General features: G+C 38.4%; 2 protein-coding genes and 3 long non-coding RNA genes across 6 annotated transcripts; 2 read left to right on the top strand and 3 right to left on the bottom strand.

The window, feature by feature from the left end:
- Nucleotides 1-15,277: 15,277 nt before the first annotated feature.
- On the bottom strand, nucleotides 15,278-19,105 carry LOC147655708 (uncharacterized). The gene is made up of 2 exons (XR_015290318.1): nucleotides 19,004-19,105; nucleotides 15,278-16,944 (listed from the first exon to the last, which is right to left on the bottom strand). It is a non-coding gene; the product is annotated as an uncharacterized LOC147655708 (long non-coding RNA).
- Nucleotides 19,106-27,506: 8,401 nt separating this feature from the next.
- LOC147655707 (uncharacterized) lies at nucleotides 27,507-31,889 on the bottom strand. The gene is made up of 3 exons (XR_015290315.1): nucleotides 29,981-31,889; nucleotides 29,371-29,884; nucleotides 27,507-27,551 (listed from the first exon to the last, which is right to left on the bottom strand). It is a non-coding gene; the product is annotated as an uncharacterized LOC147655707 (long non-coding RNA).
- Nucleotides 31,890-33,180: 1,291 nt separating this feature from the next.
- Nucleotides 33,181-35,405, bottom strand: LOC147655706 (uncharacterized). The gene is made up of 3 exons (XR_015290317.1): nucleotides 34,489-35,405; nucleotides 33,954-34,010; nucleotides 33,181-33,234 (listed from the first exon to the last, which is right to left on the bottom strand). It is a non-coding gene; the product is annotated as an uncharacterized LOC147655706 (long non-coding RNA).
- Nucleotides 35,406-35,484: 79 nt separating this feature from the next.
- EEF1E1 (eukaryotic translation elongation factor 1 epsilon 1) lies at nucleotides 35,485-52,903 on the top strand. Of its 2 annotated transcripts, XM_086901366.1 has the most exons (4): nucleotides 35,485-35,773; nucleotides 37,775-37,975; nucleotides 45,142-45,237; nucleotides 52,259-52,903. In XM_086901366.1, exons 1-4 carry the CDS (start codon nucleotides 35,675-35,677, stop codon nucleotides 52,397-52,399), a joined length of 537 nt encoding a protein of 178 aa, XP_086757492.1. In that variant the 5' UTR covers nucleotides 35,485-35,674; the 3' UTR covers nucleotides 52,400-52,903. The 2 variants fall into 2 exon arrangements, with proteins under 2 accessions (XP_086757492.1, XP_086757493.1); XM_086901367.1 differs by lacking the exon at nucleotides 45,142-45,237.
- Nucleotides 52,904-61,195: 8,292 nt separating this feature from the next.
- BLOC1S5 (biogenesis of lysosomal organelles complex 1 subunit 5) lies at nucleotides 61,196-70,983 on the top strand. Its single transcript, XM_023919893.2, has 5 exons — nucleotides 61,196-61,369; nucleotides 62,545-62,627; nucleotides 64,749-64,878; nucleotides 66,555-66,613; nucleotides 68,883-70,983. The coding sequence occupies exons 1-5, from the start codon at nucleotides 61,273-61,275 to the stop codon at nucleotides 69,060-69,062; spliced, it is 549 nt and encodes a 182-aa protein (XP_023775661.2). The 5' UTR covers nucleotides 61,196-61,272; the 3' UTR covers nucleotides 69,063-70,983.
- The last annotated feature ends 511 nt before the right edge of the window (nucleotides 70,984-71,494 follow it).

Below are 71,494 nucleotides of genomic sequence, written 5' to 3'. Positions count from 1 at the left end.
GTAAAACAACAAAGATACTTGGAAACCTATTTAACATTGTATACTAAGTGCCCTTCAGGTCCTGCATAACAAGTCCACAGGTAAATTGTAATGACAGAGTCATTTTTAAGGGGCAGGATTTTGGTGTATTCACTTTGGGACTATTTTCTTCTTGACATTTTTTTGAAAAGCCTATTATCTGCTATTTTCAGTCTTTTATTTTTAACTTTTCAGTCTTTTATTTATACAGTGATAGAAGCAAATACTTTCAACATATATCTTGCTCTTGCATAAGACATGAGCAGGTTTTTTTGTTATACTTTTCTTGAAATAAAAAGGCAAATTGAAAAGTAGTATTTAAAATATCACCCAGTCTCATCCACTGCTGCAGTAACTTCATTGTGTTCACCCAGCACTATGTTTCCAACAGAAATCTTGTTAAAATGCAAGCTGGAATGATATATTAATTCCACTAATGGGTAACTGTGTTTAACTGAGAAAACAGCCTGACCTAAATTTGCCAAACTGCTCCTGGAATAGCAGATAAGTGAGCCACAGTAGCTGAAACAGAAGAATGGAGCTCAGACGATGATTCTACCCCAGTGTTTTTTCACTCTATCTTGGTGACTTCAGGCAAGCCGCATAAGCCCTTTTCCCTCTTTCTTACCATCTTCACACTGTTAATTCAAATTGATGTTTAGTTTCATCACCAAGATGATGTTAAATGTATTAGAACCCATGAGCATTGCCTCTCGAGCAAGTCTTCCTGTTGTAAAACAAAATTGTGACACGATGGGAAATCTGTCTATCTGCATCTTATGAATTCTAATTTTACTGTGAAATTACTCTATCATCAAATATATCAGTGTAAGTAGGATCTACCATACACTATCTGTGCTGTATCATACATCGATCTGACTTTGAAAACATGGCATTTTGAATATCAGTCGTCTCCTATTGAAATGCACACTTGGTGTAACAATAGCTGGTTGAAGTGAGGAGCATAATCCATCCAATTTTTCTGTGAGAGGAAGAATTATAGACTATAAAACTTCATGTAGGAAACACAAGTATTGGGTGTGAAACTCATGTAGCAAGATTGGAAGCCATGCCAAGTAAGAGGATGAAAGGAATATATACTTGTTATAGGGAAAGACTTTTAAAACCAGGTATCAGCTGGTGCAGAGCAAGTTTCCTTACAACAGAGAGATTAGGACAGAGATTCATGGACCCAAAAATTCTATGTTGAAAAAGGGATTCAGGACTGGCCTGACTCAAAAAACCTTTTGGAATTAATGAAAAAAATAAGGCATTAAATCTGTATAGAGTTTATTGTTGTAGCCATATTTGAATTTTTCTTTTATATTGGGACACAATAACTGGGTTTAACATTTTGTCCAAATTGTCTGTTTGTGTCATATCATTTCCTATTTCTTGTCTTCAAAGGGTTAAATTATAAATGCAGAGTGCCTGCTGTGTACTCACCCTCTGGAAGAGTGTAATTAATCTGTTGGGCAAATAACACCTGTCTGAAAGACCTGAAATGCTCAGAGCCAAGGTCTCAATTTTTGTGGTAAGAAATAGCAGAACTACGTGCTGGAAGTACAATGTAAATGCAGAAGGAAATATTTAAAACATAATAGCCCAACCTAAAACATGAAGCCTAAACTAACAATATTCACTTATCCAACTACAACTTTGACAGGTTTTGCACATATGTATAAATAGTCAATTGAGAATATTAAAAGAGAGAAGTTACAAAGGAAGTAAATGCATGCTGTAAAAATCTCGAGATGCATATTGCAATCCACCTTGATCTAGTTTCTTGCTGCACTTGGTTATATTGCTCTTTTTTTTTTCCCTATGTCTTGTTCTATCCAAAGTACCTTAAGTAAAGCAAAGAGGGAAAATATTTTCCATCCAACATAAAGAAAAACTTATTTTAAAAGAAACCAAAATTATTTCCTTGGTATAAATACCAGACTAAATCTTTTGAATTCTAGTTTTATTTTAGGCTTCCTGCACAGATATTTTGCACTTGATGCACACATGGATTTAAAAGCCTAATTTAACAACAAGGACAATAATAAGAGGAGACTTCATAGGCCTGTATTGGCTACAGCTATGCTACCCCAGGTAAACTGGGGAATAAGAACCCAAAAGAGGCAAAGGAACCCACCTCCCATTAACCATGGGAACAGATCATTACTATGCAATTAATTTTACATGTAGCTTAGATCAAGGTGAGAATTCATGAGGCTGGTTTCTGGCCAGGATGAAACATTTACTTGCACTTACTTCCCACGCTAAATGTAAGGTTCTGCGCTCATCACATCAGACATTCTGCCCTCTGGAGCACAGAGTGCTGCAGGTCCTATCTAGATATGCACACATACATGACTGCTTTTCTGTTGAATTAGCCTGGCTACATTATACAGTGTTTATGCAAGCTTTATTTCTTGTGAATGTTGTATTAGGCTGAGGGAGATCAGCTGCTGGTTTAGAGCAAAAGTTTGAATGAAGCAGGCAGACAGTATGTAATTTGGCAGAAACCCCAGCAGTACAAAATTAATACATCCAAATACTTTTACCTTATTTAAATTGCTGGAGTGAGATTATCCCAGCTCAGTGCTTTAAATCCTATAGCCAAAAAGTTTTTGATGTGGAATTAGTGCCCTATTGTTAGGTTTACTGTGGCCACAAATTTATTCAGCTAATATCTTTTCTTCTCTGGGCTGCTGCCTCAATGTAAAGCTGGAGGGCGACCACCACCTCAGCACATCTACATACACTGAAGTGTCTACTCTAAGGCAAACAGTGATTCTCATGGGTTATTTTTTTTTAAAGGACCCTTTTATTTGTCTCAGCTATCATAGGGTTTTAGTGAATCTCAGGTGTTGCCATTATTCCTGTTAATGTCTAAAGCAGGGGAGAAGTTGTATGTGTAATAATAAAGCAATGATTTTGTATTGTTAATTGACTTGAACACTGCTTTCTGTGTGACCTATTCTCATAAAAGCTTTAGTCCCCTGTTTCTCAGCAGTAACTAACTCAGGGACACCTGATTAGCTTAGCAGCTAACCCCTCAGAACATTTGAAACTAACCTCAGTAAGCCCATGCACTTGTCTCTAGCACTAAAGTTCCCCAAGGTGTTCAAAAGCACAGTTAGAAAACTAAACTTTCCACAAGGCTTGGCAAAAGTTCATCAGGCAGTTGCTAGTGATCTGTTTTTGAAAATCTTTCTTCCAGATGGCTAAAGTATAGCCACTCTCCCAAGAGAGATTATGCTGCAGATTAAACCTCTCTGTTTTTTATCATAAATTCATTGTAAAGGAGAAAATTTTTGTCTTGTACAACACCAGGTGTATTGTCTGTGATTAAAATAGCAGGTGATAACAATAATAATGATTCAGCAGTATGGAGAGAAGTCTGTTCCTACCAGAGAAAAGTCAAGAAAGTAGGGAAAAGAAAGCTGATAATATTTGCATTTGTTAAATGCACTCATATTTACTGGGTGCAAAAATGCAGCCCTGTAGTGTATTCAGCTAGCAAGTCAGATGGAGACAGACTGCCAGATGCAATCAGCTGCAGGGGAATCAGACCCAACAACCTGACTTTTCTTTTTCTTTGCCTTCTCCTCAACATTAGCCTTTTTAGAGTCGCTAATATCTGCCATCTTTCCCAGCCCAATGTGGGCAAAGTTTAAATTAGTCATAGCTTTATTAACAATTAATTTAAGAGCAAAACTCTATCATTAGTTCAGTCAAGTAATAAATATATAGCACTAGGAAAATTGTTTAATTTAAGAGGTATTAACCTTATTTCCTTAGGGAATTTTATTTGTAAAGTCATCTCTTATTGAACTTGATAGCCATCTCACAGCACAAGAACTGCTAGTGTGAGATGCAAATAATGTAGGATTACAGAACATTTAAGGAAAATATCTGAACACAAGAGATTACTGTTCAGTTGCTAGTTTACATGGATAAGTGAGTCTTGCAGAGTTCACTATTTTGAAAAATCTATGAAGTTAATGGCATGGCTATGCCATTACATATAAACTTAACCCTTTCACAGACTTCACCAGTCTCTACTGTTCCCCTGAGTTTCACAAGTAGTGTCTATACCATGAAGTCTTTTGCCAACAAGAGAAGCATGTCCTCTACAATTTCCAACTTGAGGGTAGTCAAACAGTGAGAAACAGAATTTTCCAGTTCTTCAGCCCGATTAAAGCTCTGGTTCTGCAGTGCATTCACCCACATGGAGAATCACTGAATCCAGTGTGGTCTCTATGGATATCAGCACATGCTGTGAAACCATTTTTAATGAGTGGAAAAGTTGCAGCCAAGCTGGCAATGCTCCTATCATAACCTGTCAACTACATAGCAGAGAAAAAGATGTGTTGATTAAAACCCAGTTTGCAACAGTGTAATTAAATTAATTTCTTAGATTGAAGAAAACAAATCTTCAAGCCTTTGAAGTTTTGAATTACTTGTTTTGCATGCCACATTGAGTTCATCACCATGCATTTCCTAGTAATAAATTATAAGATTATTTAAGTAAAAGTGTACCAACATTCTCTTTTTCCCTGACTCAGACTAAAAAAATGTCAAGAAAGTTGGTGCAAATGGTCAACATGAGCCTGAGTCAATGACAGAATTTTGGAGCAGTTCTGGTTTCACACAGATTATTCAGCTTTGCCTTCTAAGCTAAGTATGAAAGGACCCTACATTATTTAACACATTAAATATGTGATGTTACCAAACCAAACCAATCCAAAACAGGGTTCCATCCCTTATTTGTGATTAGAACACATAGGTTAGTGTTAAAAGTCTGATTAAATAAGTTTAATGATTTACATCTACTGAATTGCTGTAAGATTTATGAAGCTTTGTTATTGTGTCCTACATTGCAATAATAGACAGATTAGAGCTGAAGACAGGAATTTTCTGATTAAGATAAGCAATTGGTAACCTTAAAGTAAAGGTAAAACAATTGATTGCCTGCATCACCTCCTTACTGGCAATAAAGAGTGAACAGGAAGAGTCAATTACTCTTTTCTGAACTACCAAAGAAACAGATTGTGTGCAGCAGTTGCACTGGATGGCTCTGGCAACCACCTTCAACAGCGAAAAAAAATATATACCTCTCAGGTTTTGGCAGGGTACACCAGCCTTAGGGTACATTCTAAAGGCTAATCAGCCAGTCTGACAGGAAGCTGAGATGTTAAATCAGCTAAGAAGGATACTTATTAAGTATAATCTTAGTAATACATTTTCTTAGTTCATCTATTTGTAATTTTATTCTATTATTTCTAATGTGCATTATTTCCTAGCTAACTGTAGGTTTTTATCCTTAAACCTTTTCAAAGGATTTAAGGATCTGACAAACTACAAAGCATGCCAGTTCTTTATCCCTGAAGTCAGACGGCTGAAATACTCTTTGTTGTGCCCCATATCTCAATACCTTTATCCATGTTTTCCAAAGAGTATCAGTGCTGAACTTCTAATTTTGCCTAGATGAGAAAAGAGTTTTAAGAGCAAGTGAAAGAAACCTCACAAGCAGCCTGTGTATGGTAAATGTTTCCTCATTTTCACAAAGAATTTTGGAAACTGTCTAAACTTCAGGGTCTTTATGCCATCATAGAATACAGTATATGTTATAATTTCAGTAGTATGTAGCTACTTCCTGGTAAAACAATCACAAAGCGTTTTGTGTTTAATAATCTATTGTTTACTGATTGCTTTGAACAACGGTTTTAAAAGCAATTCTGAAATTACTAATGCTGAAAGTACTAATGTACTAATGACAAAGTTGCTGCTGGATTTTTTGTGATCAGAGGGCCCTTTATTCCTCCATTATTAGCGGCAGCTAATAATTATTTATTAATAATTATTAGCGGCAGCTGCAAATACCATCACAAGTATTTTTCTTAGCAACAATAATCAAAATAATGTACATTTTACATCTTCCCCTTATTGAAACTTGAAACCTTGTTCACACACACCTTCTTGTCATGACCTCTTCCTTTCCTCACTAACCACAATTAGGATCAGTGTAAGAACCTCTGCTGACATGGCCTGCATGAAATTATATCCTTTAGTCTCCCTCACACACCTGCATGCAGGACATGTATCAGTGTGCTGCAGAATGGCACTAGGCAGCTCTTCATCCATTCATCTGTCTGAAGCTGCATCAATGTTATGTATCAGCCTCCTGAAACATATGTCTATGTCTTTTCCTTATTTCTTTGATAATGCTGATGAAGTATCTTTCTTGTATGTGCATTGGAATAAAAAAATGAAAAAGAGGAGAGAATGTTGCTGTTCAAAGGTGCAGCACAATTGGATACTTTTGTATTTGTAGGGAAGGCAGAGAGCAGAGATGTGCTTGTCCTTGCTTTCCTGCAGGTCTCAAGCAAAGATTAAGATGAAAAGCAAAGGTGACAATGAGTAGCAGTATACAGGGACCAGGACACTTAAGTCACCAGGTTCAAGTGTTGTTCTTCTTCCGTATCTTAATTCCACCCATACAAAAATAAATCACAGAACCTGTTTACATTCATTTGAGCAACACATTTTTTAATCTGTGTTTTTCAATCTCAATAAGTACTTTACTAAAAAATACTCATACTAGGTTGCATTTGCCATAGAAAATGTTGTAAAGGAGATGCACAGAAAACTGGACTTATTAAGACCAAGTTCCCTCTCCTTTCTTCCATTGGCTCCCAATTAGCAGCCTTCTCTGGTTCATGTTAAATGGAAACCAGAGAAGGGGTGACTTTGGAGACTCTCAAGTGGCTTTTGCTACTTAACTCGTTGGCAGAAAGTCACAGTACATATCAGTAGGAACACAGGCAGTAAGACAAAAGGGAGGAAAACATGCATCAAATGATTGGAGAGGCCCATCAGGGAGAGAAATGAAAGAGAAATAATTGCTAGGAAGTTTTCTTAGTGCATTTCTAACTTAGACACATGCATGGAGCCACTGAAGACAGAGATGACAACCAATAATAATACTCTGCTAGAGAGGCAGGTCTAGGTCACGGCTGCATTCATGCTGGTCAGATCTGATTGTCTGTGACAAACAGTGCTGAGTAATTGCTCTAATCACTCCGGTAGGCATTGTACCTTGGCCCAACAAAAGGATGATGCAATAGCAGCTTCAGAAGCCTGCTGGCCCTTCAACCTGACATCTCTGACAGCAGCGCATTTGTTTTAATAGGAGGGTTATTTGGAGTTGCTGCTGTTCAACAGGGGGAAAGCCCAATGAGTATTCCTAAGTTGGCCAGAGATAAGGGCCTCATTAAAGTGCTCAGGAGTACTTATTTGCAGGTTGACTTGCTGTGATGATCGGTTGGTGGAAAGCTATAACAACGAGAAGCACAAAAACATGTCATAGAGCATTGGCTACAGGTTTGTGTTTCTCGAGAGCAGCAAACAATTAGGGTGGTATGTCGTCAAAACTTTCACATCAACAAAGCCACACATTTGCTTTAAAAGAGACAAAGTCAAACCTACTTAAAGGAAACCAGAACTGGAACATTTTTCTGTAGTGCAAGCCACTTCAGGACGCCAGACTGTTTGAGAAGAGTATTGGGTGAAGCACCCCATGAGGAATCTCTAGTTCCTTCCTGTAATTCCTGCTTTTTTCCTCCCTCATGTCAAATAAGTCCCTGCTTATAGCAACAAAGTTTTGTGAAATCTGATCTTACTTCTAAAGCAGATGAAGCAGACTGAGATATCTTCATCTTCCTTGTTACAAGAAGTCTTAAGAATGACTGCTATGTAGAAAGAAGCAGTCTCTGTTTGCCTGGTTATAAAGGGATGCTACATTTCTTAAGGTCTTCAGACACTTGACTCTCCCACCATTTGCTGCCTCTGGAAGCCAAGTGTGTTTAGGGCTCTCCTTGTGCAGAGCAAATCTGATGCACATGCTGAGCACCCAAGAAGAACTTGAGTATCTAGTTTGCTGGCTGCCACAAGACCGTCTGCCTCACAAACAATATGCACTATGATATTTTATTGCCCACTCTCTCAATATCAAAAGCAGACACTGCTTGCTGGGATGCACTCCCAAGTATTTCATCTGTAAGTACTAAATGAATTGTCATTGAAATATACAGTATAGCCTTCTATGAGAAGCTAAAATGTTTAACACATGGGTGAGTCCCCTCTGGGGGACTAACACTTGGCAGAGCTGGCCTCCCTTAATAACATGTTGTTCTCCAATGGAATGACTACAATAGATAATACTAAGTGGATGTAAGTGAAAGGCAAGCTGGTAAATACTTTGTTTATTTTTACTTACTTCTGTGTGTGTGTGCACACATGCAGCAGTGTATGCCTGTAGGGAGTTCAGGCTGCTTGACCTTCAGAAAATAGGTGGAGCTGCAAATTCAGCAGCACAGTTGTTTGCACTGCTTTAAGCATTAATTCCCCTGTAACAGAGGAATTCCAGAGCTGACCCTTAGGGCAAGTTTATAGTTTATATCGCCTAGCTACTGCCAGGCAGTGGGAGCTGTGATTCAGCTGTATATTTAAAATGCATTTTTGTCTTAATTATTTGCTGTTAACTTAGGCTGTCAGCATTTTGCAGGAGTGTGTGCATGTGGATGTGCACATGATAGTGTGTGTGTGAGAGAAAAGAGGAAGACTTGGAGTGTGACTGAGCATCAGCCCATTTAACGAGGGTTGTGGCTTCCTCCTTGGTGACAAGTACCCAAGAAAGCCATGATGTGTTTAGGAAGGTAGCCACATTTGCCTTCTCTTAGAAGTTTTATCTAGGAAAGGTGAATTTGAACAGATTGGCCCACCCTGACTAGAGCTATAAATGATGACTGGAAGTCTGGAGAATGGCCTGTAGGATCATTTTAGTCATATCACAGCAAAGACAATGCATGGGATTTTAGCCCATGCTTTATTCAAGGCTGACATAAATATCTTAATTAAATTAATCTTAAATTAAAGATTGATCACCCAAAATATAGCCTATTGAGGTAGTGAACTCTTAACATGGAGCTCATGGGCCACTGAAGCCTCTCCTGAGCCAACTTTTGAAACATTGCTATCCTTATATCCAGCTCCACTTAATTTTATTCAATATTTACGTGAGGGAAGGTTAGAAATATCGGAAAATTACAGAAATTATGTCGCTTCTGTCATTCATTGATGTAAGAGGTAATTTACTTTGACTTATTGGTCCTATTTTTTTTCCTCCTGTCATACCAGTATTTATAAATGATTCTGTTTATGTCATTGAAGGTAGCCAGTTTTATCCACAATTGATGCCACAACTCCAGTGACTTTGATTTGTAAAACTGTGGATTTGGCCCATGATCTCAGTGGACCAATTCCAGATACACATGAAGGTTAGAATCTAACCCAACAAGTATCCAGAACAGTTACAGTTTTAATTGTGGGAATTACTTGTGTAGGGACATTACACTGAAATTTGATTATAGCTGCTTCGACAAGTGTAACACTCTGTAGGAAAATCAATCCTGTTTCTGTAATGAAGAAAAACAAGTCATTTTCAAAAGGAAATATGATTATACATTCACAGCTTAGGTTGAAGAAACAGAAGGCAGCTTAATACAGTGCAGGCTTGCTCAGAGGGAATATCCACTCGCTGAGGCCAGCATAACAAGATTGGATTCCAGTTTAATGTGGTTGTGACTCAAATCCCTTTGGAGAGTTTGTTTGACAATCTGACAAAGTTATCTCAAGAAAAATAGGTTAAAAAACATAAACTTGACTTCAGTAACTGCATTTCCTCTTCAGCATGTAGAGTATTTTGCCTGGAGGCCCCTGCAGCCCGAAGCCCCATAGGTAATACCACTTTGTGCCTTTACATAAACCAAAATGCTTTAGCAGGCATTTTGCTCCCAGAAAACGTTTGCCATGTGATCTTAATACGGGAAAATAAGGTCTTTCTGATCTCTCTATATGAAAAAGAGAATATGAAGGAGATGAAGTGTAACTGTTGTTACTGCAAGGACATGGGCTCATTTCCAGTAATTTCTAACTACTGTTTTAGTTATATTTGAGTAGATGCCTAGTTCCCTCATGATGCCTTTCAGAAATCCCAGTTTAAAGTTGAATCCTCACACTTAGTGTCAAAGCAGAATGTGCTAAGTGAAAGTGAATGCACAGAACTGCTCTGCTTCCACAGATGGGAAATGGAGGCCCAGAGAAATGTGCCATGTTGCCTTTGGGGCTAATTGCTTAGTCACTGGCAAAGTCAAGTCACTCCCACACTCTGTCTTCAGGCACAGTCACGGAGTAGCAATGGCAGTAATTGGAGCCTTCAAGACATTACAACCTCTAACTATCCATTACTGTCCTCAGTTGTCATTTACCATCTTTCAGCGGGTGGTTACCAGCTCACAGTTGAGCCACCAGAACAGATTATGTAAATCCTAAAGATTCAAAGCCTAATCAGACAGGTCTTCTCAAGTCACCTTCATCTCCTATGAGGAAAAGCTGAGGGAGTTGAGTTTGTTCTGCCTGGAGGAAAGAAGATTCCAGGGAAACCTTATTTTGGACTTTCAGTATGTAAAGGTGGCTTCTAAGCAGAGAGAGACAGACTTTTCAGTAAGGCCTGTTCCAACAGGACTTGGACTAATGGTTTTAAATTAAAAGAGGGTCAATTTAGATTAGATATAAGGAAGACCTCTTTTATGATGTGGTTGGTGAAGCCCTGGAACCATTTGCCCGTCTCTGGAAATATTGATGGCCAAGCTGTATAGGACTCTGAGCAACATGATCTAATTGAAGATGCTGCCGCTTATTGGAGGGGCGCTGCGCTATATCACTTTTAATGGGCCCTTCTAACCCAAACTAGTGTATAATTCCACTGTCTTATCTCTGGTTTAGGTTGAGCTGGATGAACTGAAGTAAGTGTGGCATGGGATATTTTTAGAAGCACAAAATTACATGACCATGAGACTGTCCTGTCTCCAGGGCATCAGCTGAGGAATACAGAGAACACAAGTTTCATGAGGTCTCTGAAATCAGCTGAAGATGACCCCAGCACAATACCTTGCAGTTACCCAAGATGTTGATAAACAACCAGGCAGGTCACAGGACAGAGAGAGAGGATACATACTCATTTGAACAACTTTCACTCTGAATTCCTGCATGGCCCACTCAGATAATGAGCTGGGACCCTTCCAAAGATCATTCTGAACTTCAGCATTGTCTTGCTGAAGTTGCAATCAATCTTGCCCAAGCTGATTCAGATCCAAATGTTGAGAGTCAAAAGCTACCACCTCTCAGATAATTTAAGTCCCTTTCTCCTCAGTGTTCAGTAAATATCGCTGGATAGGTGGGCACCTTCCTGACAAACACCTACAAGGTGGTATTTGAGAACACTTCCTTTAAGAAGCTTTCCTCATATTCTGGATCTCCCCATATTTTAAATATTACCTTCTGTTGTGGTTAGAGCTCTTCTCACAGACCCAGATGCCTCAGGAAACAGGAACCTGCCATTTCTTGGCCTTACTCTGCTCCATTTAACCAGCAATGAGAAAAGGTTTGGCAGAACAGTTAGTCCTCTCCTCCATTCTCTGCTCATGCAGCCCAACATGAAACACCATACTCTGGGCATCACATGTTTCATGTTGTGCTGCTCCTCCATCACTGGCTTGTAGCAGGAAATGCACACTTCTAGGGACAGAGGCAGCAACAGACCCATATTGCCACCTACTGCATCCTGGAACTGTGATGCCCTGACATGTTGTGACATTAAAGCAGTGCCTGCTTCTGACAGGGTTACCTTCTAGAATAATAAGCAGAAGCCAACTTTCCTACCACAGCGCAACAGGCCGTCATCCCAAACTACACCTGAGAGCTGGGAGTGAATGGTATATGGGATATGCTGCACTCTGGGCTATCTCAGGGCACCAGCTTACATAAGCACTATCTGATGTGTTGTGAATAATTCAACAGAAGTGCATGCCTGTCTGCACCAAATTTGTACAGCCAGGTGATCCACTAATGCATAAATCCAATCTTAGTGATCATCTGACCACAGCCTAAATGTTCAGTGCTTGGCTGTATCATTAATCTCACTGCGTGATTTTAGACAAGTCATTTTCCTTTCTCTGAAAATTACTTTCCCACAGCTGGAAAATGGGACATAAGAGGCTCCTGAAAACCCATATCTCTTGGGGGTTTACTGTCCCACTGCAGGATGTAAGTAAATTCTGCTTGGTTAGAATGAGTGTTTGCAAAGAAATACTAATCATAAAATTAAAATTAAAATTTAAAATTAAAATTAAAATTAAAATTAAAATTAAAATTAAAATTAAAATTAAAATTAAAATTAAAATTAAAATTAAAAATTAAAATTAAAATTAAAATTAAAATTAAAATTAAAATTAAAATTAAAATTAAAATTAAAATTAATTTTTTTAAAAAAGTAAGAATGGAGAACAGTTGTGTTTTAAAGGTTGTCCGAAGGCTGCCTCCAAAAGTAACAGGCTTTATTTTTATCCTGAAAACAACTTTTAGAGAAATAAATTGTTTATCTGTCCATCCAGGAGATGCAATTGGTCCAAAAGAGCTCTTTCTGAGGGCTGTATTCTGGAAAACAGAAATCAGCCTCAGCATTGGAAAATTCCAATTCTGAAAGAATCCTTCTGTATTTATTTAGATTAAACTGAAATAATATTTGCAGTTTTATCTATCTGTTCCTTTTTCTGTTTTCAGATGGGTTCTTCTCTTTATTACCAGACTGAAATATTTCTGTGAAGTGCATTAGGTGATTTCACATGACGTTAACTGTTATAAAGTTAAAAAAAAAAAAGATGTGTGGGAATAGTATGGTGAAACTCACCTTTGTTCAGTCAAATTATTTATTTAAATTTTTTTAAAAACTGAGAGAAAATGGCATAATATGGATCAGAAGTCATTCTAAACCATACTTACCAGCTGTTTCAAAATTGCATCTTATAACTTTTCAAAATAAGTTATGCTAAAGAAGTGTGCAGTGTTGAAAAAAGTATTGCATTTACTCAGACTATTTTTCTCTCACTACCAATGTCTGCCACATGCTGCCACTGTTTCTATTGCCCTTAGTGATTAATGGGTTTGCCCATGTTTTGGAAGAAAAGCAGTTTTAACATTATGGGCTAGATTCAGTCGTATACTGGAACACCTCAAACCTGTCTAAAGCCTGTTTTAAACTCATATATCCTTTTTTGGTTTTTTTTTTGTTCCCTTTTTTAAAAATGTATATCTCCGTTGCACAAAATGGAGACTGACTGTAAGTGAATTAGTTCCCATTTTAACAAAGCTGTTAAAGTTAAGAATGTTTAAGCATGTGAGTAATCAATAAGCTCAACTCCAGGGACATGAAATAAGTGTGTGAATACAAAGCTCCCTGAATACATGCCTTAGCATGGCTGAGGAATGCGATGTCTTCTTCATAAAGCTGATCCCAGAGCTGCTGAACAGTGGGGAACTGCAAATTAAAGCAGCCACCCGTGTACTGAACAATCTTCTCTCTAACATGACCTCCTGAGTTTAGTTGTCGTGCTTTGCTCATCACCATAGTACTGAGCACATTTGGAAAGTTCAGACAACCATTTGACACTAGATTCTAAGATTAAAAATGCTTACACTTAAGTTTTTTACCATGGAAATTTACTTACATTACTTTTTGGGCACAGAGGGAGCACATATTGCCTTACAAACCCACCCAAAAAGTTGATGATTTCAAAAAACCCCAGGCCTAGGGAATATGAAGGAAATGTATTGTTCAAATCAAGGTTAAATTTATAATGCGCTTTGATCTTCTACTAAAAAGTATAAAATTAAGAACATTATCTTATGCCTACCACAGATTTAAAAACATTAAAAATTGAGAAACTCCTTTTACTCGTAAGGATCTAACATCTTTTACTATTGTGCAGGATTATTTCTTAATTAATATCACATTTACTAGCATTTTATCCAGCAAAGGTTTAAATGTGTCAAAGAAGATATTTTACTGTTTATATTATTCTGTTAGTGCTGAGATAATGGTGTTACTGGTGCTGCATAAAAATCACTAAGTAAGTATTAAACATAAGTGGAAAAGTTCTTGTCATTTCCAGTGAGAAACAGTCTGCCATGTGTTCATCCATGTGTCTGAATTTGATCTGGTATTTCAGATTGTGAATTTTAGTAAGTCCTTCAGGAAAAATGCAGGGTAAGTCTCTGTCAAAGTAGTAAGTTAAAAAAAAAAATTAATTACCACCACCATAAAAAAACAGCTTTTATTTTTGAATTATATTTTAGGGCAGATCTTTTCAGATAACAAACTTGTCCCAGTGGTCAGTCAAAACCCATTCTGTGAAAGCTGCATGTGCCAAAGATTTTTTATTATTATTTCTTTATTAAAATGAAATTCTGAATCTTCTTTCTTCTGTTTGTTTTTTCCCCTACACTTGTTTGCTTTAAAAAAAATGGGTAAAATCATGCACAGCTTAAGCCCCTGGGAGATCTGCCAAGATATCAGTCATCTAGTGTAGCTTTCACACCATAATGTAAGTACTGTGAATATTGAATTTTAAATAAAAACATCCTCTTTCCAAGTGTTTTTTAGACATTAAAATTAAATAAAACTAAGAACTCAAAACAGTCAAGGCTAAAAACCCTTTCTCCCCTAAACACTTGACACTTTTTGCTCCTGATTCTTCCAATGTTATAATTTAAACACTTTTTTGGTTCTTACAGGTAGGCAGGCAAGACAGGACCTGAACAGTGAACTAAAATCCCTGCTTTCTTCTTGCCTCCTTTTGAAAAATGCCTATCAGTCTTTATATGCATAAAAATAAATTTTAAAAGGCAAACAGATCTATTATTTTTACGGGTCATGATTAAGACTCCAATTAGTTGGCTTATTCAGTTAATTCAACTTTTAGCTAACATTTCATTTTTGAGCAAGAGATATTGACTCATTCACTGAAGTTCCTAACCAGCAGTTCCACTCTATTCTTTGAAACAGAGGTTTTTCACTTTCTCTTAAATCATATTTCTTTCTATTTTAGTGTTTGCCTATGCAAATCGATTATAGACACTGTTGATTTAGATGACACCTACATACAAGCACCAAATGATACTCCCTTTTCCATCAGCTGGCGAGGCATTTCAAGAGCATTGAGGCAAGGCAAATTTAAGTTGTGACATTGTAATAGCAATGTAAAGCAAAAAATGCTCAATAAATGACAAAAGTATCTCTTGAGGAACAGGTGAAAGCCATCTATACTCAGGCATTTCTACAGCATAAGAAAAGCAGAATGAGACAAAATTATTGTTGTTATTTTTATTGATTTAACTTCATGTTAAATTTGAAGTAAGTGTATTCAATGGCAGTGTAGTCTCTGGAACCTACTGTCTAATCCAACTAACTTGAGGATAAACTCACAGTTACACAGATAATGTGTATTCAGCTGTGACACACAGTGATACAGCATAAGAAAATTAGGGAGGTGGAGGATTCTTTATGTTGGAAAGAAGCTTGCAATGTTGCATGACAGGACATGCAAAATACTCTCCTATTAAATAAAATTAGTAATATGTGAAAGCTAGTGAAGGAATAGCTGACAAATGGGCAAATGGATTGTAAATCTTTCTCCATCTGCTACATGCAAGGCTTTAAGAACACAGATTCATGTCAGAACACAAATAGGTATTGTATTACTATGTTTGTGTATAAAAAGTCTTGCAGATGAAAGGAAAAACACAAAACACAGCATTACCTACACACAGGTATATGAGATGGATTTCAGAAAATTTGATCACCTCTTTATAAGGAAATTTATTAAGTCTGGCAACTTCTTTAAAATTATATAAATATGTGGCCCTTTGCTCCTCAGTTAGGCAATTTGTGTTTCTTTCTATGAATTAAGCTAGATCAGGCCCATGCCACAGCCTTGTGTCCTCTATTAAAACACGGCTATGGACTATCTAGGCCTGACTGTGTCCCTGACATTAGAGGCACAAAAGTCTCACTTACAGACAGACAAGTGGAGCTGGGACAATCTGAATCCACCTGATCTTTCCCTTGGAGCACATGAAAGACATCTCTTATTTTGCTCCAAAGAGAGAGGCCCTGGCCTTGGGGGGTAATTCTGATCTCTCCTGTGGGTTCTCACTCCTTACTTTCACTAGCAGAGTTCAAAAGTGGCTTCTCTGCAAACACAGAGGATTTTTTCCACTGTAAAAGGTGTGTATTATTATTCCAATGTCAGTGTTTTACAATGTTCATCACAGACATGTAGTGTAGTCTCATTTTTGTTGTCCTCTTGTGAGTGACCCCAGAGGAAAGGCAGGAAACTCTCTTGTAGTTTGGGCCTCACCTCTTCAGTGATGGCAGCTCTGAGGACTGGGTCAAGCTCTGAGGAAGCAAAATAAACTTCCTGTATCAGAAGTTGAATGTACACTTCTTCTGATATATCTGAAAAAGGTCTTTTATAGTAACTGCTTCTAGAAAGGCTGTGTGATGTGTAAAGGGGTCTTCTGAATTGGATTTGTCCCTGGCATAAGTTGTGAATTATGCTTTTCTGACTATTCAGTAGTTTAGTCTTCATCTTCTAATGCATCACTCTTCTCTCTGAACTGATGGGGAGGATAGAAAGCCTTTCTTAACAGGTCAGTGGGGTTCCCTGTATGGAAGGAAATCTCCTGCAGATCCAGTGGTGAGCTTCATGGTTGAGTTTAGGTTGGTGGGCTGCAGGCTTGCCAAGCCTGAAATTCAGACTCACTGAAGGAAGGCACTTTTTATGTTTTCTCACATCTCCTTATCTCTTCCCTGCTCTACTGAACGTTTTGTTGTTATGTTAGAGCATCAGTCTCTGATATCTATATGCAATGCTTCCTGTACACTGTTTCATTCCTCAGACCATAAGTCATTAAGGAAGAGTCCTTTGAAGACTTAGTCCAATGCATAAAGGACCTGAATTTCATGCAGACCAGCTGTATGATAAAATCAAATGTTAATATTACCTACTATTTCAGCTGCCTAGTGCAAATTTATTGTGTCTAATTGAACAGTGATAAATTCAGTTACCTGGTATATCAGATCCCCTTTTCTTTCCCAAGCATCCATCAGCTGTCCCTCAAACAATATAGTATTTATGGGGATTTTTGATATTCACCTACAGCCACCATAGAGCAAGATATAAATGGGGACAACTTCAAGAGGAAAGACAAACTGATAGATTGTTAGGCAGACTGAATCAGTTTGTAGAGTTGACAATTATATTCATTAACTCAATCAGCCTTCCATTAATAGTGTGGGTTTGATTGCCGTCTTGCCTATAGGTAAATCTCCATCAAAATTACAACCGTCAGTTAGTCCCCATTTTCAGAAACTATATGCGCTGGGAGAAAAAAAAAAAAAAAAAAAAAAAATAGAAAAATGCGCTGCCGTATCCTTTCTTCCAGCAGCAAAAGGCTGCTCCAAAAGCAGCGGGAGGTGCGGAGCCACAGTGACCTCAGCCGGCGCTGCAGAGACCGTGCGGCACCCGCGCCCCGGCGGGGATCGCATCCCCGGCTCTGCCGTGCCGCGCTTCCAGCGGGAGGGTGCCCTGCATTTTCCCTCTTTCTGCTACTGCCCTTGCTCCCTGACAAAGATCCAGGTGCTGGATCTGAGATCTCGGACTGAGCTGAAATTTTCTCCAGCTCGCCATCCCCAGACCCTCTGAGAAGCAGGGTACGGGATGGCCCCACCTCCAATGTCACTGAGTAAGGATGTATAGCACCAGCTAGGCAGATGTTGGCTGGTACCGGTAAGAGCAGTTTATTATGGGTTAAAATTAATATTTATTATTTTAGCAGGCACTTGTAGCAGACTTTTTTTAACTGTCCCCCAACATATAGTAATACACAGCATATATCTTATGCTGATGGCAGTCTTGAATTTAAGGGTGACATGAAATAAATAATTCTCAGTAAAATTCTCTATTACGTAAATTGACTTAATAAAAATTTCTATGCTTTACAAAATTATATGTCCATTATTCTTATATTGTGAATTCTGAAGTCACATTCTATAATTATTCAGTACATCTTCATGAAAAAAAACAATGCTAAGAGCACTAACATAAACATTCCAAGGTGAAAGGTAAAAATTTCTGTCCAAGGGCTCATTTTCATATTTCTGCACACATTTTGTGCTATTTTTTTGAACTGAGATCATTATGCTTGCAAATAACAGAATCATAGTTTTCACCTAAAGGCATCTTTTAGTTTCCCTTGTGAAGTTTCCATCATTTAAAAAGAGATCACGTGTTACTGAAGCCATATAAATGTGAGTGAGTCTTAGTTTTGTGGATAATAGAGACCTATTTTTTCTACTGATAAGGAATAAAACCAAGATATTTTATTTCTCAGAACAGAAAATAAATTGTGCATAGACCCAGAATCTACAGATTGTACACTCAGCTAAGACAAATGCATTTTGTTCTATTTACATTTGTGAGGTAACGTAGATTTCCACCAACACAAGAATCAAGCTTCCTGTGTGTTCAGGGGCAATGTCTCTGTAGTCCACAATCCTCTTAAAATCTAAGCCATCTTTTCCTGGCCCAGGTTCACATGCTGTGCAACAGAAAGCCTGTTGTTAGGAGCTGGAGTAGGTCAGAGCACCATGTCGTGCTGTAAAAAAAGGTCACTCAGAGGGCTCAAGACTGAGGGCAGTTGAGGTTAAAAAGTGGGAAGAGCAATCTGAGAATGGGGCACAGCCAGTGTTCACAATGAACTAGTTCACATCAACTCTGTGACAAAGTTTCCAGGGAGCCACAGTTTCACCCTGAAGCTGCTTCTCACTGCAGAAAATTTTGAGAAGTGATGCTGTGTCCTTTATTCAGAAGAAATTCTCTTAGAACTTACACTGATCTAGAGAGATATGACATTTTTTTGTCTGATATGGTGTATCTGGACCCTTTAGATCTGGCCATTTGTGTCCAGAAGCTTTAAACCTGAACTGCATTTATTTTACACAGCCACAAGCAAATAGTACATGTTTCCTTACCCCCTTTTGAAGTTAGGAATCTATACATGCCCTTGGCTTGTTGTTTTGGTTTTTTTTACTTGCATCATTGGGAAAACTGGAAATGATCCAGAGGTTGTCCATCTGTCAGAAAAATGTAATTTTTTAGTCAAATTCCACACTACTATCAGGAGAATAGACATTTCCTTTCTAGCTGCAGCCTGAGTCAGTTTTCTTTTGTGTGCTCTATTGTGCTTCTAACCAGCCAAGAGGGTTTTTTTCGTTGTTTTTTTTGGCAGGGTGGATGTTGGCTTATTGGTTATGAGAGCCTGTACAATCACTGCAGTGGAAATAAAAAGCCCTGACACTAGAGCAGTAGAAATAACAATGTTGGTTTCTTCCCACTAAGTGGAAATAACATGCTTTGTTCCACCAATTTGAGGTACAGGATACCTGACATGAGATGGTATATAACATTTTGCATTTTTTCTGGGAAAATGTCTCAGCCACACTGCGTTGTGCCAAATCAAAACTGCACCAAAAATGGCCAGGTACAAGGACAGTGATAACAGGACAGATTCTCAGGGCTGAGGGAAATTGGAAGCATGAGGCTTACAAGAGCTTGTATCAACTGATAATATGTCCCAAAACATTTATTTCACTGACTAGCTGAAAGTCAGCTCTTGAGCACAGGGCAGTAATACCCCTGTCTGAAAGTCTTTTAAAAGACTGTCTCTAAACTCCAAAAAATAAATATATAATGAGTGATAGACACTTTCAATAACTGATCACCTATAACTGACAGGAAGAAATGGTGAGCCCAGCTGAATAAATCATGCAGCTTTCTGAACTCGATAGCATCATATATTTTTAAGGTAAGCCCTCATGGATTTTGAATTAAACAGAAATCACTCAGAAAAAAGCATGATTTTTCCTGTTCCTTATCTCACTATGTTAAGGCAATAAAAATCCAGTAAGTTGCCAGTTTCACCTATTTCTTTCACTGTCTCATTTGCAATTCTGTGCGGTCACAGATTAATAAGGAACAAAATATTTCTACTACCCACTTGTAACATAATTTTTAGTACATACTCTATCTTAAAGGACTTTAAAGTATCTGTAGTTGAAAAGTATTCTAAAGTTTTAGAGGGATCCTGGATGTATACAATAAATGCAAACATGATGCAAATAAAATAAATGCAATACAGATATCTACTTAAGTGGACAGTGAATCAGGACTGGCCTACTGTGGGAGAGGCTGAATAGGAAGAAAGTATTTTTAAAATGCATGAATCAGCAGCATTTCCATGAGGAAATTTTAAAGCATAATTCCTAAAAAGAAAAAGGAAACACAAATGCTTCTTTTTAAGATTTTTCCATTCCCTTTCCTCCACAAATGTTTATATCTTTTTATAGTCTCATTTAGGGTAAGTCTGTTGCCCAAGACTTCTTGAACTTTCCTTCACATTTGCTGGCAATTTAAAATGAAAGCGAATGTCACTTGGCATAACTGAATATCCGCTGGGGTCAGCAGTACCTTCATTCAGACCCTGAGACTTCGTCCCAGCTTTGTGAGCATAGATGGGACTGTAGAGTGGAGGGGGACCAGCCTGGGTACCTGTCTTTCTCTGTCTCACATGCCAGACACACATCTCTCTCATGCTAATGGCATGGCAAATTTAGAATCTATTGCCTTTATATAACACTCTTCATTTGTCAGCTCACAAGACAGATGTTTCCACTATTCTGTGTTGGTTAAGCTGGAGCATAAATAACTGACTTTCCAAAGATTATCAATAGACTCTGTATTAATTAAATAACAGAAGGAAAACTAGGCAGGCAGAAGTGGTCTGGGGACTGTGGCATTAGCCCAGCATTAGAAAGACTCATGCTCTTCTGATATGGGTTCCTGGGTAGCCCTGAGCAAACCGCTTACCTACCCTGTTGTGTCCTGTTTGGCCAAACTGGACAGCTAATCCTTCCTGGCACCATGAGAAGTTTTGATGTAAGAATAAATATATCACAGGTGAAAACACACAGTCTATGTAATGGGGTGATATACATGTCTTACAGTACAATTACAGTTATGAGATTGCTTTTAACTTTGGTTTGGTCACCTTACATCTTCCCTTAATAAGCCGGGTTTTTTGTCCCAGTGTAATTCTATGCAGTCTTCATAAAAATCTGATCACAGTATTTGCTTGAATTTTTTCTCAGACTGGCCTGAAGTAAAAGAGAGATGTATGAGGAGATGATGAAGCTACACATGGATGCTCTTCTGTTACAGCTCCTGGATCAGATTCTCAGCTGACAGAGCTACAGGGTAATTGGATTACAATTAATGTAAATCTCATGATTGATACCACCTAAGAATCTAGTCCCATCTTCTAAAATCAGACATTTTTTTTCAGATGACTGTGATACCTACAATATTTTTTCTGTCTGTTTGTTAAAAGATGTAATGAGAAAATAGAATGAGCTTTACCAGTGAACTTCTGGGCTTTTCTGAATTTCAGTTTACTCTTATTGTAATATCTTTTTTTATGTCACAACTAGACTGCAGATAGAAAGGCTGACTGTGTCGAGGGAATTTGGTGTTTTACATTTAGAGGGAACATTTAATGAATTATGCTGCCCCCAGATAACCCCTATTTCATTTGTATATAATGCTCAGGGCTAAGGATTGTCTTCCCGATCCTTCTCAGATGTTAGGCAATACAATTCAAGAGTGGTCAAATGACTGCTCACATCCTTACTTCAATTCTTCAAGTGCTGAGTGCCTTAACTCCCACTGAGGACATAAAATGGCTTAAATACAATAATAATCTTAAATTTATCAAAGGCATAAAGTTCAAAGTGAAATCAAATACTTAACTTTTTTTCTTTGTGTGGTTACAATGCAAAATATATTACGTAAACCTGACCTTTTAGTAGTATACTATTTTGTTCTTTTTTTATTAGTACCTAATTGTTAGATATCTTCCTTATGAAAAGTACTCTAAAACATTTAAATGCTTATAAATATTCTGCCCCCTTAATCTCTGGAGGTATTACTGATTTAGCTCCCACTTACTGGACTTGTCAGTTTGCAATTCCACATCTTCAGGAGGGGAAGTACAAGTATTTCAGTTGATGTCAGAAAAAAACTAAGAGGAATACATCAAATGGTATATTGGTAAATGAAATAGTATTGGTCATAGGAAGGAACTATTGTATTACTCAACAGCCTTTCAGTAAAAATCTTGAAAAACTAATCAGACATCAGGCTTCAGGGTAGAAGTTTGTTGTCTGTCAAGGTCAGTGAAAAGATTTCTCCCTCTTCCCCTCTGTCAAGACACTGGTATAATTGGCTCCATGCATTATGGAAACCAGCACCTCTCCCTATGGCATGAGGCAATTGTCAGCAGCCTCTGGAAACTGAGCCTCACCCCAACATGCTTATGTGTTTCACATCCTTATGTCTCCATTTCATGTTTGCTTCCATTTCTGAAATCTGCTAATTATTTGAAGCTATAAACACACGAGCACATTTATACCTGTGTGAGAGATCAGGCCAGGTGAAAAGTTTCTGCCTCTCATCTGTGAGGTTAAGCAGACAGGTGAAAACCAATATGACTCTGGTGTGGCTGCAAAGACCAAGCAGCTGCACTTGCAAACTCTCCAAGTGACTGGACCCTCACAACAAACATAAAGTTTAACTATCACAAGCAGTGTCCAGCTGCAGTTATATATCTCTGTAAAAACTAAACTGTGAAAAGTGAACTTAAGTCAATCTGAAAATTATTTACATTTTTTTATACAAAATGTAACACTACTGGAATGTTGCCCGAAGACTGCATTTGTCCTCTGATTTCTACCTCACCCAGATGTACAGAGAGAGAGACCAGCCCATGGAACAATGATATGTTCAAACGCCATCATCCTGAGCCTTGGACAGGAAAAATTGATGTAACTTCAGTGAACACAGTATACATCACTGACTACAGTAGAACTGGGTTAATTTAATTACCCAGTGATCTGCCCTGTGTTTCTTCAGAGCTCTAAGTACTTCTTCCCTTCTGTTTCAGTGTGGTTTTGTTATCATATGAATGAACAAAGGAAGGATCAGTGGCTGAAGAAGCCTTAGCCCAAGTGCTCTCATTTAAACTGGTGGCAAAACTCCCATTGTAAAGACTGGAAGTCCATTTGGGCCTGGAATGGTGTGTTTTCATAAGATTTCCCTCTCCTTATGATTCTGTATGAATCACTAAGCATTTTCAGTTGATATGGGAGTTTCAAGAAAGAAACTTAAGTCCAAGTATTGGAATAGGAAAGGAATAGTTTTGAGTGACACTGATGATTGTCTTCCACCTGTTTTCCACTTGCAATCCCACTTTGGTAGAACCACAAAATAAGAGACATATGACAGGCAACACTTGTTGCTCCAGGGCAGAGAGCATAGGGAAGAACCAACACATGTTCCATCACCCATACAGAATTCAGATGTTATATAGTGCAGCAGAAGTAAGACAAGCTGTGAAATAGAAATAAACAAAACATTCTGGAAATCCAAGGACTCCTTCATGTACTTGCTTCTCAAACAAGCAGTGATCTGATGTATTGGAACTGAAATTTTGGCATCAGTATCAGTGGAGGATGGAAAATAACTCTGCTGAGCTGAGTGCCTCCATTACAGCAAAGTCCTCATACATGCCAAATGGCAAACACCAGCTCTTCAGTGTGAGCAATCGTGCATGGAAGAGCTGCAGGTCTCCAGATTTCTCCTCTTTATTATCAATATTGACCCAGCTGCCTTTCACGGTGTCTGCATAACCATTTGTATGAGGACATGGTATATTTTTGTCATAAGGAAGCCTGTTGCAAAATATCTGCCTGAAGTTCCTGAAATCTTCCCCCTTGACTAGACCCAGACAAGTGCAGATGAAACTTTGTCAGGAAAATTTCAGTGCTGGTGTGGTTGCTACAGCAGATTACCGTAGTATTTGTTGCATGGTATGTTGTTGTATTCAACCTTGTGAATTGTTCCCGCTAGTGGAACATGTTAGTGGGTAAATACATTTGCACATGGTCAAAGATTTGGGTATAGAGGAGAAAGATGTGTTACAGCCAGATAGATCACAGAATCACAAAATATTCACAGTTGGAAGGGATCCAAAGGGTCATCAAGTCCAGTTCTTGGATTGGTGATTCTAAGTGATTGATCTGTATAGAGGTCAAACCCACACCCTTAGCATTATCAGCACCATGCTCCAGTCAACTGTGCTGAATTACATAGTAATATACACCAGTCTTTTTTGTGTATATCCCCATTTATCCCCAGATCGGTCATTTTGCCAATGACCAGAAGATAAAATCAGTTTAAAATGGTATTCACAATATTTTAATGATCATTAATCTGTAGATATTTCTGATGAGCAGTAAAGGTTGGTCATTTCTAGCCTATAGGTTGGGATGCTACAGCTGTGAGCCCAAACTACTTGGGCTTGACATTTAATTGTGTTTTCTGTATACATTTAAAACATCTGAATTCCTCCAAAAATGCAAAGCAATTGAAGACATTCTGTTAGCTCTCTGCTGAGTGTTAAAGGAACTATTATACACTGACAACTGATCTCCAAGTTGCACAGACTGTCTCTAAGATTGCAACTCAGATTCTTTGCTCTCTTTACTTAAACACTGCAGAAAGCTGAAGTCTGTAGAAAGCTGATACAGCCAAGCCCAAGGCCTAGGATATGTATTAAGAGTCATACAACACATCAAAACCTCAAGAAAAAAGTATTTGCAGTGCATGCAGTAGATATGCAAGGAAATGCTCAGTAGGATCTGAACACGTTTTGTCATCCCAATTAGGAAAAATGATTGCTGATGCAATGTAGCTGCACTTCCTTACTCCGGCAAAGTTCTGCTCTGTTTAATGTCCAGTATACAAGGACTGCCAAATTCTAGTGAAATGACTAAACAATATGGTATGCTCTGCCCCAAAAGAAACAGGTTTACTGTGTCTTTGAATAACTGAAATTTGTAGAGTTGTGTTTTGATGTGCCCAAGAAGTTAGTGCAAGACCATAATGAAAACATGCAGGCCACCACCTATTCTGCCCTGATCCCCTGTGAGAAGCTTTTAATCATTAAATACATTATATCTTATTCAACTACATTCACAAAGGGCTGCTCTTAAAACTTTTATGTCATTATGGCACCTGCAGCATGCTTCTGCCAGTAGTTCCTCTCCCTTAGCTGGGGCAGCAAATCCAAGCATGGCTCAGTTTTCAGCCTCCATCAACAGCAACTCAGCTCATAAACACAAATCAGTCTTCATGGCTAATTTCAGTGAACGCAGCAGGCTTTGAAAGAGGGCGGTGGAAGGGTGGCCATGAGCTCTTTTCCATCTCTGCTGGAATAAGGGCTGTAATCTCCAGCAAAAGGACAAAGCAGACACCCAGGGACAGTGACCCCTTAAACTACCTCAGCAAGCTCTGGCTGGGGCCATCTGAGCGCACCCTGAGGGCTCACCAGTCTCCCTGTGAAGAATGAGTGCAGACAGCTTCTGTACCCTCAGTTTTCATCTTACCTTACCCCATGCTGATTTTACCACGTAAGCAGGCCTTTGGCTGCCCTTTAGAGTCTGCTTACTCCACAGATATTTGTTAGTCAACTTTAAAACTCTGAGGAGTAAGAACTGGCATCAAAGACGCCCCTGTTGTTTATAGACTGCTTCTGGACCCTGACCATATTACAAAGCTAAACAGAAAATCTTGCTGACATTTGGGAACCAAAATTTTTTGGGTCAAGCTGATTTGTGTTCACTGCAACCTACTTATGATATATTTAATTAGTCCATACTTCAGGGCTGCTGTCAATCAATTTCCTCTGTCAATTGGTCACAGATGGAGCTGCGTTGCTGGGGGATGTAGTAGATATTCCTGACACTATTGAGGAAGATCAGTATGTCTTTCTACACTTGCACAGTTAAACCTGTCACCATATTCAATAGTAACAAACTAATGGTTTGGTAGCAACATATTTCAGGACAGAATTTTATTTCAGGAAATTACCTGGGAATATCCTTCCTCTTCTGGAGATTGGGACATGGCCCACGGTCCCATATCTTCCTGGAAACACCACCTAAGGAAAAGCTACTTCACCCAAAATATTGGCAATGCCTTTTATTATACTCTCTTCCTTGCCTGTTTACATTTTTGAGGTTTAGAATCTTTACAACAACTGGAAGGTCTCTCACTCAGAGATCTTAAAAAGTGTTTCATAAATTTGGGTTAGTCTGTTTTAAAGAACTGTCTGCAGATGTAAGATATTGATTTGATGATGCGGTTGGTCGCTTTACATTCCTACTTTCCTAAATGAACAAGAGCTCAAAGACAAACCTGGGAGGCACTTCATCTTTCCCAAAATAAAAGGAGCTTAATTTCTATGTTTAGAGTTAGTCAGGCAAACAATGCATGTAATTTTATTTCCTGTAGCAAAGTTGATGTTTTTATTCACTTAGTCTTTTCCACTAAAAGATCTCAAAGAAGCAGACCGCATTGTAAACGGTAGAGAAAAATTATAATCCTGATGCTGTCTCCTGCTTCCAAATGATGATGTACAAGGCACATACATAACTCCTTGGCAAGGATCCATTTGTCAAAATAAAAGAAGCCAACTACATAAGGGAAAGAGACGATAGATCTTGACAAACTTGTAGATGCTAGCAAAAATGTAAACAAGAAGTTGCTGTGACTGATGTATTAATGTAACACTGCCAGAATACTAGCTTCAAAAATTAACAACTGTTGATGCTTTTGTGACTAGTCAAAAGAGCATGTGTCATGATTTCTGCTATGTTTGACATTTTCTACAGTTTCTACTCAATTTTAATCTCTGTGTAATACTCAATGCTCAGCTTTCTACAAGAAAGACAGAAAAAGTAAGATTCCCACAAATGGGATAATACATTTGAAGACAGCTGACCTTAGAAAAGAGATAGAAGAGATGAAAATTTCTTGACATTTTTATGAACTCATCATTTTTGCCATTTAATATATAAAAAGAAAAACCTATTTCCACTGATTGATTACTTTAATGAATAAATGTACTCAATGATTTGGTGGCTTGAGTGGATTAAATTTCCCTTGCTGGCAGGAACTGGCATTAAATGAAAGGGTTTTGAAGGTTTATTCCTTTTTCCCACACCAAAAAAAAAAAATAAAAAAATATAGAAAATCAGTCTGAATTTCAAACCACTTGATCTCTGTGTATATTTTATAAACCACTGTCTGAACTTCTGTGAGCTCCTGAGAAGTAAAACTCAATTACAGACCCAGAGGTTGTAGGCTCAAATAATTCTAAACCAGGTATTTTAAAATGTCACTGATGTCTTGAACATAACTTATAACCATAACCCTAACCTGCTTCCCTTTGCATTATACTTCCTTGCTGTAATCGGTTCAATACTCATCATCACATAATACTCGCTCCTCACCACCACAAAATGCTTTCCAAAACAGAAAATAAACAAAACACTCAATTAAAAAAAACCTCTGTCTTACCATGTATGATTTTGGCAAGTTTTGGATGGAGAAGACTGAAGATGACTGCAGGGAACAACAGGGAAAAGGAGGAGAGATCAGTACAAAAATCTAAATTTAAAAAATTTAAAAATTTTCTTTTTTCTTAAAAAAGAAAACCAAGCCAAAACCACAAACCACCCTAACACCTAGGAAAAGGAGGAACTGTGTGATTTTGCAGAGGTGCTGGACAACAAGATAATCTTATGTGACCTAACCCTCTTCTGGTAGGTCCATTATCAAACTCATGGATTATGGCAAACATAACCTAAAATTCTTAAACTCATAAGGTTTGCATGTAACTCCTGGGTAAAGCACAATGAATCTCAGTAGCAGAGCTGCATCTGACATCTCCATACTAATATAGATTTCCCTTTAGGTGAAGAATATGCTAATATCAAACAAACACCCTTGCCAAAAGCTAAATGTCAATTTCTTCTTACAAAGACAGCCTCCCACAGACAGATTTGGTGTTGGCCTGGATCTATAGCTTATATTCCAAACACAGAAAGTTGCTTTATTGGAAAAATATGCTTTAAAAAGTTATAAAATGTACTCCTTAATTCCAATTTTATATTTTTTGTTTGTTTACTTTCTAGATTTATGTCTCCAGCAATTAAAAGTTGAAAGAGACCAGGTAAAGAGAAGTGAAGAACAAATTAAGGAACCTTCAATTTTCACTTCACATTTACTTTCACTAGCAATACCAGCTTCAGAGGGCTTTGCTGCAAATAAACCCTGTGACTGCATGTATATGAAAGAGAACTGAAACTTTGGTCAGTTATCAGCTCCATATTTTCATTTTTCTGGTTGTGACCTGATGTTTTCTTCTGTTGGCTTCATGCAACTTGTCTCAAACTATGTTTGCAGGAGGAAGGATTTCTTACCTTTCCTTTGGGGCTGGCTGCTGCTCAAGGAAAGAGCCTCTTGGTGTTCATGTCTGTATAAATACACCCACCTATTCACTCTGTCAAGTCTCTATTGCTCTTTTCTCATTTCCCTGCTCTGAAATGTTTTCTAGTTTTAGTGAGTGGTTCCTCAGCAACTCAAAAAGAAAAAAAGACAAATGTTCTTGGTGTGTAGTATTTGCTCATTCCTGTCCTATTAGAGAAAATGTGCAGGTACTCTACTCAGTGTCAGATTCTTAGATTAGGAACTATCTAAGCCTGAGTTCTTTTTTTATTTATTTATTACTGTTTTAGCTACTGCATTCTCTAAACACTAAAATATCCAGGTTTATTCAAAGTTTTATTCAGAGTGAGATTTTCCCTATTGCGCCTGTCAAGAGTCCTATTTCACTACTCAGTAAGGCAATTGAAACTACACGAGCATTTGTTTCTCTGTAATTTTCAACTGATACAGAGCCACAAGCAGCAGTAGTTTAAAGTGTAGAAAAAAAAAAGAGCATGTTTTCCACCGTTTATTATCCAGAGATGTGCTGATTGGGTTTGGATGAACTGGCAATAAACACTGCCTTGCTTCAATGGAAGTACTTGATCTCTGCAACAGATATAAGAAATACCTAAGATCCTCAGTAGAGACTTGTTTTATCTGTACCAATAACTGCTTTAGCATGAGTCTGTCTGTACACTAGCTGTGTCCTTAAAATCTGAAGAATACTTGATCATTAAAATCAGAAGATGTGCACCAGTTCAGGAATTCTCACACCAGAGCAGGAATCCTAAATGCATCTGACTGCAGCTCAGCACTGAGGAAACTTTTTGTCAGACACAGGAAAAGCAATTGATGGCCACTCATGGCTTTCCTACAACTAATGGAAAAACAGAGAACAATAGGAAAGACTATTTTAAAATGTGGCTCATTCTTAGAGCCCTGTGAGACTCACCTATGACATTAGCATAAGCTGATAGTGATGTGACATCCACTTCAAATCCATGCTTTCCTCAAGGACATCAGAAGAGGTGAAAGCTGACAGCATTTCTGTAACAGTGACAGAGCTGTGGGTCAAGTGAGCACCACAAGTTTACATGAGGGCTGAATTTGACCTTGTGTCCTGACAGCTCCCAAAGGATCCTGCAGTAAGCACTAATGTATTCAAGGCTGTACATACTGGCATTGCAATGAGATCACCACTTTAAGGGCAACGTTGAGGGCATCTTTCATCCTGGGGCATCACAGAGCATTGGAAAGATGTTCTGCTACAAAAAAATTTGCGACAAGCTGCCATCGTCTCCTGCAGGGCAAATACAGGAGTCTACTGTTGAAGACAAGCCATCAGAGCCTGCCTCAGGTGCTGACAGCACTTCTTTAACACATCCACTTCTCTAACACAAGCCTTATTCTCAACAACAGCTGCTACTGATCGAGCTGTTACTGATCAGGCATCTTCTCCTTGTCGGCTAAAAGGCAAAAGCAAATCTGTCAGAAACAACATGGCCTAGCATCCTGTGGGCAGAGGGCTAGATCATCTTCTAGTCTGCTGACTGCATACTCACATCTAGTACAGCGAGCCAAATGTGCTTTGTAGGGGCCTGGAGAAGACCGATTTATCTTTTGGAGGCAGGAGAGAGGGCTGTGTGGTGAGTGGGCAAGGCTCGCTTCCAGCCCCCTGACCCGCCTGCCACCTAGTGTATATTCAGGACATATTTCCAGCTCAGCACAGCCATAGCTGGAGAACAAAGAACAGAATTAGTCTGGACAAACGTGGCACGTTACTGATAGGGTACACTGAATTAGCTTAACCTTTTCATTCCAGGACTCTGCATCATGTAATTAGGGAAAAACCTGCAAAAACAGCTTCTTGACAGCAGCAATTCACTTGCAATGATCGTGTTCTCAAAAACACAACAGACTAAACCCAGTATTTATTTATCTGTTAAAGAAGCAGCAGATTACATTTCAACAATCAAATATACCACATTTACACATGATAAACCAAGTGTACTTTTCTAGGTATATCACTTTTAAAATCTGTCACTTGTTTCATCTATTTAGCTGTCAGGGACAGAACTGCTTGTGCCAGATACACAAGATACACAAGATAGTGTTGAAAAAAAAAAGTGGTGCTCTGCTGGACCAAACCTTAGCATTCAGGCTGGTATATCAGACATCAGTTTGTTCTCTTCTGTGCCATTTTTTTGTAAGTCTGAATTTCCATACACCAGTAGAAATATTGGTTGTTTTTCTTTAATGATATCTTCAAATTGGGAAGGCAAGTGAGAAATAAAGGACAGTAAATTTGACTTAAGAGGATGAAGCTGAGAGTAGAATATGTCTCTACAGAACTCTCAGTAAATTTTCTGTGTAGGTCCATATTTTCTTTTCTCAGGGAAATAAGCCTCATAACAATCAGAGCTTAAGAGTTGACGCTTTCCTTATTGAAGAATAAAGTTACCTGGGCTTTCTGTCAAAAAAATACTCCAAAGGAACATCAATGAGACAATTTTTATAGATGAATATGTGTATTTATGAATACATACACATTTGGTCTCCAAATCCATGAAAATCAGTCCAAGTTATTTTGGACTTACCAGACTGTCATCTATGTTCAACAGTCATTTAATATCAAAATTGAGTCACAAGGTTTTTGAGATCCAAATGCAGATATGCCTATAAGAGACAAAGTTCAGGGAACTCTGAGCTGTGCACGAGTGAGTCAGGTCTGGGAACATTTTAGGCATGGTTGTGTGGAGCTGATTTCCTCTCACCTGGGATAACCAGCTTGTATGCAGCATTGCACTGATGCAGCTATCCTGCCTGTGGATCTGGCCCTGTTTTGCAGCTAAGATGATGACCTTAACTCACTGCAATGCCTGGGCAGCACAATAACTTGCAATTGCCTTTCATGCAACAGAAGTGAAAAAGAAATCAGTCAGTTTTTTAATGGTCAGTGACAAATCCTGTTGTTGCTCTGACTGAAATGAATATAAACATACACATCTCTTGCTAAATTAAGGCATACATGTGAATGAGGTCAGCATCCTCAGAAGTATGACAAGTCTCCCTTTCTCTGCTTTTGGTGGTGCACTATTACAGCAGTAATGTTCCCTTCCCTGTTTCCTTCAAAATGCCTTAGGCTAAAATCAGCTGCTGGGACAGTAACCTCTCTGAGTACCTGCCTGCAAAAAGGCTTCTAACTAGCAGTCCTTTTGTCAGTGTATCCAGTGAAAATGAGACAAAAAGAAAAAGTTGTTGTGCCTCTTAGATTTAAAGTATTGCTTTGGAGTTGTTTTTTGCCTGACACATACAAGAATGGCTAAATTTTAACACAGACCTAGGGCTCATGTTTCTCTTATAGAGCACGGGGTTGAGCAGAAGAAAAGAGAAGCTGGAGCAGAGGAGAGTTGGCTGTTACAAGCTTTTTGTGTGTTCGATTTTCCAAGAGTACTTGGGAAAAAAAAAAAAGTCAATTTCATCTCTGCTTCATTCAGCCACTGTAGGAACCAGGAACAAGTCTGGATCTCTTTCAGTTTGTCTGCACAAGTTCCCCTCATTTCAATGAGCAGCATGGTCTCAGTCTCTTTCTTTTTTTTTTTTTTTCCTCTTAAGCTGAATGAATATCCTGATCACATAGGTAGGGTAAACGGTATCACCCACAAACATTTAGCCACATTGTTATGCACATTTAAAAATTAATGGTGAAACCTTGCTGCAGCACCCTGCTCAGGGAATTTTTATGAGGGTTGGATTAGGAAGGTCCTACTGGTCCTGTTAGTGGGAAATAACATGTTATGCTGACATTTTTATTTCAACAAGTGTGTAAAAGTGTCCATGGGGTAAACCTGTCTCCTACACCTCCCTGGGGGTACCTGTGAATAAATAAGCCTTAAGGTGAGCATAGTTCATTGTGCAAAGCAAGGACACAAAACACAAATGTGAAAAAGACCTCTTTGCTTCTGGTTTGGGGCAAGGGGAGGAGGCCATGTAAACAGGATATCCATGCCCCCAGGGAAGTGGGCTGAGGAAGGAGTGGTACTCAATTATAACCCTGGCCTCCCTGTGAAAGAGGATGGCAGGGCTACAGCCACTGTTGCTGAAGTTAAGAAGATGGAAGGAAAACTGGATTCAAATTGTAGCTGCAGTGGGTTCAAGACACAGGGAAGAAAACATTCTCCATTTGTATAAAATATAGATTTGTATGTAAATATTCAACAATAGCTTCTGTAGTAATGAATAAGAAATAAATTGCTTATTTGATGTATGATAAAACCACTATTCTGCACAGATGATGCAGATGACACTTGATTTATATTGTCTTGCAAAAGCTTCAGACAATTAAGGAGAAAAACTGTTCTGAGACTTATTCCATCGACAAAATTCTGGTACAGCTAACAGCAATATGATTCACACAAGGATCTTCTGGCATGTGAAGCTTGTTTTAACAGATACCGATGTGACATACATAAAGCTGTCAGGCTTTCTCCAAAGGACAGTCATCCACTTCATGTTTCAAGTGCTAAATTAATTATATTTGACATTTAATTTATAACCTAAGGTATTTTAGATTCGGAACTTGACTATGACAACAGCAGATTAGAGCAGGGCCCTGTTTGACAGAATCGATTTTTCAATTTATTTTCCTTGTATGTGAGGGTCTCGATTCAGATTTTTGTGTCTCAAGCTTGCGTACAGGACAACGATACCTCTAAGCAAAGAAGGCTTCGTTCACCTCCTCCCCCAGCCATTTCGTGGTGAATTATTTTGCACTCAGAAGCAAGTTTATTCTGCAGCCTTAATCACAAAGCTCCACCTAATGGAATGAAAGGAGAACTGTGCCCAGAAAAAGAGAGAGACTTTGCTAAACACTTCTATCAAGGGAAAACTACTGCCCGAAAGTAAGCAGTTAATCTCCTCCATCTACTTTATAAAGTCTCCTTTTCCAAGGTCTTTAAAACTTGGAGGTTTGAGGGAGGAAAGTCGCAACTAAACAGAACAAAAAAAAAAAAAAAAAAAAAGCAACCAACAACTCCCAGGTTTCATCTGACTAAAATTGTAACCTTTTCCCTTTAACTGATAGATATTTCAACACGTCAGCACTAATGTTTACACTGGTAGATCACATCCTCTAGGTTCTAAAGCATGTAAAATTATAAATATATAGATTAACCTGTAAGTGTAGGCAAATATTTACTGATCAATGGTCCATTACCAATAGTAAAATTGCTCAATGATGAAATCATCAACTAGCTTTCAAAAAGGGGGCAAAGCATCTCTTTCAATTTTCCCACTGAAAAGGAAGCCTTTCTGTGCAATTTTGGATCATTCATTAATATCACAGAGCTGGAACACTAATGGGACACTGCTGGAACAATATAATTTCAAAATATTGCTTAAAGAAAGAAGCTGATTAATTTTAAAAAGCTCTGCAAAGAGCAAGGCCATTATTAAGGCAGGTGTTGTTTTTTTTTTAATTAAGTGCTTTGCAGATATTAATATAAAAGGTCCTATAAAACTTAAAAATCCACTCACAATTTCAGATTTACTCCGCAGCCAGAGGAAGGCTCAGTGTCTACTTTCAGACTTTTTCTGTAACAGAAGGTACAAATCTAAATGTCACCTTGTATCAAGATAAAGTGTTTCACTGGAGAAACAGGACATTTGTCAGGATCATGTTATCTGAGATGACTAACACAGTGATAGCCCTGAGTCTGTATTGTAAAAATGTCAGTAGTAGGACAAGACTAGCTCATTCTTTTTAGTAAAAAAATGTTAGTTTGGTGTTTCCTAGTCTTCTATCAAGAATTATTCTTTGATACTCTGCACAAATAAACCTGGAAATCTAAAACTGTTTTAATTCCTAACATTTATGATCAGATGTACGACATCTGCAGCAGAGTATCTTCCCTTGGGAAAGTGATTAAATCACATCTTCATCAAATCTCAAATACACTAAAGTGCACTTAAGTCAGGCTATTTCATGGCCAGCTGAGATTTTGTAGGGCTTATCTCTTAACTCCACTTCTACTATTAACAGTGGTGATTAGGATGATTTTCTTAACCCTACTTTTATCCCCCCTCTTCCTCTTCCTTTGATGCCCTTGAGTAGCAGCTTGGTTCTGGCCGACCTTTCATTTCACAAGATCCCTAGTGATGTAGCTCTCCACAAAACTTCAGCTCCCCTAGCTAAATTTGGCTGCATTTGGACAAGGAGTTCAAGATTTGCCAAGTGGAGGAAGGCAGGACAAGCAAACAGGCGGATAGAAGCGGTGCAGTGGTTCCTGAGGAGCCCAGGAGAAAGGAGGGACGGTCTGTGCGGACAACCTGAGGGCATCCCCCAAGGACACATCAGGACATCTCCTTGTGCGGCACTGAGGCGCCCATGGAACCCAGCAGCGAGGGGCCGGCAGGCCGGGACACCGGGAGGGCGGGGGACCTGGGGACAGAGCCGGAGCTGTCCAGAGAAGGGCAGCGAAGCTGGGGAAGGATCTGGAGCGCAAGTCCTGTAGGGAGCGGCTGAGGGAGCTGGGGTTGTTGATCCTGGAGGAGGCTCAGGGGGTCCTTGTCGCACTCTACAAGTCCCTGAAAGGAGGCTGTAGCCAGGCGGGAGTCGGCCTCTTCTCCCAGGCAACCAGCAATAGAGCAAGAGGAAGTGGACTGAAGCTGCACCAGGGGATGTTCAGGCTGGACATCAGGAGGAATTTTTCCACAGAAAAATTGATCAGGCATTGAAATGGGCCGCCCGGGGAGGTGGTGAAGTCACCATCTCTGGAGGTGTTTAAGGACAGGCTGGACGCGGCAGTCAGTGCCATGATCTAACTGACTTGGTGTTGCTGTGTCATAGATCGCACTCCGTGATCTCTAAGGTCTTTTCAAACCAAACGAACTCCGTGAAATCCCAGAGCCGCGACCCCTCCGCGCCGCCCCTGCCCCGCCGGGGGGGAGAAAAGGGAGGCCCCGCCCCCTCCCTCGAGGCCACGCCCCGAAGGCGCGGCTTGGCGCGCGCGTGCCTGGCACGTCCTGCAGCAGGGGGCGTGTTGGGGAAATTGCGCATGCGCTCTTCGTGACCCCGCTGCTCTTCCCTCCTCCCGAACGGCTGAGCGCGAAGCCCCCCTTGGCTGCTGATTGGCTGGCTGTCCCTCTCGGGCCAATGGCAGCGGCGCTTCTTTCGGCGGTGCCGTGCCGCTGTCCACCAATGGGGCGAGCGGTTGTTGCCGCCCTCCTTCCCTGTCCCGCGTGTCCCGCCGCGCAAGATGGCGGCAGCGGTGAGGGGCGCGGAGGAGCTGGAGCTGCTGGAGCGGCTGTTGGGGCTGCCGGGCGGGAACAAGTACGGCGTCCAGGGGGAGCGGAAGGTGAAGGGAGCGAGGAGGGGCCTGGAGCGGGTGGCGGTGGGGGCGCGCGCGGGAGGGCGGGAGTCTTCTGGTCTCCTTTCCCCAGTGGCTGCTTCCCTCCGAGCTTCCCTTCTCGCCTCCCTGGCAGTTGCCCCCAGACACCGATGTGAGGGTGACTGCGGTCCCGCATATACCAATCGACGTCCTTTTATGCGGGATCTCATCTGTTCTCCCTCCAGCCCCTTCCCATATGTTGTGGATGTTGTAGGGCCTCGCTGCCTGCGAACCTGTAGGTTCTGGAAACGCCTTCCCTCTGCTTGTGGGAAGGATCATGATATGTTATGGAAGGGATTTCGGCTTGGTTCATACTTGTTCTTTCACCACTCTTTTTATCCTACGACTGCGAGTTATATCTGTGCTATCTTGATTAAATTATATGTGAAGAAAAAGGTGCTGTTTTAATAATAGGAAGAGGTGTTGCTCTTAAATATTTTACTCTTTTAAAGTACTCTTACCTGGCAGGTTGTAATGGGGTGGGAGCTGGTCCATTTACTGTGCCTGCAGTGGGAGGACCAGAGGAAATGACCTAAGATGAGACAAAGGAGATCCAGATTAGATATTAGAAAAAAATTTTCCCTCTTGTGGTGCTCAGGCATTGGAATAGGTTGCCCAGGGAGGTGGTGGAGTATCCATTTCTGGAGATGCTTACAAGACGTCTGGATGTGGCACTGGCTGATGATTTAGTGGTTTAGGGATTGCAGTGGCAGTGCTGGATGGATACTGGACTGGATGATCTTAAAGGTCCTTTCCAACTTTGATGTTTCTATGATTCTAGATGTCTTAATGTTTCAAAGTTTGTATGGAAACATTAGAATCCATGGTTTACGAAGCACCTGAAGCCTGAAAAATGCAATGTAGAGCAGGGAGTGTCACAAATTTGTGAGCCCTTTGATCCTCCCTCCTGGAGGTTGGTTGAGAAATTAAGCTCTGCAGTTGCCTTACGCTTTGGGGTTTTTTAAATGACTGTTTATGATTAGAGTCCTGAATATCTAGATGTGTTCTTCAGTTGCAAAAGCTGCCTTAATTATTTTACAACCCAGCTGGTATTTTAGTGCTATTACCATAAAGCATAAGGCTGAAAAATTCAAGTAACTAGGTCTGTGTGTACTTTTTCTGGCTGGATGCTCAGTGGAAAAAAACTCAATAGTAGTGAAAGACTCTTGATAGAAGTACAAAAATAATATCATACTTTAGTTTGCACCGTAGATTAAATAAATCTGAACATAAACAAACTGCTCTGTGTGGTCAAAGAAACTTAACTTTAAAAGAAAGAGTGTTGCATTTTAATCAATTTCTTTCATTTTATGTCATAAATGCCTGAATGGGCTTCAGCCCATTGCAGTGAGTTTCAGTTCATTCACTTCATTTTTTGATGTGGTGGTTCAGTTTCCTTCCCCACAGCTGAACACATGCTGCTGTCACTGACAAAGACATCTTGGCTAAAGCTGGAGGTGTGTTGTGTTGTCCTGCTGGTATCAGTGAGCTCCTGACTGCTGATCAGGGCATTTTGGAATACACAGGAATACAGAACATAGGAATAAGCTTTTCAGGAGGTGTGGTTGCTGCAGCCTGCTTGCTCAGAGAGAAGTTGAATGCTAGTGACTTCACAGTCTTAAGTCAGAGTCCTGAATTTGGAAATGAGTTAGAAGTCAGTTAATAAGATTTCTGGCTGTGTTAGAACAAGCAGTGTTATTTCTGCTTAACATTGTAAGAATTTGCTTAATTGGAGCTAGAGGTGTCTTGGTTTGCTCATGTTCTTTTGTAAGAATTGAAAGTAAAACACCCCAAACAGCAAAAGTGAACACAGACTTGGTTTTGATGGCCACCTTTAGAACTCTTCTAAGTTCTGATCTATTGCTTCAAAAGTCCTTTTGTGGGAACATAAAAAACCAATAGCTATGCATAGAGAGACTGCTTTCTTTAATTATTTGTTTAGTCTTACACTTTCCTTTCCACTTCCAGGTTCCTGTTCTCCAAACCAACAATGGCCCTGGGCTGACGGGGTTGATGACCATTGCTGCCCACCTGGTCAGGCAGGCTAGGAAAGACCAACTGCTGGGAAGCACTGCTGAGGAGAAGGCTGTGGTGCAGCAGTGGCTGGAATACAGAGTGACCCGAGTAAATGGAGGTTCCAGTAAGGAAGATACCAGGACAATTCTGAAGGTAAAGAATACTTAATTACCTTGCCACTGAATTGTGGAGTGACTAGACCTTGAAGAAGGTTACAGTGCTAACGTGTGTATGATCATTCAATTAATAAAATGTAACAAATGCTATGGGCTTGTCAGTATCACTATGTATTGGCTTTTATTCCTTTTTTTATTCACTTTTATTGTTAAAAATACCCCAGCAGCCTGAAACAGGAAAACAGCTAAAACTGTAAAATCTATGAAGCAGAGCTCTTACAGTGCTCAGTGGCTGTAAATTATGAAGGGTGTTCCACACAGTTTAGAGACTGTTCAGCTGCCTGTGTGAGGTGCCAGTTTCTTACTATCTTCATAAACCTTTGTTTATACGCAAGTTGGTGTTGTATTCCAGGATAATACTTCTCTGATTGTTTTAAGAGCTATTCTTACTGATGTGGCAGTTATGAGATAGAAGCCATACCTGATGCTGTGGTAAACGGTGTTGATGCTGAAAGGAAGTACTGGACAGAATTGTGTGTGAAAAGTGAAATCATAAAGGAACCTCTACAAAACTGTCCTTCACATTGAGCTACTTTGTGTGAAGTCCTTGGTTTGCTGTTATTAAACTTTTCTCGTAGACTGAAGCTTACTTCGTCTTAAACAGGTGGAAGCAGAAAAGAGAATCTCAAGGGTTCCCTTTGTTGTTTGAGCAGCCAGATGACAAAGAGCAGATAGCAAAACTTGCTTATTTTCCTTACTCCTTGCAACTGGTAAAAAGTATTTTTGCAGTCTTGTGGGAACAACTTGAAGAGAAAATTTGCTTTACACTGTTAAGCACTGTTTACAAAGTGTATATAAAAGAGCAGTGAAATTCAATCAATTTTTAAAGTGTTTATTTTTTCAAGTTTTAAAAATAAGTTTTAGATGGAAAGTTACATTAATCAGTGCTGCCAGTAAGTCTGAGTTTAGAAATTTGTGAGCTGCAAGGTTGACTAATTGAAGCTGGCAGAGTCCTGCTACTTCTGGCTCTGGCAAGGTGTGCAGAAACAAAAGATAGACTGAAGCAGTATTGACACACTGTTACTTAAAATCAAAGAATGCATCTTAAAATTATTCAAAACAAAACTTTGTTACTCTTCAAGCTGACAGCCCTCTTGATCTTGTGGCCTACCATGCCTGCATTGCCTACCAACTTGGTGAAAATCCTGACAAACCATTTCTCTCACTTGAACCCCAAATAATCTGAGTTATCTTGGTTTCATTGTATCTGGGGAATATCTTCCATTGTTTCAATCATGGGTTTGTTTACACTGCTTCTTTTTCGGTAACATATCTCTGCTCTTACTTTCTATGTGCAAATGCTATCCAAACCTTCACAGTCATGGTTACTCTACAGATGCAGCATGAAAACTCTCTACCCTTTAGGATTTTTAGAACTTGATTGAAGGAAGCACTGATTAATCAGGGTTTAACTTCAGTTTTAGGTGTGGTAAGACGAGGTGGCCCTTGGAGGTATCTGTTGTCTAAACTTTTATGACAAGTGTCACACAGTTTCAGTCATTCTTCAAACAAACTTGAAACTTGTGATGCTTTTTGTTCTCCAAAACTGTGAGAAGACCATATGAGAGCAAATAACTAACTTCCATTTACCTTTCTTGCATTTCTGTTCCTATAAAAACTGAAAGCAAGTTTTCTGTCTTGTTATAACAAAATTCATCTGCTCAGGATGGTTTTAGTGACAATACCTCCAATGTCAGCACATACATGTGAGTATTTGCAGAACTGCATTGGAGTATTAAAACCAGATGCAGAGATATGGTAGTTTCCTGCTGAAGCTGGGATCTCTTTTCAGCTTTGGCCTTAGTGACACTGGTTGTGTAGGAAAGACAATATGATGAAATACAAATATGTAGATAAATCAAGTGTTTCCAAGCAAAGCAAAATTTCCTTACTGAGAAAATATTGGTGCTACTTCAGAGAGAATCTCTGAAATGCCTTTAAGTACATTTAAAAGTTTTCCTGTGATTTTTTTTAAGCAGGTGTTGAATAACCAGAATTTGTTTTAACACAAGGCTGCTGTGGAATTGTTTCAGCACTAATAATTTCATAATATAGCAATTAAGGGTTTTTTTTTTTGTAATTTGTTCTCTTGCCACCACGATTAATCAGAAAAGGGCCAGCCTACCATTAAACTGTACTGTGCCAAAAGGGAGTATGGGTAAAGAAAAACTAAAATAGGGAGGGAAGTCTGAGACTGTAGTTTTACAACGTGTCTGGAATACACAATGGCAGTCTTGGGACGGTTGCAGCCTAGAGCCACAATTTATAATAAGCTGTGCCAAAACAGTTCAGTCACTTCTGATATAAACTTTAGGCTGCCTCTATTTAACCCTTAACTGATGTGGTTCTATGAAATGTCAGTAAATAACTGGTTTCATGTTTGTTAATTTGAACGGGAAAGATTTTCTGTTTGCTTTACAAAAATGGGTTGTTAAATTGTTCTTACTAACGTGTTGCCTAAAGCTGTTACTTGGCAGGAAAATAATGGTGAAACAGAAAATATCAACCAGGGTTTTTATATTCACCCAGAGCAAATGCCACAGTGTTCAGAATGGGCCAATAAAGGGCTTGTTGGGTTTTGTCTAATTTTGATTTGTGCTTCTTTTCTTGACAAATTAGAAGGGAGCAGTATTTTTGCTCCAAATCTATTCCTCAGCAGATCCATAGGAATGATGAACGTCAATAGCAGTGATAGCACAATACCCAATGCATTATATTAACTTTATTTTCCATAGGATAAAAGAGTATAATCTCTTGTTTCTTTGCTGTTTTAGTTAGTCATAAATTAAGCTGCATAGGAAAAAAAAAAAACTGAAAATTTTTGAGTTGTCATGCAGGATAACTAGTGTTTTTTCTGCTCCTCAGGGAAGGAACTGAGAACCTCTGTGCCATCAATTGTCTACTTAGGTGTTAGTGAATTCTGTTCAGGAGATTTTAATATCTTTGCTTTATCAGTTTTAGGTATTTTAAACCTGAGGGTTCTTCCCCCCTCATACCCCATTTTCAGAAACTTCTGACAAATATCTGATAGCTTTTTAAATTCACATTAAAGCGTCCACATAAATGTGGAAACCTTTGGTCACTGAAGGATAATGATAACTAAGAATCTTTGTGTAATACTTTCAGTGTCTCATACAGAACAATGTTCCATTATTTCAATTAGCTTTATCCCAGTCTCCTGTGCTGCCTGGATGTAATCATGAAATCCAATTAAAAATCTGAATAAGAGAGCTGTAATTTCTATTTAATATGCTTGCTTGAAAAATTAGTTTCCACAGGTACAAAAGCAGGTTAATCCATGCTCTGTTCATGCCATTAATCCACAGGTCTGCAAACTGTTTTTTGAGAGTCCTGAATGGGATGTGTTTCTGCTTTGGCAAGCCTGTCCAGCAAACACTTCAAACTTCAATTTTGTGTTAACTTCTTTACCTCTTTCATTAGCACCAGGATATTTTTGCACACTTACAGGTTTAAAGATTGAATTTTTATTATTACAGCAACATTTATCGATTAATTTAATAATATAATATTGTTCCAGACCATGTTTAGCTCACAGTTTGTCAGTTAGAGAGAAAAGTCTTGCATGAGAATTAAAAATATGTCTATGTACCAAAAATGTAGTTCTGCTTTTCTTGGATGTGGCTGCAGAAACCCTTTCTTGGGTTCTGCATTGTCAGGATCTTTCCTGAAGCATTTGGGAGTGCTCAGCTTTTTGTCTTTGCATGGTTCGTGAGATATAAAAGCATTTGGGGCATAAATGACCTCAAGAATCTTGCTGACTGAAAGGACAGGACGTGCTTCTGTGTGTAAGGGAAGCACATATACAAGTAGGGTGTTGTGGGCAAAATACCCACAACAAAATCAGAGTATGATTATGTGCATTGGAAGCTCCTGAGTTGTTGTAAAAAGCAACTTTTCTTTATCAGAGTCACTGTCACAACTGGCAGTGACTGGCAGGGATTCAGCAGTTTGAGCAGATTAAATTGATTAGGGGCCATTGGATTGCATATTTAACAGACAGTAAGCAGTGCTGGGGGGTGCTCAGAAGTGTGCTCTGAATGGGATGTGTTGAGCTGTTGCTAGATAGAGGCTGTAAATTGGATTTTTTTTTTTTCCCATAGAACAAGCAAATGGAAATCTATTGTTAGTCCGTAAATAATGCAACAATTATTCTTTCTCTTGCTTTTCTCCCCCTCCTACCCAAAAATGGTGTTTGAATTGCTGCAGTTGCTCAGTGTATGTTAATGCATTGTAATGCAGCTATGCCTTAAGTACCTGTCTGAAATTTGAGGAGTTTCCCGAGGGAATGCAACAGTAAGTTTATATAGTTACAAGCAACTTCCAGGACTATCTTAGTTTTTTAATCCTGTTTTTATATATATGGAAATCGTTTAAGTAGTGACATTCAGTACATGAAAGACAAATGTAACAAAGATGACAGCCAGCAGACCTGAATTTCCTGCATGTGATAGAAATTCTGTAGTTTTACATTCATGTTTTCATTAATCTCTCCAGGACAAGAACACTATTTCACTTTAATACTGTGGTCATTTAAGCAAACTTGACTTTCAGGAATTTTAGCACATTTGGCTATTAGCCAGTAATATAATCATCCATGGGAAGCATAACCCATGAGGCAAGATTAACTAAATGTGTCTAATGCACATGAAAAAGTATGGTATTTCTGAATTAACGTGACTTGCAGAATTAAATCAGAGTATCTGTTTATATTTTAGGAGAGGAAAGTACATATTCAAAACCAGAATTGTAAATTAATGCTAATTTATACTAGACTAAACCATTTTTGTCAAGTTTAATTTGCTCAGTTAACTGACTTCATAAAATTTGATGAACCAGAATAAGTAATTGTTCACGCTGTAATGGCTTACCTTGCCTTTAAAGTTTTAGGGGTTTTTTTATTGTTGAGTATTTTGAGTGTACACTTACAATATAAAACACTGAATTAGCATGCTGTAATTTCTTTGATGTGGAAATCCAAGATTTTCAGCAGGCAGAAAAATAAATGTCGTGATGGTACCTTCAGAGACAATTAGCTTTTTACTTTACAAAATCCTGATTCTGTAGCCTAGGCTAAGGGGGAGGAGGGGGAGAAGATATAATTTCAGTGGTGTTAATTTTCATTATCATGCATGTGGAATTTCTGGTTAATTGAAATGAAAAGTGCTGGTCAGAGAATTTGTTTCAAAACAAATTTGTGGGATTTTTTTTCTAGTAAGCAGATCTTTAGGTTTGGGGTTTTTTCTTCCTGCAGTTTTCTTAACATTGGATTTGCCTTTGTGTTGCATGTAGGAGATTCCACAGAACTGTAGTTACATGTTTAAGGTAATTTGATTAGTAACTAACATGAACAAAGCAGTAAACCAGTCTAAAGAAAAGAAGCTACATAGCCAGGGACTCTTGACCTTACAGAATTTTAACTATGCAGGGGTTAATATGTTTCCCTGATTTGCTCTAATAAGAGAAATTAAAGCAGGCATGGGGATGTTCAGATATTACAGAGGGTACAGGAGTCCTGTCATAAAGAGATTATCGAAGAACAGTAAGGTAGTTTAACATAGTTGAGCTTGTCAAAGGCAAATGCAAGGTTAGATGTCCTAAAGGCTCAATATTCTAGTTTTGTGTTTTGGTCTTGGTTTATTTTCAGTATATGTGTTACAGGAAATCCCTATATCATTAAATTATGTAACTACAAAAAGTGCGACATGCTTAAGGCCAAATATAATTTTTAATTGTTCACTAAGTATTAACCCCCTACTCCTTGTCCAAGACTTGTTTTTGCAATAAAATGTTGTCTGAAAATGGAACATGCTATAATTGAGACTGAAAAGTTAAAATTTTTGAAAGTGTTAGTTACATTTAAGCTGCTTACCTCTGTTTCTAGGGCAAGGGGAGGGAGTGGCTTAAGAAGATATTGTGTGCTTCTTTTTTTTCCTTCAGATAAGGGGAGTTTCCAAATCCAAGGAAAAGCTGGGGAACTGTTTTTGTAGATGTGTAAAAATAATACTGTATAACTAAAGCTGGCTTATGCTGGGGTCCAGGTTAAAGTAGGTAATTTTATTGTTACATTTATTTAGAGAAAAGTAGGGGGCAGAAAGATGCATAAAGCAGATGACAAGTAGGTAAGATTTGGAGAAAAGGAAGGACAGATAAAGAGGTAGAGCTGATGTGTGATTCCTGTGTCCTCAGAACTGATAAACCTGAACAGCACTGAGCCTGTCAGCCTCTTGTTTTCTGGCAGAGAATGGTTGCATACAGAAAGCCATAAAAAGGAGTCTTTCTGTTAGTACTCACTTGACATAAGTATTTACTGAACCTGAATGGACTACCCACCCTCATAGCCTCTGATCTGGAACAATTGAGAGATTATCTTAAAATGCTGAAATTCTCTCTTCTTGGCGACTTGGACAGCAGCTGAATTGGCAGTATCAGTCATAAAGAATTGCTAGCAGTAATTTCAACATTGATAAAAGCAGGTGCCAAGTGATAGCAGCTGATGGGTATCAAGTTACCAGCATCAAGCTTGAAACACCTTGTCTCCCACCCCACTATTCCTGTGTGCTTCCATAGTTTTTAGATGTTTGGAGTTCTAGAACCTTCCTGACCAGCTGTAAGGAGTCCTGGAGGACAGGCACAGCTGCTGCTGGAAGAACAGTATGCTGTCCTTTTATCATAGGACTGTATTTTCTATTAATCAAATGTTAAACATTTGAATTTGCACTCATAGTAAGTGCACAACTCTCTAATTTTTGAGTTTCAGTAATTTGAAGCGAAAAAAAGGCAGACTTGAAAGTATTTCTGTGAAGCCAGCTTAAAATAAATTGCATTTGCATTTACAAAAATTTTGCTACATATAAAGCACTTTGTTTAGAGACCAGCATTTAAATTTTACCTAATTCTCATTGTCAAATAATGATACTTTATTTTGTTATCTTCTCATTTATTTTCTAGAATTTTTTCTTCTTGTATTGTTCGTTTTGTTTGCTGAATTTGGATAATTTGATACTGGTGTTTATTTCATATGTGTGGTCTCCAGAGGAGATTTGTAGTATTTTTAACAGCTCCTTTAATATATTGCTTCCCAAAGTCAATACTACAGCAGTATAATGACCTTTTCCTTTTTAGGATCTTAACATGCACCTTGAAGATAAAGTCTACCTTGCAGGAAACATTTTTACCTTAGCAGACATTTTGATGTACTATGGATTGCATCATATCATGGTAAGCATTACTTGCATCATTTTTATATGTAGAACTATCATAATTGTTACTTATCTAAAGGGCATTATATTGTTGTAGAAGTTGACCTACTGAATGGAGCAGAACAGATGAAGATAAAACTTAGTTTTAAATTTTCATTTTATTCTTTAATATTTAGCTATGGATCTGTCAAGAGACCTGTGGTGTCAGAATGCTTTCGTTTCCTCTGCAAAATGTAGCAAGGATGATTGATACCTATCCCTGTGTTTATAGGATTGAGGAATTCTTGCCTGTTTGAGTATGAAACACGACTGAACTACAGAACTACAGTCACAGAAGTACATGGGGAAATAGATAAATGATGTGTCAGAACTGAAAGTACTGACTTCTTTAGCATTAGAGAAATACAAGTGCATGTGTAAATTAAGCTCCTTAATGCATGAAAAAAAGTTTGAGCCATAACAAATTGTCATTTGTGTTTCAAGTGATAAGACTTGATAAGGTACATAATATGAAAATAACATGGGGAGCTGGTGCTCCCATGGAGGAAAAAGAAAAAAAAAAACCACCCCAAAAATAAACTTGTTCTGGGTGGGGAAGAAGTTGAGATTATTTGTAGTCCGCTCAGGCTACTATGAAGTGCTTAAAAATTGGTGCACCTTCAGTTCTGAGCCCCAAGTGTTAATTTAAAGATAAAGCAGTAGAAGCTATTTGCATTTTTGTGGCTGGAATGTGTTTGTAAATGAGCCATTGTCATTCTCTGGAGTGGGAAGAAGCCAAAGGTCTCATATAAAAAGGTCTACTAAATTCTCAGGAAAAGATGAAATCAGTCAGTTTTGTATTAGAAAATTGATGGAGGGAGTGAGGATAATTAGAAGAAGATGCCTCTGACAAATACAAGTGTGTCTGAGAATTGAATTCAATCAACTGGGTGGATGGTTACTTTTATACAATTAAAAACAGAGCTCTGGGAGAAGTGTAGAAGAATACTACATTTCAAAATGGAAGCAGAGGGGAGGGGCAATCAAGTAGTGAAATTCTACCAGAAATGAAAGAGATCTTATGTATCTGTATCTTGACTGTCCAGGAGTAAAAGTTCAAATGAGTGTCAAGCAGGGGAGAGGGAAGCTTCATTTCAGATTTTTGAAAACATGCTAGAGTAAGTCACATAGGATTAATTCTATTAAATCATATTTACCTTGTAGAATATCTTTAGCAGTAGGATAGATGTGTTGATTACAGTGTGAGAATGGGTTACCTTTCACATATGATGTGCAGACATAAAAAAAGACTATAAGTATTTTCTAAAAATATGATTGTATATTCTGTAAGAGTACAAGTTCAAATGAGACTTTTTTTTAAAAAGAAAACACAAAAACTTGGCAGGGGAAAATCCAAGCATATTTTAAATTTAGAGTTTGCTCTAGAGTAGACCACCTAATCAAGATGAGAAGATACAAGTTATTGCTTTGGGAATTAGAACAGATGGTAAAAACAAATGACTTGGTGCTCCTGGGTGCCTGCAACCATCCAGACACTACTCAGGACAAGTTTATAGTACAGCATCTGTTTCTGAAATGTTTGATTTCGTCAAAGGTAATTTTCTGAATCAGAAGGGTATAAAGGGCAACAGGATGACTATTCTAAATAAATCTGAAAATATAGAAGCTACTAAGTAATTCCTACTTAAAAACCTGTATTTTGAAGGTTTCAGAATTGATAGGCATATAGAGGCAGGATCTTGAATTGTAGAAGCTTCTGATTTTATTTTTTTTAATGTCTTTTTAATTATTTTTATTTTTCTTGTAGTTGGAAGAAAGTATGTCCAGAGCTGCTGCTCTGCCCTAAGCTTTATGGGGGAGGCAGGGGAAGCTGCTGTATCTCCTCATGTGATGTGGTTCAAGGAAGCAGTTTGTCATATCCACCACTGCTTCAGCTAAGCCTTGTGCAAAATATCAGTATGTGTTTCCAAAGATGCTTTAAGAAAGGAGGTAGAAATAGGAGGCATGGGGCAAACCCACAGATCTTGCTGTCCATCAAGTTGTCTAGAAACTGATCTGAAAACATTACTGGTAGTATCTTAAAGGTTAATCTCTGATTTTGATAGACTGGAAACTACATGCTAACACAGACATTAGTGATGAGATACTGTAAATATTACTGACATACCGTGATCGTCCTGAATAAGCCAAGTAGTAAAACTTTAAAACCCTTCTGATGCACGTTTCTTTCGAAAAGTTTTTAAGATCAACCACTTACATACCTCAGTTCTTCACCTGTGGTATCTTGTGGTATTTTTCTGAGTATAGATCATGCATCTTTGTATTCATTCCACCCCTCCCACTTTCATTTTGCCCTTCCCATTATCCAGGAGGAGTTCTGCAGTCTGGTTCTTCACTGTCCAGGCTCATCCATTTGAACTGACAGTTTGTTTACTGAATAGCAGCAACTGTTAATTCTGTGATTGTGTGCCTGCCTCTCATTCTTCCTGTCCATTCTAGTTATCTTAATAAACACAAGAGTGCAATGTGTTTAAAAATCCATAGTGTGGGAAAAGAATTATTATTTCAATCAGTGAGAGATACACAGGTAGTGTTTCAGGGCTTTTGCAGACTGAATGTGTTTTGGGTCTTCTAATTAGAAATACACATTCATAGTAATAAGGCAGGAACTATGTAGTACATGCTGTTCTGCATCATAATATAGGTCACAAATTCCCAAATAGTGTAATGCTTGATACTGCCTTTCCAATCAATGTGATCTACATTGTCATATATAATTGATGTTTCTGTGCATGTAACATTAATATTGTTGTCTTATAGACACCTCGATTCCAGAAATACATATGTGGATAAATATGAACAGTAAAGTTCTACTAGGTTAAAGCATAAATTGCAAAAAAAACCATAAATTTTAGAAGCATTGCTTGAGGTTAGCTTAAGCAATCAGTAAGAATTAAATTCCCCCTGTAGTAATGAACTTGTTTTCTAATATGGGGAATTTTTAAAATTTTTTTAAAACGTTTCCAGATGTCTTCAGTCTTAAATATTTTTGACCAGCACAAGTCCAGCTTTATCTCAAGAGAAATAATCAATATGATGATTGATCTGCTTTTATACTTCAAAAATGTTGTCAGAACTAAGGAACTGGTCTAAACTCTATATGTCTGACTTGAAAATTTCTTTAATAAGGTCTGGAAGATTACTTATGGGTGAAGTTTATATCTGCAAATGGAAGACGCCTCAAAAATTTTGTCAAAATTATGGTGTCAAACTGAATATGACCAAGTACAAAACAAACTAAGCTGTTGTCCTTGAGTCAGAACTACTAATATTGAAATGTAGTAGGACTACAATAGTAGTTTATTTTGGAGTTATTTTTTCCATATAGAACATTTCCTGTAATAAACAGATTGCCATGGCTTCTTGGTAATATTCACTGTTATGTTGCTTATTTTCTTACTGAGGTAACAGTAAAAATGGTTTTTAAACTGAATTGCAAAAGAAGCAGCTTTAACTTAAAGATAAGCTGTAACTTTAAGCTTATTCCTTTAACAGCAGAAAATTAGACAAAGCTATGTGAAAGTACATGTATGTTACGAAATACACCATTCAGCTTGTGGGTTTTTTCTCTTTCTCCCGTATCTAAAGGCTAAGTTTAAAAAGTCAGTATCTATCCTTTTCTTGATGCTGAAGAGGTTCATATGTAGGCAGGTATTTTTAGATTTTCTGTGACCTGCAGGGTGTAGGAATGGGGCTTTATGCCTGCATCCCCAATGCCTAAGAAAGAAAATATAATTAAAGCTTGTGTATTTTTAGCCCTTTCAGAAACTCTTAGAATTGCATTGTATGATAACCACCTTGGTGCCCCTTGATGAGCTTTGTGGTGGAAGAAAAAGACTTTTTTTTCATGACATGAAAAAAAAAAAGTCTGTCAAATTAAGTGTCTGCTTCTTTGCTATTAAAATAATTGCTTTAATAGCAAATAATTATTTTAACAGCAGAACAGCAGCCTTTCTTAACTTGGGGGAATTATCTAATTTAATGAGGAAGAACAGAAAATACCCATCTAACAAAGTGTTGTAAAAAATGCCATGGAAGTGATCTCTAAACAATTAACCTAAGAGTTATGTTCTGAGTAAAAAGTAGAGCATGCCACAAAGTGCTTTTTAATATATTTCACTGATAGAGTACATTATGTAAATAAGTAAAAATATCTTGCATGTTGTGCCTAGAGTACAGAAAGGGGTCTTATTATTAGCATGGCTGTCTGTTTTGCCCTTCAGATGTTTTTTCACTACACTAACAGAATGAAAGAGGACTAGTGTTCAAGACTTCTGGTTTTTTATTTACATTGGAAAAATGTGAAGCTCAAGAATCATCAATAAAAGATTATGGGAAGGAAATACTGTATCTGCTTCAAAATCTAAAATTTAGCTCAGCCTTTCCATAACCAGTAAAGTCATTAAAGACTTTGAAAAAGGTTATTGTAAACTCGAGGAACTTAAAGTTTCAGTATTTTAGTATTTGCTCCTAAAATACCTTTCTTCACTTTCAGTAGTTTTTGGCTGCCTTAGAGCACGCACATTGTTCTTCTAACACACTGTGTTATTTTGTAAATGGTCCCCCAGCTTCATATCAACCCTCAGCATCCAGCTACCATTAATTATAACACACTGCAGGTGATCAAAAGCATCTTTCCCTAAATGGTACTGCTATTCTTTTTGGTCCTGAACATACTGCACCTGTGGAAACTCAGGCAGTTTGTGAAACAGTGTTCTATTTCCATAGCTTCCACTTTTCATTTGTAATGCTTTTCAAAATTCTAGATTTCTCTTCCGCACTCCCCTTTTGTTAGTGCTGTTGTGGTTAGTACTATTCGCTTGGTTAATTGCCAGTAACTCTCTTATACTTCTAGAACAGCAAAAATATGTGCCTGTTTTTTATTGTTTTTCTGTGTATTTCTATCTGACTCTACAACTGCAGGAACAATGTTTACATTTCCATGCCAGCAGCAAGAAAAGCAGATTTTCTCACACTGCCTGAACTAGGGTTCATAACAGTACAAAACTGCAGAAGGAAATATATTCGTAGTGCTGGGCTTGTATTCAGGCAAGTGCATTCCCTAGGAAGAGCAGCTGCTTGGGTTCAGGAGCAAAATCCCTGCTTTTTGGTTGCTGCCACAGTTACTATGCTTTCAACTTCCCATTAATTGATCTTTAATGCTATGTTCCACTGGTTTGGAATTCCCTTCTGCAACTCCTTGAAATTCTTCTCCCTCAGTATTTTTTCACTGGTTCATCTTCTAGTACATATTCTTATATTCTTTTAGCTGCTACAAAATGTTCAAAGCTTCCCAGTTCTAAGCCAAGTGCTGGGCTGTGTGAGAGAACAGCAAGGAGAAGCAGCAAATCTGATAGGCAACTCCTGGAATCAAAAGGGTGGTGTTTCACAAGGTGAAATATAAGACAAGATGTGGGTTTAAGGAGCAGCTTTTTACCCATATGCCTGAATTAGTAAAATTAATAGAATCTGTAAATTAGTATGTTTAGCTCTTTCTGTGATCCAAAGTTTGTTGAAACAGATCTGTTTCTAGCTGTCTTGTGCCCAAGACCAAATTTTCAGTGAACCTGCAGCATCCATAAAATCTTGTGGCTGTAGAACAAAGTGTAAGGAATATGCCATCTGTTTAGCTTTTGAGATTAACCTTGATTAGCTTTAGAAATCTAAACATGAAAAATATTAGGCATATCTAGATCATTAGTTATCTGTTAAAACTGTCCTCTATAGATGTGCCTTTTTTCATTGACTGCCATCATTGTCAAGATTTAAGTTAAATTTAATTAAGTTGAAATTTGATGGTTAATTATCTAACTGAAAATGAAGTGATGTGAATCCTGCACTGATTGGTTTCAGTATTGGTGAGCTAGGATAAGGTAGTTGATGTGAGGATCACATTTTATTCCTGATGTGGGTTTTACAGTCTGTTTTGTGAACTACCCCATTTGTAATTCAGTTGTAATATGTTAATATGAGAAAAGAGATTATGGTCTAAACTGAAAAGCCAACTTGATTACAGAGAAGTAAGAAGACATAAAATTAGTAATCAAGAATAGTAATACAGGTGGTACAAGATGGGGAATAGTTCTACAGCTTGAAAGACTCTGAAGTAATAACAGACTTTGTAGGAAGGCTTTGAAGATGCTGCTGACTTTAATTTGAAAGACTTTTAAAGGTAAAATTTGGCTCTGTTATGGTATATAACTTTAGCTAAGCCAGTCTTCTGATTAAAGATAGGCTTGAAGCTCTGCATTAATCTTAGCCACATAGCCTGTGACGAGGAGCTGTTGCAATATTGTGATAGAGACTTGTCCCTGATTGGTCTTGAAGCTGTTCTGTGTGATAGTACTTTAAGTATTTTTATGAAGTATGAGCAGGTTTCCAGTTTGTTTTACTGCTAAAATTTGAATCATGCCATTGCTATCTTAATAATGTAAGCTAGCAGATCTGAACAGTTAAGTTATGCTGATTCTTAGTAACTGTTCCATTTTGAGCAATAGTCATACAAAACAACTTCCAATTATTCTATCCAGTCTGAAATTGCCTGGGGAAAGCTTACTCCTGTACTTACAGTACACCTTGAAACATGAAGTAGTCACTTTGCCTGTGAGACAAGACTGTCTGCTAAATGAACATGAAAGGGTTGTGGAACTCTTGTGAAACTCTTCCCTGCACCACACAGTGCTGTATGCTGACCCCATGAATAGAGAGATGCATTAGTTTGTGCAAGCTTTTCCCCCCTGTCTATCATGCAACTGTATATTCCACCTCCAGGTCTGTTTCTTTGAGTAGATTAAATTTCCATACATATTATGGGTTTGAGTTTTACTATGAAATTAGGATAGAATACTGCTGGACTGTAACAAGTTACTTGAGTTTAAATCATTTGTAAAATCATCCACTTTTATTTTGCCTTACCACATGTTATGACTAATGATGCAGTGCCTGGTGTTACTGGTGCCTTGTATTTATTCCCCATGCAGGTGGACCTCACAGTGCAAGAAAAGGAGAAATACCTTAATGTGTCTCGTTGGTTCAACCACATTCAGCATTACCCAGGTGTCCGACAGCATCTGTCCGATGTCGTCTTTATCAAGAACAGATTATACACTAATGCTCATTAAGGAAAATCTTAATGTCGTGTTGGAATGAGGTGTGGGAGTTTAGAAGTTGTACTGTCCAAAGCCACTAACCTGCAAATACTGTTTTGTAACCTTCTGTATGTGAACTGAAACTGTCAATGCCTCAAGTAATACAACTGCATTGAATTGCTGTTGTTCATTCAAGAATTTGAACTAAAGAATTGTTACTGTGTGTCTGATTAAATGCAAAAATGGTAGAAAGATGGAAATGGAGTTTTAATTCACTATTTTTTTAAAAATTTTAATTCTTTTAAGTAAACATTCAAGTAAAATTACATGATCTTTACCATCAGCTGTTCACTCCTTTTGCTATTTATTGAATTTTTATGTATGTCAGCCAGCTTTCCTTTCATTTTGTTTTCCATGGATGTTTACACTAGTTTTGTACAAGTTAAGAGCTATATTGTGTGCCAAGGATGTGAAAAAAGGGAACATGCAAATGTTACAAAGTATTTATGTGACCGAATAAATTATTTTAAAACTGTAGTCTTAATTTGGTTTTGAAACTTTGTAGCTTTTCTTCAGTGAAGGTTTTAAAAGGTTTGTTCACTTCCTGCTTCATTTTGTGGTGTACTCAGTCCAGAAGCATTTATTTTAAAACTGAGTAGCAAAGTTAGTGTTCTTAAAGATTTTGGGTGTGCCTTGTGTCATTTTTTTATACAAGGGCAAATGCACTTTTTCTACCTCCCCCCCAGCAAAACAAACCAAAACCCTCAACTTGAGATAATTTGCTGCTCTGACAAGTTCACTAGCAATGTTTAAAGTGGGCTTTAAAACCAACTACACTGTTGTGTCACACATTTGGATGGGTCATTTTGTGATGTAGAATGTGCTCCTCTGGTTTTTATTTGTAACAAGTATAAAAGTGCTAACTTGAATTGATTACCTTTTGCACAATTCAGATAATATTTAAGGCATGAAAGAGATAAAAAAAATACTTAGATGTTTTAATTGATAAATGAACTTCTGTGTTGGTTTCTTCAGCAGTTAGCCCTCAGCTTCACTTGTACATTGTTTTATGTGCTACTTAGAAGCCTCTCACCCAGTAAAGTACTTCTACTAAAGAGGTAGATAATGAGATGAGGTAATTAAAATATATCCTGACACTTAAATGGACAGAAGAAACTTGCAAGGATAAGCATAACCTGGACGATTCCAGGCTCTAATAGGTGTTTTTGTAGATATACATAATTTTAATTCTTTAATTGAAAGTTTACAAGCACACCAAGTTACTTTTAAGGTAGAAATTTCAGGAAATTTCTCACAATTTCCTGGGGGCTTAGTTCTGCACTTCTAGCTACTCTTGTTTCTTGCTATTTAGCTCACCTTATGTACTTAAAAGATCTCTCTGAAATCTTGAGATCTGTTCAAGAGTTGTGGAATGGGCTTTAGTACAAACATACATTAGATACTGAATTCTCAAACCTTTTCATATTCAACTGCCTGAGATCTTCAGGTGTTTACTGTCAGTACTTGTACTCTTAATATCCAATTTATTCAAACATTTGTTATCTAATAGTATATATTCAATTGAGCTTGCTTTTTCACTCACATGTGGGAGCAAGTGACAGTAAGACTTAGAAAATACTTGCACATCTACTAAATTTCACTACAATAAACCATTTTCTGTTTCAGAAGGGGAGCATGGGTGTGAATCCATCAGTACATTGGGTCAGGGTTTAGGCAAGTTTCATGTTCATCTTGCATTTACTGTTTTTTTCTATGCTTTTCTAACTGAGAATGATTTAAGTTCTTTAAAGTGAATGTGCAAGTTTCATCCATGAAAATAGCTTACATTACGGCTGAGAACGCTGAAGTTGAACCAGAGCTAAATGATGCTGGGAACAATACTGTCATCTTTTTCAGACAGGTTGTTGTAGAGATGATGCTACAAAGTGTCTTTTTTTTTTTTTAATCCCAAACAGCTGCTGTTTGCAAGTATTGGGATTTCTCAAGTTGGCTACATGCTACTGCAGCAGTATCCCCTAGCCTCTTGTGCCAGTTTAATTTTCTCTGGTGTAGAAAAAATTGTTACTTGCTGCTGAAATCTTAAAAAGAATGTTCACCTAGTAAAAAGATGAAATGTTTAGAAGTGGATTAGTAATATTTAACTCTCTACTATCTAAAAGGTATTTGGTAATTATTGTATAGTAACTTGAGCATAATTCAATTTTCCTTCTCTTGCTTGGAGAAACTTTAGGCAATAGAGGGTTAAAAGCAAAGAAGGATGAATTGAGGCTTTCCCTTTAGAGAGATGACTGGGAAAACCAGATGGTATTGATTTTTCTCGCCTCTCCCCCTTTCTGTCTAATGCCTTTTGATCAAGGACAAGTAAATCTGCAAGAAAACTTCTGAAAAATCACACAATTCTGAGTCAGTCTGAGACTGTACGAGGTACATTTTTTACAACTATGCTTCATAATTTTAAAAAATGAGGTGTAGTGTGAGCTCTCAAATTAACATTGATGGTCTGTGTAAAGGGTTTGTGTGGGTAAATATTCAGCTGCTTTTAAAGCTACTTCCTCTTTCTGTAATATGTTATTATACTTTCACTGAACATTAGTAAAAGAGAGTTTGCTCCCTTGCAACCCTTTTCTCTGTTCTTAAAACTCCAGTTGCTGAAGGGCAATGTGTTGTTTTACTTTGGTTGCTTTGCATTTTGATGATGATGATGACCACAGTGATGTGTGGAATTTATTTTCACAGCGTTTCATGAACAGCAACACTTTCATTTGTTAATGTATCTCATCACTGCAGTATTATTATTTTGCATAATTGTTCTAATTTATTCAAGGGGCCTGACATGTTATGGTCTTATAAGTATGTGCCCCTGGGACTTGAGTGTGTTGCCATATGGTGAGATAGTGCTGCATGACAACCTTTCAGCAACAGAAGAATTCAACAGTGAAATAAATATGATAATTGTAAGTGTTCAGTGAAATCCTACACTTAGCATTTTGTCTTTTTCCCCGTGATGCCAAGATGACTGCTTGTAGACCAACCAGGTTGAAACATGTTCAAGTATTGCATGAGATATGTTAGAAATGTGCTGATGATTTTTTTGTTGTTTGTGTGTGTGTAGCTTCACTTTTAAGTGAGAATTCAGTTTGACTTTTGTAATCTCTAGGAGTGTTTCTTTTTCTGAGACTTGTAACTAACTGGGCAACAGTGATTCATAGAGAAATCCAGGTTTAATATGGGATTGGGGAAGAGCAGGAATGAGGAATTTGGAAAGATTACGGTGAACAACAAAAAAAAAAGTTCCAGTTTAGACCTATGGACTAAGAAAATCTGACCATTCAGATGAAACTGAAGTGAAGGCTTTTCAGCAGCAAAACTAAAGAAATTATTTATGATAGCTTAAATGTGTAACATGCTTTCTGTTGTGTTCCTGGTCATCAGTGATTTACTTTCCACGTTGGCATCCCAGTGTTTCACACAGCAAATGAGTTAGAAGGTATCACTTTGGTTCACACTTGAAACAGTACAAATCCAGTGAGTTTTGTTACTTTTCTTCACCCCACCCACTGTAAGTACTTGAAGTCAATAGGTTTGTGCCTATTGAATCTCCCAAGATACTTTGTGTAGAAAGTGTAACCTCCTATGAAGCCTCCTAACAAACACTTTAGCTGTTTTCCTGAAAGAGGTGATATTTTACTATGATTATTTATTTAATTAAGTGGTATTTTTTAATCTTTTTTATCTTGTATTCCTTCTCTATAGCCTACCCTCTTCAAAATATTTGTAAACTGAAGAAGACCTCAGGAATTTCATGCTACTGGCTGAATCTTTGGAAGCATGTAGGCCTAGAAATGGGGAGTTTATTTTTTTTGTGAGGTGCACCTTAGACTTTCCAATAGGTGTTTTTCCAATACAGCTTTGGAGTATCTTGATAAAATAATTCTACAGCTTCACTTTGTTTCTCTCACACACACATATACACATTAATTTCAGTTATAGCTGATAGAAGGATATTCTGGACCTTTCAGTGTGGGTGTGGATCCTGGGTTACTTGGAGGGAGCTGACACTCTTAAGTAAGGTTGAATGTAGATGTATTTTGCAATTCAAATAAAGTGATTAGCTGAGAGAGATTAAAATAAAGGAATAGATGGAACTATAAAGTCATTATTAAGAAATTCAGTGTAAGCTCCTCTATTTAGAAATCTGGTTCATATTCTTTCTGATCTGCTAGCATCTTCTGTTTGCATCTCTGCAGGTGATTTGTGGTTTATTGTCTGCTATGTTGAATGCAGAAGCTGGGAATAAATTTTTCAAGTAGATTTGCTTGGTGTGGCCATAAATAGATTTTACAATTGTATGTATCTACAGAACCTTGTATGTAATTTTTTTTTTTACTTTTTTTTTTTTTTCCCCCTAGGAAGAGGGATCTGTAGGCCTATTTGATTTTTTTTTTTCCCCCCTTTTGGCTTTTAATCTTATCACCTCTTTTCATCTTTGGCGTGTTTCAGTCTTTAACTTCAAAGTGTAATTGCAATGATGCAGCTGCTTAATGGATTGCTACATTTAATATTTTCCCCCTAAGAGCAATATTTCTTCTTTGCATCTATAATTGGATCATGCTGCTGTTGTCCCTGATGGAAATGCCAGGTTTCATATTCACCATCCACCTGAGCACATGCTTACTCACTTGGTAATCTTAGTATTTTTTTTTCTGTTTATTTATCAAAGGTGACTTGGATAACACGCATTTTCTTTGTGCTGGAATTTTATTGCAAAAGAAATTAAAGGGGAAATGCCATCACACATCTCTTGCTTTGCCAAGTTTTCAGATTCAGACTGGGCCTTTGTATCCCACCGCTGCGTCTCTTGAATGTGAGATGTATTGTATTGCCCAGCTCCAGGGCAATGTAAAGATATCACAGATTTGGAAAGGGGGATCAATTTTGTAGCAAGCATTACTTGTTGCTGCTCTGTGCACATTCCTGCAGGCATGGCCTTTATTTTCAATGCTGGTAGTGACTACAGCCAGCGTGGCTGCCACGGAACACTGTGGATCCCATCTCTCACTACAGGCAGGCGGGAGGTGATTAATTTTTCATTGTTGCTGTGTCTGAAGGATTCCCCTTTCCCCTCCCACACTACCTTGGCCCCTTTAGGAAGATTTTCAGCCATTAAACTTTCCCTTCTCTGTTGGAAGAACTAAATCTCTTTCAGCATTTTCAGGCTGGTGATCTAATTTGACAGCTCGTAGGTGATGTCTGTTCCTCTTCAAAGAGGCAGGTAGCCCCAGGCTAGCCAGCTGCATTGTGGATTCTGCAGATTTGGCTTGCTGTTCCTGCTGGGTGTCATCTGTCTTCTCAGTCTTACGGTGGATAATTTTTGTCCTCCCCAGCATCATCTGCCTGAGCAGTTTCTGCCTGGCAGGCCTGTCTGTCCAGGTTGAGCATCAAACACAGTGGCCGCCCGGCTAATGTGACAAGGCACCCCTCCAAAGAGCGCAGCCCCGGGCCTGCTTTGGCCAGCATCGGCATCGCAGCCCGCAAACTTCCAGCCATCACGATCGTGGTCTTGCTCTCCCATCACGGGTGCAGCCCATGGACTTATTCTGCTGGCACAAAGTATGTCCCCCGCCTCACCCTCTTAAGGGCCGTCGCTCCGATTCCTCCCATCTGGGCAGATGTCTGCCTCAACAGGTTTGGGTTTCCCTGCCTGTTGCCGGCATTTGACTCGGACACCGCCACTTGGATGAAATAATCCTTTAGTGGATTATCATTGCCAGACAGCCTGTGGGGGAAATGACAGGACTCGGCACGTTCATCTGAAGATTTTGCAATCCAGAGTGCTGCTAATGCTAATGGGAAGTGGCAGGGTGATCCCTAAAAGAGAAAGTGGGTTCCATTGCACGGCAAAACTGACAGAGGTTGTTTAGCCTATCTTCCAAAAAAATACATGATGACTACATATGTTGATTTTCATGCTCCAAGCCATAGCTATTTCCATATTTTTGTGACTTGATGACTACTTTCTACAAACTGACAGGTTAGGGGCTCCACAAGTATTGTCTTTTTATAGCCATCACCTCTTTAAGTCCTCCTTAATTTCTTTAAAATATGTTTTGAAAATAAGCTTGACTGGGCAATGAGAGTAAGCAGGGGAACAAAAAACTAAACCAGGCATAAATACAACAAATAACATATCCTTAAAAAAAAAATAAAAATAAAAAAAAGCAAAACCCAACATTATTCAAACTAAGGAGGAATGGTTTCAGAACAGTAGTCCTAGAAACCAAGGCAACTATCTGTCACAGGATTTGCCCTTGTTACAGTCCCATCATTCCGAACCTGACATTAGTCATGATGTAAAAACTCTTTCCTAGAAATGCAGTAGTTACAAAGCCCCTTAACTACAGGATTTCCTTCTTAACAAATAAAAAGCTGGAGCATAGGGCTTAGAAGGGCAAATAATTTGTCTGAGAGGCTTTGAAAGGATGGCAGCTAAGCTGGAAAGGGTAAAATTAACATTTGAACAATTCTAGCTCAAATTAGTAGTGGTGATTGATCCAGCTGAAACATCCTGCAGATATTAATATTATGAGCATGACTGTAATTTACTGGTGATTGTCAAATGCTTACATGTTTTGGATTCAAGTGGAAAAATATAAATACTAATTTACAGGTTGCAATAGGTAGTCACTTTCAGGGAAAAAAGATAATGTAGAAGAGAACTATTTTAAAAATAATTCTTATACCTACTAATTAATTAATGTAATAATTACAGACTATGTAAGAGTGAAGGAGTGAAAAGCTATTTTACATTACATATTTATATTAAATTTAATAATAATGTTAGTTGAAGTATTGAACACTTCCCAATGTAGGATTCATTTTATAATTTCGACATGTTCCAGATATATTTTGCCTGATTTTTGGGGAGATCATTTCAACAAAACCAATTAAGTAATTTTTAAACCTGAGTTTAGAAGATTATAGATATTGTCAAAAAGAAACTCCATATAGTAATTTCTGTGAGCAGTTCCCAAGCTTTTATGATGTGGCACAGGATTTAATAATAGAATATTTTTTTATGTCAGTTCTAATAGCTTTTAAAAGTCTTTTTTTTTTTTTTCCTGAGCCACACAGTTGCTCCTACTTATAGAAGCTATGCAGAGGAGAACATGGGCGGAACTAATCTCTAACAAAGAATATATACTACTGCTGTTTTCTATTAATAAATTGGTAATTATTTCCAGCTAAACTGGCACCTTTCTGGTATAATATATATATATAGGTAGAAAGGAGGCCTGTAGGACACGGAAGGCTGCAGCAGCTCTAGCAGAATTTGTGGTCCACTTTATGCTTCATTGACCATACAATGACACTGAGAAGTGTGGTATGTATTGCAGGTTTAAAAAAAATAAAATGTGTAAAAGAAGAAACAAACCTAGATGCAATGGCCTAAATAGAATCAACCTGTTCTAGAAATTACTGAGTTACTTGAGTAGCAGGAAGAAAAAAGTCACAAACAGAAGTTAATATACTGTAATTTGTAAGTGGCCAGGAGGGGGGAAACACTGAAAATATCCTAATGCTCTCACAAAATCACAGGATGGGTCAAGGTGGGAGGGATGACAGTGGCTCCTCTGGTCCAACCTCCCTGCTCAAAGCAGAGTCATCCCAGAGCACCTGGCTCAGGATTGCATGCAGAAGGTACTTAAGTTTATCTCCGGGGAGGGAGACTCCACAACCTCTCTGGACAACCTGTTCCAGTGCTCAGTCACCTGCACAGTAAATAACTTCATTGTATTCAGGTGGAATTTCCTGTGCATCAGTTCCTGCCCATTGTCTCTTGTCCTAGTGCTTAACACCACCAAAAAGAGCCTGACTCCATCCTCTTGTTGTCCCCCCTTCAGATACCAATAGGCAGCAATAAAGTTCCCTCTCAGTTCTTTCTTCTCAGGGCTGAACGAGCCCAGTTCCCTCAGCCTTTCATTTTAAGAAATGCTCCAGTCCCCTAATCAATTTTGCAGCTCTCCACTGGACCTCCTCCAGGAACTCCACATCTTTCTCATACTGAGAGCCCCTCTTGTACTCTAAAATGGTTTAAAAATAAATGTACAGGGATTTTATGTCTTTTTGTTAGTAATTGTAAAAAGAGACTGCTGCTCTTTTTTTCGGTTGGTTGGTTTTATTTATTCTTTTGTAGCCTGCGTGTCCAGCAGTTGCTATTCACATTTGCTGCACCTAGAAGCAAAGTGGGTTGCTTAATGTATGTCTCTTACTATAATTTTTGAACCAGAGAATCACTTAGATTGGCAAAAACTTGTGAGATCATCGAATCCCACCTATGACTAAACACTGCCATGTCAACTAGGCCAAGTGCCACGTCCAGTATTTCCTTAAACACCTCCGGGAATGGTGACTCCGGCACGTCCCTGGGCAGCCCACTGCAGTGTCTGATCACCCTTTCTGGGGAGAAATTCCTCCTGATGTCCAACCTGAACATCCCCTGGCGCGCCTTGAGGCTACGTCCTCCTGTCATGTCGCTGGTTCCGTGGGAGAAGAGACCGACCCCCACCTGGCTACTTGCTCCTCCCAGGCGTTTGCAGAGAGCGGTAAGGTCTCTCCTGAGCCTCCCCTCAGGCTAAACACCCGCAGCTCCCTCAAGCCGCTCCTCGCAGCACATGCCCCCCATCCCCGGAGCCGTGCGCGTCTCTCCCGGCCAGGAGCAGCCCCTACAGCCGCGGCTGTGGGAGGGCTCGGGGCTCCTTGGGGGCGGCTCCCGCACGGCGGCCGGCGCGCCGCGATGACCTCACGGCGCGGCAGCGGGCCCGGCGGAAGCTCTGCGGGAGCCAGGCCGGGCCAGGGCCGGCGCGGCCCCGGGGCCGCCGAGCGCCATGAGCGGGGCCGGCCCCGCGTCCCCCTCCCGCCCGCCCGCCGACAGGAGACGGGACTCTCCGGCCGCCGGGTCCCCGATCCAGCCCATCATAAAGGGTAAGGAGGGAGCGCTGCGGGCCCCCGGAGCTGCGGAGCCGCGGCGGGGAGGCGGCCCAGCGGCCCTGGGAGCGGCGGGAGTGTCCCGGGACGCCCCCAGGACCCGTCCAGCTCTCCAGGATTCCAGCGCCCTCCAGCCCTCCGGGCTTGGGCGGCGTGTGCTGAGGTTTAAAGCTGGACACCTGGGAGGCTTAGCTGGCTTTCGTTTCTCAAAGTGGGAAATAAAGGTGTCTCTGTGGCTTTCTTTCGGGGATCAATCGACCACCGAGGCCCTTGCCGCGGGCACGGAGTTTCCTGGGAAGCTTTTGCTTTTGGTCCTGTTCGCCCAGGTTTTGTCCTGGTTAATCCGTCCTCAGAAGCGTTTGGTCTGGGTAGTGGTTTAGCCCGTGCCTTATTTACTGCAGTCATGACTTTCCCGAGTTTCTAAATAGGCGTTCTTCACCGTTCTGAACGGGGTGGGATTCAGGGTGTAGAACAAACACAGGTGGATACAGTAGAGCCACGGGGCAGGTCCATCAGCTGGGGCAGGAGAACGCATCCTTTAGTTGGTAGTGTCACCTTAAAGGCTTTTTGGGGGACTACAGTGTGTATTTCTTAAAATAGTATTTGCTATGCTCTCACAGTGCTTTTCAATTTAGAAGGCTTTTTCTTTGTGACAGGCGAGCCTGTTTCTTTGCATATACTTAAATAGTAAATACTCCTTTCCAAGACTGAATTTCAAGTCTGGCCCTAGAATCCGAGAAAATGCTGACAGTTTTCCTTTGTAATGAGGATTCCTTCTGTTTCTTGCCAGGAAATACTCCCACACTTAATCTGTGGATCTCTGTTAAGCTGCGGCATTTAGTTCTGTTGTTTTACCAGCACTAACAATCAGATACAGAAGCTGTACTGAGGGGTTGAGACAAAGGGTACTGAGCCACAGAGGAGAATGTTCACCTTTACAGAAAGGTAGCTTTTACATCTGGAATACTGGTTTGTTGTGTTTTATCTGAGCTGGTGGTTTGGTGGGTAGATAGGTTACCCTACAAATTCCGTTCTGGTGCTCCTTTGGTTTTATATGTACTTGGTGAGCAAGAGTCCTTCCTCACACTGAGGTACAGTGTGCTGCCTGTGTTGTGTAGCCTGGTGTGAGAGTGAGAGAAAAACTGAAATTACGGCTTTCATTAATCTTCTAGATGTTGGAGAAGTCTATTCAAGACTGCTGGATCACCGACCAGTAATTCAGGGAGAAATACGTTACTTTGTTAAAGAATTTGAGGTAAGTATTCGTATCTTACTGGATGCCAGCAGGGTTTGAAATTTTGAACAGCTTTAGCATCCTTCTTACATATCACAGTATGTACATAACTTTCTTCAAAAGCAATTGACATAGATTTTTTTCCCAAAATAACTCTTCTGTAGTATAAATCTGCATCTTTAGCAAACGAGGCAGTAAATTAGGTCTTTTTCTTTTAAAACTTTTGAAAAGAACATGTGGTTTATTTGGTTAGGGTTTTTTTCCTGCAGAAGACTGGCTTAAGAAATTAATTAAGAATATTAATGTAGGAGAATAATGTAGTCCTGACATCTTAGAGAGGTCTGGTTGGTTCAAGGAAAGTATTGTTGGCCAGTGTAAGTTTACATCTTGAGAAACTACTTTATGCCTCAGCTGGATTCAGCTAGCACAGTCATATTTTTATTTTCTTTGATTTTTGTTACACAAGAGAAAGTGATACTGCTGAAAGAGGAACACTTTGTGCAAAGTAATAAAATCATTAAAAATTTAATAACTGTTATTTGATTGGCTGCAAATAAGGCTAAAGTACTGAATGTGTTGAAGTGTTTATATACAGCTTTGCCTGGAAAGTATAATTTGGCTTCCACAAGATGGCAGCAAAAGTTTAGAAAATTTGAGTCCTATGCCAGCAAAAGGCTGTTACTGTATAGATTTTCTTTCTTACAGAATGTGGAATTTAAAAATGTAACTGAAAATGCAGTTGTACCTCAAAATTCCTGTATGCAGACCTGATTTGGATGATATTAAAATGTCTTTCCCCCTCACCCCCCACCTAGACTATAGCTTATATTTCACAGAGGTCTATTTTGTCTCTGCTGGCTTAGCAAAATACAGATATGAAATAAACTCTCATCAGATCTGTATTGCATGGGCTTGAGAGTCATAGCAAATCATTTCTTTTCTCCACTTTCCCTAATTAAGCTATGGCATACAGTAAGCAGTTTTAAATGTCATTCCACAGGAAGGAAAATATTAAACTCATGGACAAAATTAGAACTTATATCTTTAGGTTGATAGTTCATATATTTGTCTCATTTCACCTGAAGTCTTGTTCTCTTTCTTAGACAAATTTAATATATTCTTAGATCTTTAATTGAAATTTAGTTACTGGTTTATACTTTTTATGGGGGGAGAATAAGAAAGCAGAGGATTGTTTAAATTTTTGTGATTTAGAATTTCTTTTAAGTGGGCTCAGGACCACCGGCATCCAAAATTCTGCTTGTTTTTAACTTTGAGATATGAGATAGTTTTTGGTTGTGCTTATTTTTTCAGTGATTAGCAGCTAGTGTGCAAGGAATGGAGATTTGCACTCAGGAAATCTGGAGCCTATTTAATTAAGGAGTTTTATTTGTCTGTGCCTCTGTTTCTGAAGTTTTAAAATGGGTGTGGTGATCCCTGTCCTACTTCATGTGATAAGAGTATTTTTTGTTTATGTAGGGTTTTGATCTAAAGTAAAATGTTGGTGAAATTCAGAGTGGGAATAGTGCTGTGGCTTCAGAAAAATAATTTTTTTTATTTAGACAATAAAACAAGATCTTGCTGTACTTGTAATTAATCATGATCAGTAGTGATCTAGAACTCTGTCTTTAATCAGCTGTGTTATATTATCTTTTAGTCAACTTCGTTGCTTTACCTCAGTTAAAACAATTTTACTTGCATTGTTTTCACCTCCTGCCACACTAAATGTGGAGGGTCAGACATCAAGCAAGCAGAATCACTGCTATGTTATTTCTCAGTAACCAGCTGCGTTATAAAAATGAATTGCTTTTCAAGTTCTGCTGCTCTCTGTTGTTTTAGAGATGCTATAAATTACCTGTACAAAACAGAACGTTTTTCCCCACAGTGTGTAAATAGTTTATACAGTCTTTTCTCACAAGGGCCACAGGAGTCGTTGAAAGGATTTTTGTATTTTAATGTGAAGAATGGAACATTGCTCTCTTTTTTCGGCAATTTTATCTATGTTGTTAAGTAAGTAGACTAACACTTTAGTAGATAATGGTCTAGTCTTTGAGATGAAACTATTAGTTTCATCTGGGAAACCATCTTTAATTTGTGAAGTGGAATTCTTTGCTAGCCACTCACTTTCTTTCATTTTTGTGGCAGGAAAAGCGTGGCCTCCGAGAACTGCGAGTACTTGAAAATCTGAAAAAGACGATCTTTGAAACAAATGAACGCGTTCTTCCAAAGTGTGAGCAGGCAATGCAAGACAATTTGAGTGAAACCTTCAAGAGATGTAAGCAGGTTGCTTCTTACTGCTCTTGATGTATCATTTTGAGGAGTAATTTAAATAGTTTGGATTCAAAATATGATTTGTTAAAAAATTACCACACTTGGGTAATTTTCTATTCTTTATGTGCTTTGTTCTCATTCTGTGCAACTTTAAAAGAGAAACAAGAGGGAAACTTTTTGATACATAGTAGTCCTGACGATCAGCTGTTGCTGAGGTTACATTAAAGTTTTTTGTTAATTTAAGTAGAAGCTGATTCAGCTCATTCTTTTCCTATTCATTTGGAAACAGTGCTCCACGTTGACTATAGCCATGGACAAAATTTCAGTTTCCTGGTTTGTTGCAAGCATGATGTGGTGTGACTTTCAAGTTTCTTAATTTTCCCACAGGAGTGTATTATACTGTCTCACATCACTTAAAACTTCCTGCTGTATAGCTGTGAAATTTATTATTATTATTTTTATTATTATTATCATCATTATTGTTATCATTATTATTATTATTATTCAGTCAAATTGGGAAGTAATAGTAATTGCATGCTAATCTTAGGTAAATCTTAATTAATATATTTCTTTACTGCTCAGATTTTAAAAGAATGTTTGAAATTTATAGTAATTCTGAAGTGTTCTTTTTTTTCTTATTCATTTAGCAGGATGGCTTCTTCCAAAGAGATTCTAAGAGAGTGTGGGTACTCAGCTTTAGCTGCCAAATTTATGTAGTTAAAACATGCCACTGTGGGATTTGTTACAATTTATGTGTGGCATGTTGTGTAAGCATTTAATTTTCCTATAATTTATTTATATGGCATCTGGCATATGCAGAATAGCAAATGGTAGATGGTGCTTTACACACCAAAAGGATTGCAGGAAGACATTGAAACTTAAAACTTATTCATGCAAATAAGGCATCCTAATTCCATCTAACTAATTCGGTGCTGCTCCCTGACTTTCTAATGGCCAGCTGTGCAGTACATCTTCAGTAACAGAATGGTTGAGGTGGGAAGGGACATCTGGAGGTCATGTCCAACCTCCCTGCTCAAGCAGCAGCAGATTGAGCCAGTTGTCCAGGAGTGCATCTAGTTGCTGTTTGGGAAATTAGTGTACTTAATTGTGTTAAAATTAATTGTTAAATAAGTGGGGGTGGGGGGGGGGGGGGTGAATACAGTTCCTATTTCCATTGACAGGTTTTCCCAGGCTCAGTCTGGGAGAGAAGAGATGAACTTCAGCATAAAGATGTTGTACATGTGGAGTCTATACACAGCTGATGGGGAAAGAATAGGGGAAAAAATACCCCAACTAACTAAAACATAGAGATTGGTCCCCTGTTTCTAGTTAATGACTTGAGAGTGTTTTTGATGTCTTCTGAGGTGCTGAGTAGTGCAGCTACTCCAGCTCATCAGCAACAGTAAGAGTGTGGGCACAAGAGGATCTCACTGCCTTCCTGCTTTTGGCTTCTAGAACATACAGAGGTTGAACACTGCAAGAAGCCTACTTACTTTTATAAGCTTAAAAGTTGTAAGTGTAGAGCATTTTCTGCAGGTACAGGTGACTCTTGGGTAGAGTTAAGTGTCACAGTGGAATATAATCTTCACCTTGCAACCTCTTGCATCTTCTAAATCCCTTTCAGGCAGTTTTTTTTTTATTTACAACGGCAGACTGATCTACTGCAATTTGTTGTTTCAGTGCAAGCTGCCAACGCTATGATCCATAGACTCCAAGAGAGGGAGTATGAAGTGAGAAAGGTAAAGGATGGATAGATGGATGCATAGATTTTGATTTTGTGGTCTAAGAGTCTTGTGCTTCACAAGACTCTTTATCTGCTTTCAGTATAGCAAAATTCAAAAACATGTTTTTCTATAGTTTATATACTTGTAGTAAAACTTCTTTTGGGGTGATTTCTGCACTTGTAAAATGCACACTGCAAAGTTAATGGATCTAGCTAACTCTTTCTACAATCTCCTGATATATGGAAACTACTTTTTTTATTTCTTTTGCTTTATTTTCCCTCCTAGTTCAGACTATAACATTTGTCACATACAGGGAAAGCTTAAATATAAAAAAAGCTTGTTTTCTGTGGAACAAAAAACATCTACTAGCCTACCAGAATGGAAATGTAAATCTTTCCTAGTTAGCTGAGAACATTGACCATATTATATATATATATATTGCTTGTTGAAAAGGAAGTCTTTTTTTTTAACTGGTGGATGGGTTATTTAATGAAGGGCTGTATTATAGGAACAGGCGAATCATTGGAACCTTTTCAGTTGGCTCCACTTTGCTTATTTGAAATACATGTGCTCTGGATCTAAAACCTGGAAAATTATACAAGAAATTAGTTTCATGTACTCCCATTACTACTTCTTTATCGTGTTCCTGTGTTATCTCTTTACTTGCAAAATGCTGTTGATAATTCAGTTGAGGAAAAACCAAAGACATTTCCATGGCCATCAGGCAAAACAGGCTGTGCATCAAAGGACATAATTTGATAATTATGTTTTTCTTTCCTTTTGTGCAACTGATGGAGATGGGCAGTCCACTTTCAATTGAATACTGGTACTGGGCAAAGAGCACACCTCTGAGCACTGACAGTGTTTGCTTGTGTCTGACACTAGGGTAGATACTCATAGAGAGGTAGGAAATTCTTACAGTTCTGCTACTGTTTGTTTGAAGTAAAACTTTAATTAGAAATTTCTAACTTAGAAAATGAACAGTCATTTAGTAAGAATGGTGACTGTTCTTTTTTAAAAATACTAGCTGTATGTTTCCACTTTTTTTTTTTTTTAATATGATGTGGAAGAGTAGTTAAAGGTATCCATGATTTGTAGCATTTCTTAAAGTTTGTATAGTAAGACTTTTTTGCCTGAAACTTTCCAATAATAATAATATTATTGGGAGTAATAGCATGTAGGTAACTTTTTAAAAAGTATGGATAAAAGTTGTCTTTCTAGTGTAGCCACATGAGGAGAAATACCTTTTCCTTGCTTTTCTGAAATGGTGTGTTCTGAAAAAATAATGGTATTTTGACAGAATGTAGTCAAATTTAGTCAGGTTTGGGTAGGTGATGTGTAGCTGTGTCAAAAAGTGTTTGAAACACCAATTTTTCAAAACCTGTTCAAGACAAAGTAGTGTACCAGTGAAACTGTTAGTGTGCACTGGTGTATTTTGTCAGTAGATGTTACTGTTACTGTATCTGTTACAAATAGAATGGATCTTGGCATAATATTAAAGTGTGTGAAAGGCTTCACAGAAAAAAAGTCATGTATTTAGCCCGTCCTGTGTGATCTTGAAGAACAGCAGAGAGAGCATTTAAAAATACATAAATGGGTTCCCAGTGCCTTTAGTTGACAAAAATGCCACACATAAGAAACAGTCATAGCTGATGCATTGAAAAGGAGAGAGGCTAAAAAAAGAAGGATTAATCCTCTCTTTTGCTGGGAGATGGAGCAAATGGAAGAACAACTGCCTAGATTTATTTTGGCTTTTGCACCTATAAGAGAGCCAGACTGTCAATACAGCTCACAAGCATTTCACAAAATTACACTGTGTTTTGTCATGTGCATTGGGTGTGTGTATGATCTCTTTTTCTAGATATCTAGACATTTTTATTTTTTTTTTCCAAGATAAGATAGTGAAGAGAATTAGACCTAACAGAAGCCAAGCAGTAGGAAAGTATGAGGGGAAAAATAAGTTATTTATAAAGGAAGACATTAATCACAGTGAGAGCTAGCTGGCTGAAGCAGAAACACTAGCTGCCAGTTTCAAAACATTTAATATCTCTGTTGTTGTATTTTATAGAAATAGCATCATTGCTAATACAATCACATTAATAGTATTGCAGACATTTTACCACTTGTTAGGGATTGGCTATACAAAAATAAGTTTTCTTTAGTTTCCCCTTTCCATATATTTTCTTGCTAGTTTCCAGATACTTTAGCATTATGTAGCTCTCATTAATCTCCCTGTTTCAGTATGGAAATGATTGTTAAAAACACTGTATTTTCCTCCTGTCAGCTTCAGGCAGACAAGGTGATGGCTCGTGAGGAGAAGTGCATTGCCCACTGGGAGGAGTTCATGAAAGAACAGCAGAACAAACGTGCAGAGGTGGATGAAGAGCACAGAAAAGCTATGGAGCGCCTCAAAGAGCAGTATTCTGAGATGGAGAAGGAACTGGCCAAATACGTTTCTTTTTAAGACCTTTTTTAATAATGCTGGATTTGTGCCATGCTCAGTTGCTTCTGACTTAAATTGAGATTCTTTTGGAAAGCTGAAGCTGATAGAAAAAAGGAGAATTTCCTCTACAGGCTTGGTACGGGAAGAAAAGATTTGCATACTTTCAACTTAAGTGCCTATCTATGCTTTTTTGGTTCAGGGCAAGTGGAATGCTAGTATTTCTTTCTTTCTTGGAAGGTGGAACTGAAAGTTGTGTGACTACATCAGCTCAGGGAGTTGCAAACTGGAGTTCTCTCCCATCGGCAGAGTATCATATCATTTGGGAAAACAGAGACTAATGTAATATCAGCTATCCTGGTGTGCAGTCACAGCCCTTTCCCAAAAAGTAGGTTAATGGATTCCAGCCATAGTTAGCTGAGAATTCACTGAGAAAACTCTATATTCTGCTTGTAGATTTCAAGAAAATAAAGTTTTCTTATGGAATATTTTACTTTGAAGATTAACCAGTGAAAGATCTCAACAGAGTTCTACATCCAGTGGTAATTCAAACTTTTGGGTTGTATGTTCAGTATTATGAAGTAGAGTTGCAATTTGAATGGTTTTTGTTAACGTAAAAATTGTAAGGTAAGCTTGGTCAACAATTCCTTTTATTTTTTTCTCCCTCTGTCTCAGGCCTCTCTTTTTAAGCTTTACTGTTCTAAGCAAAGCCAAAACAAGCTAAGTAAGTGATCATGAGAAGCATATCAGTCTTTGTATTAGCTTTGTAGCTAGTACAGTTTTACCTTAAATATTTGGCATGCTGTTGGTTTACTTAGGATAAGCTTGTCAGAACTTTATGAAGCAACTGAGGTAAGTTTTTTCCTTATCAGCATAACAAATGAGCAGATTAGTGGTTAAATGCCTGTAGTACTGATCTGCTTTCTTACCAACTTTTACAGCGTATGTGAAATATGCTCCTGCGCTGCTTTCCTTTATCCCAGACTTGCAGTTACCAGCGGTGTAACTGAAGAAGTTAACTTAATCAGTTCATTAACCAGGGAAAATGAGACGTAGTACCTTAATGAAATTTGCTGCAAGCTAACCGTTAGTGCAGGAAATATCTTTCCATAATTTAGCTGGTGTCCAATGTAGAATGGAAACAGGTAAAAATAAACAGAACGCACGCTTTACCTGTATTGCAGCAGTAATATACCAACAAGGGTTGCTTGTGTAGGTCTATGGCTTGGTTTCAAGGCTCCATTCCTGGCAGAATGTTGATAGTGTGATTAAAGTTAGTAGAGGAGATGGAATAAGTATTTGAGATTTCTTTCAATAACACTGAATTCCTGCCAAGCTGCTCTGCCTGCTACCGTAGGCCCAACAGCTTCATCAATCATCATCGTGTATCTGGACTCAAAAGAGGATTTGCCAACACTGGGGCACGCTGGAATGTTGTTAATTCTCTGTTCTGAATGGAAAAAACATAGATGTCTCAAAAGGATCCCACACATGAAAAATAGGAAAGCCTCTTTTTTAACAACTCCTATCTGAATAGAGGGTGACTTCTGTAATATTTCTCGGCTTGTGTATCCGTGATGAATGTTGTAACTAAGCTCAGACTTTTCATTTAAAAAGAAAAAATGTGTTCTTGCCTGTCTTTAGAATTGGGTGTGGTATCGTTTTGTTTGGAGCACAGACTGTGGAAGTGGCTTCTCTTACCAGATTATTTGATGTATATGTGCTCAAAGCCCAAATATCTTTGTAACAAAATGCATTTAACTGCATACTGGATTAATTTTTATTTTTTGCACTGATAATTTTTATTAAGATTTAGATATCTAATTAACTGTGCACTGGAACTGTAGGTTTTAGTATTTCATCAATTTGAAGGTTCATAAGCAATGATGCAAGTGTTATAATTTGGATATTCACTGGAAAATAAAGTGGTATTTCCAAAACCGTAGGATGTGTGCTCCTGATTTTTTGAAAAGCTTCTTGAGTACTAACACTGAAAAAGTGTTCTTCTTTCAGAGTGTTTTATGCTGAAGAATCTTTTATGCTGGAGATCATTTGAAAGCACACTTCTTCAAAATCTGTCTACCTCTTGGTCAATGTTATTATTCATTGTGGGGACTAAATGAAAAATATCTGTTCCTGAAATAATTTCATTTAGTAACTTTCACTTTTTCTTTTGCATGATGTGGTGTAGGTACTTGGAAATGCTTAATCATCTTTGAAGCAACTTGCCAGCATTTGTAGGAAAATCTATCTTTCTGTCCAAATGCTTAAAATAATCTCGACCAGTACCTGATGTATCCTCTACTATCTCAATATGTCTGACATAAAGATTCCTGATTCCAGTATTTTTTAATCAAAGTGGGACTATACTCTGGACACAGTAATTCTCCACAGTGCAACTTTCTTTGCAAAATTCAAGTTTTTGTTATTCACAGTCTCAGCTATTTGGGAGAAAT

This window comes from Cyanistes caeruleus, chromosome 1 (assembly GCF_971803275.1).
Source record: "Cyanistes caeruleus chromosome 1, bCyaCae1.hap1.1, whole genome shotgun sequence".
Classification (NCBI taxonomy): domain Eukaryota; kingdom Metazoa; phylum Chordata; class Aves; order Passeriformes; family Paridae; genus Cyanistes; species Cyanistes caeruleus.
Note: the sequence above shows the minus strand (reverse complement) of the source record. Positions and strands in the feature narration are given on the sequence as shown.

Excerpts from the sequence above, each read along its gene's own strand:
- BLOC1S5 (XM_023919893.2), top strand. The coding sequence starts at position 61,273 with ATGAGCGGGGCCGGCCCCGCGTCCCCCTCCCGCCCGCCCGCCGACAGG. Across the intron at positions 62,628-64,748 it reads ACTTTGTTAAAGAATTTGAG|GAAAAGCGTGGCCTCCGAGA; the intron begins GTAAGTATTCGT and ends TTTTTGTGGCAG. Across the intron at positions 66,614-68,882 it reads GGGAGTATGAAGTGAGAAAG|CTTCAGGCAGACAAGGTGAT; the intron begins GTAAAGGATGGA and ends TCCTCCTGTCAG.
- EEF1E1 (XM_086901366.1), top strand. The coding sequence starts at position 35,675 with ATGGCGGCAGCGGTGAGGGGCGCGGAGGAGCTGGAGCTGCTGGAGCGG. Across the intron at positions 35,774-37,774 it reads GCGTCCAGGGGGAGCGGAAG|GTTCCTGTTCTCCAAACCAA; the intron begins GTGAAGGGAGCG and ends TTCCACTTCCAG. Across the intron at positions 37,976-45,141 it reads ATACCAGGACAATTCTGAAG|GATCTTAACATGCACCTTGA; the intron begins GTAAAGAATACT and ends TTTCCTTTTTAG.